General features: G+C 39.4%; 4 protein-coding genes across 4 annotated transcripts; all 4 read right to left on the bottom strand.

The window, feature by feature from the left end:
- Positions 1-2,177: 2,177 nt before the first annotated feature.
- LOC138875418 (uncharacterized) lies at positions 2,178-3,131 on the bottom strand. The gene has a single exon (XM_070154245.1). The coding sequence runs from the start codon at positions 3,129-3,131 to the stop codon at positions 2,178-2,180; it is 954 nt and encodes a 317-aa protein (XP_070010346.1).
- Positions 3,132-57,085: 53,954 nt separating this feature from the next.
- On the bottom strand, positions 57,086-59,484 carry LOC138875417 (uncharacterized). The gene is made up of 3 exons (XM_070154244.1): positions 59,263-59,484; positions 57,757-59,178; positions 57,086-57,550 (listed from the first exon to the last, which is right to left on the bottom strand). The coding sequence occupies exons 1-3, from the start codon at positions 59,482-59,484 to the stop codon at positions 57,086-57,088; spliced, it is 2,109 nt and encodes a 702-aa protein (XP_070010345.1).
- Positions 59,485-60,418: 934 nt separating this feature from the next.
- On the bottom strand, positions 60,419-61,505 carry LOC104236232 (uncharacterized). The gene is made up of 2 exons (XM_009790116.1): positions 60,948-61,505; positions 60,419-60,841 (listed from the first exon to the last, which is right to left on the bottom strand). Exons 1-2 carry the CDS (start codon positions 61,503-61,505, stop codon positions 60,419-60,421), a joined length of 981 nt encoding a protein of 326 aa, XP_009788418.1.
- Positions 61,506-62,105: 600 nt separating this feature from the next.
- LOC104236233 (uncharacterized) lies at positions 62,106-63,368 on the bottom strand. Its single transcript, XM_070154243.1, has one exon. The coding sequence runs from the start codon at positions 63,366-63,368 to the stop codon at positions 62,106-62,108; it is 1,263 nt and encodes a 420-aa protein (XP_070010344.1).
- Positions 63,369-72,089: the final 8,721 nt, after the last annotated feature.

Below are 72,089 nucleotides of genomic sequence, written 5' to 3'. Positions count from 1 at the left end.
GTCCGACCCTATCAATTCAGCTTCTTCAACATCGAACATCTCCTAACATACAATGCCTCGAATGGTGCCATCTGGATACTAGCATGAAAGCTGTTATTTTAGGAAAATTCTATGAGCGGCAAATGGTCAACCCAGCTACATTGAAATCAAAAGTACAAGCACGCAACATATCCTCAAGTGTTTGAATCGTCAGCTCTGCTTGCCCGATAGTTTTAGGGTGAAAAGCTATGCTAAGATTTATCTACGTGCCCAAACCTTGCTAAAATTTCTTCCAAAAGTTGGTTGTGAACTGAGCCACTCGATCTGAGATGATTGAGATTGGAGTGCCATGTAACCTGACTATTTCTTTGATATACAACTGTGCATATTGTTCCGATGTGTCAGTAGATTTAACTGGCAAGAAGTACGCTGATTTTGTGAGTCGATCCACGATCACCCAAATTGAGTCGAACTTGCGCGGAGTGCGTGGTAACCCTACCACAAAATCCATGTTAATCATCTCCCATTTCCACATTGGAATTTTTATGTTGTGAGCCAATCCCCCGGGTTGTTGATGTTCAGCCTTCACCTGTTGACAGTTCGGACATCTAGCCACAAAGTCCGCCACATCCCTTTTCATGTTATTCTACCAGTAAACCTCCTTGAGATCACAATATATTTTTGTAGAACCTGGGTGCACGGAATACCTGGAAGTGTGAGCTTCTGCCATGATACTTTCCCGAATACCGTCAATACTAGGAACACATAGGAGGTCTTGGTACCATAGGGTACCATCATTCATGCCAAAGGAAAAAGTTGTGGTCTTCTGTTTATGAATCCCCTCCTTCAGTTGTGCTAACAACGGATCGTTGAATTGCTTCTCTTTCACCTCCTCCACAAGCGATGATTCAGCCCTATTCTGTACAGTTACCCCTTCTTCATCAGAGTCCGCAAGGCAAACTCCCAAACTAGCCAACTAGTGAACCTCCCTGACCAACAGCCTTTGATATGCCTCCAAATGAGCCAAACTTACCTTATATTTTCGACTAAGAGCATCTGCCACAACATTAGGCTTTCCCGGGTGATAGAGAATATCAAAGTCATAGTCCTTGAGTAACTCTAGCCATCTTCTTTGCCTCAGATTCAACTCCTTCTGCTTGAAAATATATGGAAGGATCTTATGATCCGTAAATACATCCACATGGATCCCATACAAATAATATCGTCAAATATTTAGTGCAAACACCACTGTTGCCAGCTCTAAGTCATGGGTTGGATAGTTCTTTTCATGATTCTTGAGTTGTCTAGAAGCATAGGCTATAACCTTGCCGTGTTGCATTAACACACACCCAAGCCCGATCCTCGAAGCATTGCAATACACCACAAATCCCTCCGTACCCTTTGGTAGGGCTAATACCGGTGTTGTTGTCAACCTTGATTTCAATTCTTGGAAACTCCTTTCACAAGCATGGGACAATTTCAATTTAACTACTTTCTACGTCAATTTAGTCAATAGAGAGGCAAGAGTAGAAAAACCCTCCACAAATCTCCTGTAGTACCCAGCCAAACCTAAGAAACTACGAATCTCTGTTTGAGTGGTAGGCCTAGGCCAATTCTTCACTGCTGCAATCTTTTGAGGATCAACCTTAACTCCCTCCCTAGAAACGACATGGCCCAAGAATGTGATGGATTCAAGCCAAAATTCACATTTTGAAAATTTTGCATACAATTGATGTTGTTAAAGGGTCTGCAGAACTGCCCTGAGATGGTCAGCATGGTCCTCCCAACTTCTGGAATACACAAGAATATTGTCAATGAACACTATCACAAAGGAGTTTAGAAAAGTCTTGAAGACTCGATTCATAAGATCCATGAAGGCAGCCGGGGCATTTGTTAGCCCAAAAGACATCACCATAAATTCAAGGTGCCCATACCGAGTTCTGAAATCTATTTTTGGAATATCCTGCTCTCTTATATTCAATTGATGGTACCCAGACCACAAGTCAATCTTTGAGAAACACGTAGCACCTTGCAATTGATCAAAGAAGTCATCTATTCTTGGTAGAGGGGTATTTGTTTTTGATTGTGACTTTGTTGAGTTTCCGATAGTCAATACACATCTGCAGAGACCCATCTTTCTTTCTTACAAACAAGACCAGTGTGCCCCACGATGACACACTCGGCCGGATGAAACCCTTTTATAGAAAATACTTCAATTGCTCCTTTAGCTCTTTCAGTTCAGCCGGTGCCATTCTGTATGGTAGAATTGATATAGGCTGCGTGCCTAACATCACATCGATCCCAAAATCAATCTCCCTATCTGGTGGAATCCTAGGGAGCTCATTTGGAAAGACATCCGGAAATTCATTCACAATTGGTACAGATTCAAGGCAAGGCGCCTCGGCATTGGTGTTCGTTACCTGAACTAAATGATAGATACACCCCTTCTTGATCATCTTCGCAGCCTTAAGGTAGGAAATAAACCGACCCTTAGGCACTATATTATCTCCCTTCCATTCAACAACGGGCTGATTAGGAAATTCAAGCCTCATAGTTCTAGTCCGACAACCAAGCTTGGCAAAGCATGAATAAAGCCAATCCATTCCAATTATTACATCAAAGTCGACCATCACTAACTCAATAAGGTTGGTCGTGGTATCCCTACCCCGTACCATAACAACACAACATCTATAAACTCGAGCAGCCATAATAGACTCACCAACCGGAGTAGACACTGAAAATGGCTCATGAAGTTGATTTGGTTCTATCCCGAATTCCATTGCAACAAAAGTGGTAACATAGGACAAGGTGGAACCGTGGTCAATAAGTGCATACACATCATGAGATTGGACAATCAGAATACCTATTACAACATCTGGAGAAGCCTCTGCAGTCTGGCAACCACTCATAACATAGAACCGACTGGGTCCTCCTAAACTCTGCGCACCACATCTAGCTGCACCATGCCCTGCGGGTGCTGGGGTACCTCGAGCTGGAGAGGGGGATGAAGATGTAGCAGCTGCTGGACTGGATGACTGAGTTGTGCCCTTACCCGCTCCCCAGTGGGATACGCGACAATGTCTCTGAATATGACCCCTCATCCCACATCCGTAACATATAGGTAACTCCAAATAACAAGCCCCTAAGTGCATCTTCCCGCACCTGGGCACGGGGACCTCTACTGCTGGGACCTCTCTCCTGACCGACCCCGTTGATAGGATCCCCTATTTCCCTGACCAGGCCTAAAATGACTCCACTGTTGCGGCTGGGCCCTGATGGCGGTGCACTAGCTAAATACTGTGCAACAGACTGGGACGGCCCTGATGATCCTCCCCTAAAAGCTGATCTTCCCCACCTAGTGACTCGCCAATATTGCCCGTAGACCGGGGCGTTACTGTTACCCTCTCTCTCCATCTTGTTCTTCATTTTACGGTTCTATGTGGCTTGAGCGAATGTTACCATCTTCCCATAATTCATATCAGAATTCAGTGCAGCCATAGAAGCCTCATTAATAGTCAAAGAATTAAGGCCCTAAACAAACCGCCGCACCCTGGCCTCCATTGTGGGCAACATATGAATTGCATACTTGGACAGGTGAGTAAACTCCATGTGGTACTCCCACACACTTCTGTTACATTGCTTCAGATTTTCAAACTCAGCGGCACGGGTTGCCCTTGTCTCATCAGGCAGGAAATGATCTATAAAGGCATCAGTAAACTCGCTCCACCTTGCCGGAGGGCGCCCCTCCTCACGGGAATCTTCCCATAACTCATTCAGATGGTAGGCAGCCAACTCTACTCCCTCTGTCTCAGTTGCACGAATAACTCTGATGGTATTGTGCATCTTATTAATAAAATCCTGAGATTCTTCTTCTAGATTGGCACCTGTAAACACTGGAGGGTCTAACTGGAGAAATATGTTCACCATGAAACTAGTAGAATCCCATTGCTGGCTGGATGAACTAGGCGCAACATTTGACCTCTGGGCCGGAGAGGCCACTAGCTGGGTCAATATCTGAATAGCTCCCCAAATATTCCCATCAGAAATACCAGAACTAGAAGTTGGGGCTGGAGGCGGAACAGAAGTATCAATGGGAGGGATAGTGGTACCCTCCGCAGGTGTAGGAAGTGGGGTAGTCTGTTGTAGAATAGTAGAATCAGGCAGGGTGATAGCAGGGAAGCTACCCTCACCCGCAGTATCAAGTAGTGAATCATCAGCCACTCCTGAGGTGGCATTGGGTTCTTGGCCAATTCTCGATTTCTTCTTAGGTGCTATTTACTAAAAGATAGAACAATGCACTAATTGGAGAGGGAACAGTTTCACCGCACGATACAGAATATCAAAGAAGGGTGTTATTCCTCCAGCTTATAGATGTGGTTGACTACTCACAGATAAGAAGAACTCTACCAGATACGGCTCCGAGACATCCTAGGACACTTCAAAACCTTTGGCTCTGATACCAAGTTTGTCACGCCCCAACCTTGGGAGGCGCGACCGGCGCTCAATCGAGTGAACCCAACTGAGAAAGCCTTATCAAACACTTCCTACCCAACTCAATATGAATAAGGAAACCATGCTTTCATTTATTTAGACGAGGAAAGATAGCACATTCATCGAGTTTAGTTCATTTTATGTCACAACGTTAAGCCGTAGTAAAGTTCCAAGATTCCATACAATTACACTTTAGAGAAGCAAGAGTTAGAATTACAACATAGTTCACAGACCCATCCAACACTCACACATCACCCACACATATGTCTACGGAGCCTCTAAAGATTTAAAAGACAAGTATGGCAATGCCGGCAACAAGGCCCCGGCTATACCTCAAAAGTGGAAGTCCACAACCAAAGATGTGCAATATAACCCCTTGAAGGAGAAAGGGGCGCACCAAGACTTTGAGAAGAAGGTACTCCACTATGCGCGATCGACACTATCCGCAATGGAGCCGCCTACATTCATTAAATGTAGCGCCCCCAGCAAAAGGGACATTAGTACCATGGAATAGTACTAGTATGTATAACTAAACACTATCTAGTTAGAAAGAACTTTCATACCAAACATAAGGAAAGCACAAGTATAACTCAAAAGCTTTAAATGATCACAACGTTATCAATGTAGAAAAATCATACAATTTTCGCATTATGTTTCCATAGCCTTTAGTTTGGGGCATTTCATACTATTCATCATTGTTCGCTATACCACCGCTAACTTGAGCGGAGTCCGATCTCGACCCGATCGGCTAGGTTGCCTCATTTGAGACATACACTTCAATCACAATCTCATTTTTCCCTTTTTATCTAGGGTTCAATATCAACACAATACCACCATGTGTGCGGCATGGAGTCCGATCTTGACCCAATCGGCTAGGCCGCCTTACCAAGGTGTTTCCCTTTTCCATCAATCATCTCAATTCAATATTTGTATCAAATATATCATTTCATAGTCACTTGGGGCCACAGCTATCACGTCATATATTTGGCACTAGGCCACATTTCACATCATTCCCAATTTCAATGTTAGATTGGTAATTTAGGATAATATGTGCACACTAGAGCAAATAAAGTTGTAAGTGTAGATGAGACTTCACATAGAGGACACAACATATACAGCTTCAATCTCAATTTAAGGTCTAAGCATTTCAGTACATGATTCATATTCCTGGCACCCTTTCAAGTTAACAAGAATAGCACATTTATCATATTGAGACACATCTTCCACGCATATAAAGTCACAACCCCAAATTCATGTGAAACAACAATCCATACAACAATTCTACTCTAATCTTACCATAATTACGCAAACACCAACGAAGCTCGATTTCTAAAAAATGGGGTTTTAGCCATACATACCTCTACTAAGCTTTCCTTAATCCTATAACATTCCGGAATGTCCGCACTTCAATCTATTTAAGCAATTTAGCACAATTGAACCCATAATCAGGAAAAGATCATAATCTAAGCTCACTTGAGCATTTTATCAAGCATTGAGTGCTCATTAAGGCCTTATGGTCCTTTTATGCAAGATTATACTTAGCCCATTCCCCATGCTTCTCTATTTATAATTTCCCCATATCTTCTAAGAACACATGCATGCAATCACCCTTTTCCCCATGAATTTCCTCACTAATGATCCCTTATAGCTATATATAAAATTAAGAGCTGAGGTGATGATGTCTTACCTCCTGGGATGAAGGTTTTAGGGCTCCACTTGATTATCTTCAATGTTTTTAACAAGGATTTATGGAGCACTTTTGATGAAAGGCACTTCCCCTCTATTAGAACCTCCTTCTCACTCTAAAAGCACCAAAAAATATGCTCAAAATGAGCTATTGCACAGAATATAACGACAGGGGTCGAGTTTAAAATTTAGAAATCTGGAGCCCCGACTCAGATCTACGATCGCAAAATTGATATGCGGCCCACAGAATGGACCGCAAAAATGCTCCCAAAATCCTGAACAATCTGCCTGGGTATGCGACCACCATGTGGTCTGCATACCCGCTCTGAGGTCGCAAAATGCACTGCAGAATTGCTCCTTGCAGAAGTTCCAGGGGGATTATGCGATGACTATGCGGCCCACATATCGATTATGCGATCGCATATTTGGTCGCATAGTTGACCTCAAAATTAACCTTCACACTGCCTGACTCTGCGGTGACTATGCGGTCCGCATAGCTATTATGCGACCGCAGAATTGAACTTTTCTGGAAAACACTATTCTTTAACTTTTTAATGCACAGATCAATCCAAAAGGTCCGAACCGTGGCTCGCGAGCTCGCTGCAAAGAATTTTTATGAATTTCTAACACGTGATCTTAACTTGGCACCGCAAGACTCGGGTTTTTGAGTAGAAATTTCATGGGGCCTTACATCCTCCCCTACTTAAGATCATTTGTTCTCGAATTAGGATCAAGGTCACAACATGAAACATATCCACAGCCCAAAATTTGTCTAACTCCCTAAATTTCCAAAAATTTCGCCAGAGTTTCCTTTGTAACTAGGCCTATCCACCTGTCAGAGAGCCCCAGAAACATATCATAACAGCAAGTACACATTCTATAGATACAACATAACTCGTATAATACTAACCATGGCCACATAGGTAATATATAACCAAAACAGGACAGTCTTACATAGATCAAATCAAAAGATAATAGTTCATAGGGGCTAAATTCATAAAAGCTATTACATGACTATTCAAACAATTGTGGGTACTTCTTTTTCATTTCATCCTCGGCTTCCCAAGTGGCTTCCTCAACTTGCTGGTTCCGCCATAATACTTTCACGAAGGCAATTTCCTTATTTCTCAATTTCCGCACTTGCCTATCAAGAATGGCAACTAGAACTTCTTCATACGATAGTTCTTCATTAACCTCAATAGTTTCAACTAGCACAATAGTGGACGGATCTCCTACTACCCTCTTCTACATAGGCACATGAAAGACCAGATGCACCAATGACATCTTGGGTGGTAGCTCGAGCTTGTATGCCACCTGACCAATCCTTTGAATGATTTTGTACGGTCCGACATACCTCAGACTTAATTTCCCTTTCTTTCCAAATCGCATGATACCCTTCATTGGGGAAACCTTCAGAAATACCCAATCATCTTCTTTGAACTCCAAATCTCTGCGACGAACGCCCGAATAAGACTTTTGACGACTTTGAGCAGTTTTCAACCTCTCTTTAATAATCTTGACTTTCTCCATAGCCTGGTGCACAAGGTCCGGCCCTATCAATTTAGCTTCTCCCACCTCGAACCACCCAATAGGAGACCTATATCTCCTACCACACAAAGCCTCGAGTGGTTCCATCTGGATACTAGCATGGAAGCTGTTGTTGTAAGCAAATTCTATGAGTGGCAAATGGTCATCCCAGCTACCCTTGAAATCAAGAGTACAAGTAGGAAACATATCCTCAAGCGTTTGAATAGTCCGCTTTGCTTGCCCGTTAGTTGAGGGTGAAAAGCTATGCAAAGATTTATCTGCGTGCCCAAACCTTGCTGAAATTTCTTCCAAAAGTTGGCTGTGAACTGAGCCCCTCGATCTGAGATGATTGAGATTGGAGTGACATGTAACCTAACTATTTCTTTGGTATACAACTGTGCATATTGTTCCGATGTGTCGGTAGATTTAACTGGCAAGAAGTGTGCTAATTTTATGAATCGATCAACGATCATCCAAATTGAGTCGAACTTGCGCGGACTGTGCGGTAACCCTACCACAAAATCCATGTTAATCATCTCCCATTTCCACATTGGAATTCTATGCTTTGAGCCAATCCCCCGGGTTGTTGATGTTCAGCCTTCACTTGCTGATAGTTCAGACATCTAGCCACATCCCTTTTCATGTTATTACACCAATAAACCTCCTTGAGATCACGATACATTTTTGAAGAACCTGGGTGCACGAAATACCTGGAAGTGTGAGCTTCTGCCATGATACTTTCCCGAAGACCGTCAATATTAGGAACACATAGGTAGTCTTGGTACCATAAGGTACCATCATTCCTGCCAAAGGAAAAAGCTGTGGTCTTGTGTTTATGAATCCCCTCCTTCAGTTGTGCTAACAACGGATTGTTGAGTTGCTTCTCTTTCACCTCCGCCACAAGCGATGATTCAGCCCTATTCTACACAGTTACACCTCCTTCATTAGAGTCCGCAAGGCGAACTCCCAAACTAGCCAACTATTGAACCTACTTGGCCAACAGCCTCTGATATGCCTCCAAATGAGCCAAACTTCCCATAGATTTTCAACTAAGAGCATCTGCCACAACATTAGCCTTTCCCGGGGGATAGAGAATATCAATGTTATAGTCCTTGAGTAACTCTATCCATCTTCTTTGCCTCATATTCAACTTCTTCTGCATAAAAATATATTGAAGGCTCTTATGATACATAAATACATCCACATAGACCCTATACAAATAATGTCGGCAAATCTTTAGCGTAAACACCACTGCTGCCAGCTCTAATCCATGGGTTAGATAGTTCTTTTTATGATTCTTGAGTTGTCTATAAGCATAGGTTATAAAATTGTTGTGTTGCATTAACACACACCCAAGTCCGATCCTCGAAGCATCGCAATACACCACAAATCCCTCCGTACCCTTTGGCATGGCTAATACCGGTGTTGTTGTCAACCGTGATTTCAATTCTTGGAAACTCCTTTCACAAGCATCAGACCATTGGAATTTAACTGCTTTCTGCGTTAATTTAGTCAATGGAGAGGCAAGAGTAGAAAAACCCTCCACAAATCTCCTGTAGTACCCAGCCAAACCTAAGAAACTGCAAATCTCCGTTGGAGTGGTACGCCTAGGCCAATTCTTCACTGCTGCAATCTTTTGTGGATCAACCATAATTCCCTCCCCGAAAACGACATGGCCCAAGAATGTGACGGATTCAAGCAAAAATTCAAATTTTGAAAATTTTGCATACAATTAATGTTGTTGAAGGGTCTGCAGAACTGCCCTGAGATGGTCAGCATGGTCCTCCTGACTTCGAGAATACACAAGAATATCATCAATGAACACTATCACAAAGGAGTCTAGAAAAGACTTGAAGACTCGATTTATAAGATCCGTAAAGGCTGCTGGGGCATTTGTTAGCCCAAAAGACATTACCATAAATTCAAAGTGCCCATACCGAGTTCTGAAATCTGTTTTTGGAATATCCTGCTCTCTGATATTCAATTGATGGTACCCATACCACAAGTCAATCTTTGAGAAACATGTAGCACCTTGCGATTGATCAAACAAGTCATCTATTATTAGTAGAGGGTATTTGTTTTTGATTGTGACTTTGTTGAGTTGTCGGTAGTCAATACACATCTGCAGCGACCCATCTTTCTTTCTTACAAACAAGACCGGTGTGCCCCACGGTGACACACTCGGCCGGATGAAACCCTTTTCTAGAAAATCCTTCAATTGTTCATTTAGCTCTTTCAGTTCCGCAGGTGCCATTCTGTAAGGTGGAATTGATATAGGATGTGTGCCTGGCATCACATCGATCCCAAAATTAATCTCCCTGTTTGGTGGAATCCCAGTGAGCTCATCTGGAAAGACATCCGAAAATTCAGTCACAACTGGTACAGACTCAAAGCTAGGCGCCTCGGCATTGGTGTCCGTTACCCAAACTAAATGATAGATACGCCCCTTCTTGATCATCTTCGCGGCCTTAAGGTAGGAAATAAACCGACCCTTAGGTACTACATTATCTCCCTTCCATTCAATAAAGGGCTCATTAGGAAATTCAAGCCTCATAGTTCTAGTTCGACAATCAAGCTTGGCAAAGCATGAATAAAGCCAATCCATTCCCATTATTACATCAAAGTCGACCATCACTAACTCAATAAGGTGGTAGTGGTATCCCTACCCCGTACCATAACAACACAACCTCTATATACTCGAGCAGCAGTAATAGACTCACCAATCGGAGTAGACACCGAAAATGGCTCATGAAGTTGATCTGGTTCTATCCCGAATTCCATTGCAACAAAAGGGGTAACATAGGACAAGGTGGAACCGGGGTCAATAAGTGCATACACATCATGAGATTGGACAATCAGAATACCTGTAACAACATCTGGAGAAGCCTCTGCAGTCTGGCGACCACTCATAGCATAGAACCGGCTGGCACCTCCTGAACTCTATGCACCACCCCTAGCTGCACCACGCCCTGTGGGTGCTGGGGTACCTCGAGCTAGAGAGGGGGCTGTATTTGTAGCAGTTGCTGGACTAGATGATTGAGCTGTGCCCCTACCCGCTCCATAGCGGGATACGCGACAATGTCTCTGAATATGACCCCTCATACCACATCCGTATCATATAGGTAACTCCAAATAACAAGTCCCGGAGTATATCTTCCCACACCTAGGGCACCGGGACCTCTGCTACTGCTAGGACATCTCTCCAAACCGACCCCGCTGATGGGATCTCCTATTTCCTTTACCAGGCCTGAAATGACTCCACTGTTATTGGCTGGGCCCTGATGGCGGTGCACTAGCTAAAGACGGTGCAATAGACTGGGACGGCCTTGATGATCCTCCCCTGAAAGCTGATCTTCCCCCACCTAGTGACTCACCCATGTTGCTCGTAGACCGGGCCTTGCTGTTACCCTCTCTCTCCATCCTGTTCTTCAATTTACAGTTATCTATGGCCTGAACGAATGCTACCATCTTTCCATAATTCATATCATAATTTAATACAGTCGTAGAAGCCTCATTAATAGTCAAAGAATTAAGGCCCTGAACAAACCGGCGCACCCTAGCCTCCATTGTGGGCAACATATGAATGGCATACTTGGACAGGTGAGCAAACTCCATGTGGTACTCCCACTCACTTCTTTTACCTTGCTTCAGATTTTCAAACTCAGCGGCACGGGTTGCCCTTGTATCATCGGGCAGGAAATGATCTATAAAGGCATCAACAAACTCGCTCCACCTCGCCGGAGGGCGCCCCTCCTCACAGGAATCTTCCCACAACTCATTCAGATGGTAGGCAGCCAACTCTACTCCCTCGGTATCAGTTGCACGCATAACCCTTAGGGTCGTGTGCATCTCATTAATAAAATCCTGAGGGTATTCTTCAAGATTGGCACCTGTAAACACTGGAGGGTCTAACTGGAGAAATCTGTTCACCCTAAAACTAGTAGAATCCCCTTGTTGGCTGGATGAACCAGGCGTAACATTTGACCTCTAGGCCTGAGAGGCCACTAGATGGGTCAACATCTGAATAGCTCCCCTAAGATCCCCATCAGAATTACCAGAACCGGAAGTTGGGGCTAGAGGCAAAACAGAAGTATCAATGAGAGGGATAGTTGTACCCTCCGCAGGTGTAGGAACTGGGTAGTCTGCTCTGGAATAGAAGAATTAGGCAGGGTGATAGCAGGGCGGCTACCCTCACCTGTAGTATTAAGCAGTGAATCATCAGCCACTCCTGAGGTGGCATTGGCTTCTTGGCCAATTCTTGCTTTCTTCTTATGTGACATTTACTGAAAGATAGAATAATGCACTAATTAGAGAGGGAACAGTTTCATCGCACGATCCAGAATATCAAAGAAGGGTGTTATTCCTAAATGCCCAGTAGCCTCCAGCTTATAGATGTGGTCGACCACATACCGATAAGAAGGACTCTATCAGACACGGCTCTGAGATATCCTAGGAAACTTCAAAACCTTTGGCTCTGATACCAAGTTTGTCACGCCCCAACGTCAGGAGGCGCGACCGACGCTCAATCGAGTGAACCCAACTGAGCAAGCCTTATCAAACACTTCCTACCCAACTCAATATGAATAAGGAAACCATGCTTTCATTTATTTAGAAGAGGAAAGATAGCACATTGAATGTTGTTAGTTAATTTTATATCACAACGTTAAGCCATAGTTAAGTTCCAAGATTCCATACAATTACACTTTAAAGAATCAAGAATTAGAATTACAACAAAGTTCGCAAACCCATCCAACACCCGTACATCACCCACACTTATGTCTACGGAGCCTCTAAAGATGTAAAAGACAAGTATGACAATGCCGTCAACAAGGCTCCGACTATACCACAAAGTGGAAGTCCACAACCAAAGATGTGCAATATAACCCCTTGAAGGAGAAAGGGGATCACCAAGACTTTAAGAAGAAGGTACTCCGCTACGCACGATCGACACTATCCGCAATGGAGCCACCTAAATTCATTTCAAAATGTAGCGCCCCCGGCAAAAGGGACATTAGTACCATAGAATAGTACTAGTATGTATAACTAAACACCATCTAGTTAGAAAGAACTTTCATACCAAACATAAGGAAAGCACAAGTATAACTCAAAAGCTTTAAATGATCACAGCGTTATCAATGTAGAAGAATCATACAATTTTCGCATTATGTTTCCATAGCCTTTAGTTTGGGTCATTTCATACTGTTCATCATTGTTCGCTATACCACCGCTAGCTTGAGCGGAGTCCGATCTCGACCCGATCGGCTAGGTTGCCTCATTTGAGACATACACTTCAATCACAATCTCATTTTCCCCTTTTTATCTGAGGTTCAATATCAACACAATGCTACTATGTGTGCGGCATGGCATCCGATCTCGGCCCGATCGGCTAGGCCGCCTTACCAAGGCATTTCCCTTTTCCATCAATCATCTCAATTCAATCTTTGTATCACATCTATCATTTCATAGGCACTTGGGGCCACAACTATCACGTCATATATTTGGCACTAGACCACATTTCACATCATTCTCAATTTCAATGTTAGATTGGTAATTTAGGATAATATGTGCACACAAGAGCAAATAAAGTTGTAAGTGTAGATGAGACTTCACATAGAGGACACAACATATACAACTTCAATCTCAATTTAAGGTCTAAGCATTTCAGTACATGATTCATATTCCTGGCACCCTTTCAAGTTAACAAGAATAAAACATTTATCATATTTAGACACATCTTCCATGCATATAAAGTCGCAACCCCAAATTCATGTGAAACAACAATTCAACTCTAATACTACCAAAATTACGCAAACACCGACGGAGCTCAATTTCTAAAAGACAGGATTTTAGCCATACATACCTCAACTGAGCTTTCCTTAATCCTATAACATTTCGGAATGTTCGCACTTCAATCTATTTAAGCAATATACAATTGAAACCATAATCAGGAAAAGATCATAATCTAAGCTCACTTGAGCATTTTATCAAGCATTGAGTGTTCATTAAGGCCTTATGGTCCTTTTATGCAAGATCACACTTAGCCCATTTCCCATGCGTCTCTATTTATAATTTCCCCATATCTTCTAAGAACACATGCATGCAATGCAATCACCCTTATCCCCATGAATTTCCTCACTAATTATCCCTTATAGCTATGTATAAAATTAAGGGCTGAGGTGATGAAATCTTACCTCTTGGGATTAAGGTTTTGGGGCTCCACTTGATTATCTTTAATGTTTTAAACAAGGATTTGTGGAGCACTTTTGATGAAAGGCACTTCCCCTCTCTTAGACCCTCCCTCTCACTCTAAAAGCACCAAGAAATAGGCTCAAAATGAGTTATTGCACAGAATATAATGATAGGGGGTCGTTAAAATTTAGAAATCTGGTGCCCCGATTCAGATCTGCTATCGCAAAATTGATATGCGGCCCGCAGAATGGACCGCAAAAATGCTCCCAAAAACCTGAACAATCTTCCTAGGTATGCGACCAGAATGCAGTCCGCATACCCATTCTACGGTCGCAAAATGCTCCGCAGGACTGCTCCTCGCAAAAGTTCCAGGGGGATTATGCGACGACTATGCGGCCCGCATATCGATTATGCGATTGCATATTTGGCCGCATAGTTGACCTCAAAATTAACCTTCACACTGCCTGACTCTGCGGTGACTATGCAGTCCGCATAGCTATTATGCGACCGCAGTGTTGCCGCAGAATTACACTTTTCTGGAAAACACTATTCTTTAACTTTTTAATGCACAGATCAATCCAAAGGGTCCAAACTGCGTTTTTTAAATTTCTAACACATGATCCTAACTTGGCACCGCAAGACTCGGGTTTTTGAGTAGAAATTTCATGGGGCCTTACACTTAGAACTCGATTAAACCCACAAATTCCGATAACCCATTCAATTACGAATCCAATCACACTAATTTCATCTAATTCCAAATCCGAATTGATGTTCAAAACATAATTATTCTATTTAGAAATGTTTTGATAAAAACCCTCCAATTCTCAAATCAAAATATGTATTATTTCAACATGAACTTCTGGAATCATGTTGAAATATAAAAATTGAGATGAGATACTGACCCTCATGAAAATACGAGAAGAACACCACAAAAATCATCTCAATCAGAGCTCTAGAACTCAAGATATGCTCAAAATACCAAAAGAATGGAGTCTGATTTTTTACACACAGGCGTTTCCACTTTTGCGCCCAAAAAGCCGCACCTGTGCATTTCCAACTATCATTTCTGCCTTTGGGGACTATTTTTTGCACTTGCAGGGTCGCAGATGCGACTTCGCATTTGTGAAGAACCAACACCAACTCTCTTCTCAGACACTAAAATGAGCATAACTCCCTCATGCGATGTCCAAATTCGCCGATTCTTTTTGCTATGGCTACGGAATTACGATATAGATCCAATGCTTCAATCAAAACAGAAATTGGAGATCATTTTCTTAATGTGGTGTCATTTATTCTTGATGAAACGATGTTGAAACATAAAAAACGAGTGCAACACAATCCAAACCTATCTGAAACTCACCCGAACCACTCGGGACCCCTTCCGAACATACTAATAAGTCCCAAAACATAATACGAACCTACTCGAGGCCTTAAATCCCACATAACAATATCAAAACCAGGAATCATCGATCAAGATCAATCTTTTAAGTTCATAAACTTCTAACCAAGCGTCTGATTCAAGCCTAACAAATTCGAAATGAACCCAAATTTTGCATATAAGTTTCAAATGAGATATCGAACCTATTTCAACTCTCAGAAAAATAATCTGAAACCGATAACATCAACGTCAACTCCCGTTCAAACCTATGAACTTCCCAAACCTTCAAATTGCCAACTTTCGCCAAATATTATTGAAACCTTCTAGAAACATCCAAATGTAAATCCGGGTATGTGCCCAAGTCCAAAATCACCATACGAAGCTATTGGAATAGTCAAAACATCATTTCGAAGTCGTCTACATAAAAGTAAACTCCAGTCAACTCTTGCCACTTAAACTTCTAAAAGAAGAATCATTCTTCCAAATCAAACCTGAGTCATCCCAAAAACCAAACCTATCCACACACGCAAGTCAATATACACAATACGAAGTTGTTCGAGACCTTATGCCACCGAACAAAATGCTAATTCTCAAAACAACCGGTCGGATCGTTACATTCTCTCCCTCTTAAACAAACGTTTATCCTCGAATATGCCAAGAACCATTCCGAAGCCACAAAATCACTGTATGAACTCACCATACATATACTCGCGGGTGATCCCACGTCACCCCAATCCTCATAATCCCGACATCACCATCGCAACTGAAGATTATTCCTTCCACCCACACTGACGAGCCTTAGAACTAAAATTTTCACCATCCGATCATTTTCCAAAAACCCGATTCCCACATATACACGTTGTATCAATCTCAACCAGCTGCTATAGCTCATGAATACACCCACAAGGTATAACCACATGATGTAGCACATCACACATATATAATAACAACTCTGACCACGATATCTACCTATAACCAAATCCAGCACCTGTAAATAATCTCATTATAGCTAGGACAATGTTCCAAACCTTCACAACAATGACAACGATGCAAGAAACATGAAGATATCATAACCATTCACCCAAATCAACAAGTCACACCTAACGCCACATGGGCACATACCTCGCAAGCTAAACAAAAATAAGCACAACGCGAATATAGTTGAATATGGAAAGAGAAACGCATGAGAAAGCTATCAAAATTTTGCAACAGGTACAACTCCCTATCAGTACCATACTACGGATCCATTCCACAAGGTAGAATCAAATCATATGAACTAATCACAAGGATCTCATCCTAATATAACTCCATTGCGGCACGTATCCCGGTTCACACATATAAAACGACACAAAAATGCAAGGCTCACATTCTAAAATCTGAATCACAATTAGAATACACATAACACCAACCAATACCTTCCACTAACTCAATTCCGCAAACAAAATCACAACATATAACAAACTTCTCATACTGGTAGAGCACCTAAATCACAAATCGTAACCAAACCATCCAGAAATCACATCAAAACCTACCGTAATGAGTATCATAAAGTCCCTTCTAGTCTTATAGCTCTCAATAGTGAACAGAACAAAATTATTTACATGGGCTACCGCTATAGAATCTCTCAATAAAAGTACACACATATGCAGAGTACAAGAATCACGAAACTCGCCCGTATATGAAGCAAGATAGGAGGACTCACACCGATAAATCAAACCAGATCAAAATAAGACTAATTCTCATCAAAATAAGTCTGATGCTCCTTTATGACAAATTGAAACCGTAAATATAATGACACCATCTGGTGCAACGGCCTCAGCCAAACCATGAAAATCATATCAATGGGCTTGGACTCCCCTTCTAGGGCGCCCTCTACCCACCTTTCCTCTACCCCTAGCTGGCTGTGCAGGTGGAGTAGCAAATGGAATGGAGCCCATAGCCTGAGTGCTCTGATGAAATCCACCTCTCTCGAGTCTGGGAAAATCTCTCATGATGTCCCTAGTATCGCCACACTTATAACAACCTCTTTACGGGCATGGCTACTTATATTGAGTCTATGCCGGATAACTGGAATAATCATTGTAGGAACCCTGTGCAGGTGGTGCACCAAAAGATGACTGCCCCATATGAATACCTTGAGGTCCCTGACTAACTGGAGCATCATGAGTAGTCTGAAGTGCATACTGGACTGGCTGACTGCCCAAGCCTCAGCCCTAATGGGTCATAGCAGAAGAGTAGAATCCACTGAATTTTCCAGAACCTCGAGGCCTCTTTGTCTTCTTATCCTCCCTCTCATAACCTCGGATACGCTTTAACCTTCTAGAAATCTCCACAACCTACTGAAATGGCTCAGTCTCTAACACTGACCCATGCTAAATCTAAGACTATAACTTAGCCCCTCAATAAATCTACAGACTCGCTCTCTGACTATAGGAACCAAAGTAGGTGCATGACAAGAAAATTCACTGAATTTGATGGCATACTATGACACCCTCATAGTGCCCTGACGCAGGTACTCGAACTCTATGCACCACGTATCCCAGAGAGTCTGAGGAACAAACTCCCACAAAAATATCTCTAAAAACTGAGCCCAAGTGGATGCTGCTGCATCAGATGGTATACCCTCCTCATAAACCTGCCACTACTGATACGCTGCCCCTGACAGTCAAAACGTAGTAAATGCAACTCTGCTCATCTCTACAATACCCATGGTGCGGAGAATACGGTGACACTACTCTACAAAGCCTTGTGCATCCTCGGTTGTGCCACTGAAAGTAGGTGGACTATACCTCTTAGACCTCTCAATCCTCTTCTGCTCCTCCTATGATGCCTCACGCCTAACCTTAAGCTAAACCAGAATAATAGGTTGTACCGGCACCACACCCGGAGTGTGACCAACTTGAGCATGCTACTCTGGTGTACGGTCGGTTTCTCCCCCAATTTGTGAAGTATTTGGTTCAACGGAGATCAATCCTACCTGAGCCAATGTACCAAACATGCTCAGGAAATGAGCTAAAGTCTCCTGAGGACCAGGGTAACGACAGACGTCTCTAGTGCCTGTCCCCCAACCGGAGCTACTGGAGGCTCCTCAACTACTGCTTTGGTAGGTGTTCTAGCTGCGGCGCGTGCCCCTCTTCGGCCTCTACCTTAGCCACAGCCTCTTGCAGCTCTAGCAGGGAGCGCGAGTGTTTGCTCGGCTGATCCAATAGTGTTGGTCCTTATCATCTGTGAGAGAATAGATATACAAAAGCTCAAATTTCGAAAACAACAAATCTGCATGACAGGAAAGAAAGAATTGGAGTTTTCTTAATAGTTCTGTAGCCTCTCGAATATAAGTATAGACGTCTCCGTACGGATCTGCAAGACTCTACTAAACTTGCTTGTGACTCGTAGAACCTATGAACCAAGATCTCTAATACTAACTTGTTACGACCCAAAATCCCATCACATGTGTCGTGATGGCACCTAGTCTCTAAGACTAGGTAAGCTGATTACTAATAATGATTAAGCCAGTTTTAACAATGAGAATTTGAAACATAGTTTAATATGAATATCGAACAAAGCGAAATAAGTCTACGCGACAATGATCATAACAACCTCTTAAGTCTAGGTAATACAGAGTCACGAACCTTAGCTGAATACATGGAAAGATCTCAAAGATAGAAATACAATACTATTCAAATAATAAGCTGATTGTACAATGAAAGGAAGGACTCTAATGGATTGCGACTACCAAGAAAATCCCCGCGATCAATAAGCTAACTCTGCCTGAGTTCGATAACTCCAATACCTGGATCTACACAAAAATGTGCAGAAGTGCAGTGTAAGTACACCACGATCGGTACCCAGTAAGTATCAAGACTAACCTCAGTGGAGTAGTGACGAGGTACAAGTCAAGACACCTACTAGTCAATTAACCTGTACAGTATAGAAGTATAAAGCAAATAATGAAAGCAGGAATCAGTAAATGGCAATAATGATCAACATGTAATATAAATAGTAAAGTAATAAGAACACTGTGAAAGTACCATAGAAACCAAATAAGGGAAAACCAATAACAACTAATTAATCAAGTCATTCTAACACAGGTTTCACAACGAAAGTTTCTCCAAGATACCTCATCTCATAATCATAAGTCACGAGTCTCAACCCATAAATCATATGCTCACGAAACTTGGTGCCCACATTTCTAATCACAAACGCACAGATAACTCACATGCCAACATCTCAATCCGCCTAGCATGATCACAGGCTCACAATTATAATCCGCCCGACGTGGTCGCAGGCTCACTATCACAATTTGCTCGGCATGGTCACAGGCTCTATATCACATGAATGCAGATAATACAAGAATACATGGGCATGATCAATAAATGTTATGTTTCGTACTCCTAAACTAGCATTAGTGGCATGCGACGGTGTATGCTTGTGCGAGTGTACTATTACAGCCCAAGTGAACAAGTAATATCAAAAACATCAGGTAGCTCATTGAAAGAAACACAACAATTCACGTAAGGTGTATAACATACATGAGTAGAATCACACTAACATACAAATATCGTCAACATAATACCCCTAGTCCATTACACATCATCCCCGACATTGTCACCCTTATCTCTCTAATAGCCACACGTATCACTCTGTCCTAACATTATCAGTAGCCACCCGTATCACTCCACTTAATAGCCGCATGTATCACTCCACAAAATAGTCACCCTTATCGCTCCGCATAATAGCCATCCTTATCGCTCCGCCCAGACAATAACACAATAGCTGCCCGTATCACTCCGCACAATCAACAACAGTGAATTTCCACCTTTATGCTCTGCATAACAATAACAGTGAGATGTCACCCTTATGCTCTGCATAAAACAACCAGCCCACACAATAATTCACATGTGCTAACATCACAACAACACGATATATCAACTCGTACCACAAGTGCCCATTGGCCACAACCTTTCCAAAAGAACCAACAATATCAATATTTTCACAACAAATAGCCCATGGCTCAAACACAATATGTATAGAATCTTAATAACAACAAAATAAATGGGAAAGTAACTCAATAATGAACAACACCCCCTTTAAACACAACTACAATTAAAATACATTAATGACTTTCAATAACTTCAACTTTAATTAATTTGTTAAGTATAAACTCGATAATGAAGGTATTTCCATAAAATGGCAAACTTTGAATTCTAGTGTATGAAATAGGCTAATAAGGAAAGAGATGGCACGAACTAGAAACTACGTCTAAATTCATGAGAATAACCCGGCAACAAAATGATATCATATAACTACAATTTCAATTAAGAGTAACCCAAAAATATAGGAAGTCACGTAATTATAAAAGAGGTAACAACTTCAAATAAAGCATATAAGAGTAAACTTGACAAGTAAAGAATGTGACATGTAACAACAACTTCAAATAAAGCATTGAAAGTAAACATGACAAATAAAGGATATAACATCTGCTAACAATTCTAAATAAATGTATGAAAGAAGCCTACGAGTCTAAACCGGTCAATTTCCACATATAAGCCCGAGTATGCACTTGTCACCTCGCGTACACGACTTTCACATAACACAAATAGCACAACAACTCAAATCCTAAGGGGTAGTTCCCCCACACAAAGTTAGGCAACATACTTACCTCAAAGAAGCTAAACTGATACTCTAAAATTACCTTCTCCTGTGAAAAAACCTCTGGACCGCTCAAATCTAGCCAAAATAACTAAATATCATAAATAAAAATCATAGAAAATAATTATGGACAATAAAGATTCGATATTTAATAAAAACTAAAAGGTCAACCCAAAACACCAACCCTGGACCCGCACCTTGAAACCTGATAAAACCCATAAATTTCAACAAACCATTCAATTAAGAGTCCAACCATACTAATTTCATCCAATTTTGACTCTGAATCGATGTTTAATACCCAATTATTTTCTTTAGAAAAGTTTTTGATAAAAAACCCCTATTCTCAAATCAAAATATGGTTATTTCACAAATTAAATACTTGAATCATGTTAAAATACAAAAATTAAGGTTAGATACTAACCCCCATAAAAATACGAGAAGAACATGCGAAAATCACCTCAATCGGAGCTCTAAAACTCAAGATATACTTAAAATACCAAAAGATCACAATCTGATTTTTTTATACACAGATATTTCCGCTTTTGCGACCAAAAAGCCGCATATGCGCATTTTCAGCTGCCATTTCTGCTTTTCCGGACTATTTTTCGCACCTGCGGGATCGCAGATGCGGACCCAACTTCGCATCTCGATGCACTAGCACCAACTCTCTTCTCCGACACTAGAATGAGAGTAACTCTCTCATACGATGTCCAAATTCAATGATTCTTTTTGATATGGCTCCATAATTATGATACAAATCTAATGCTTCAATCAAATCTATCCGAAACTCACCCGAGCCCCTCGGGACCCTATTTGAACATACAAAAATAAGTCTCAAAATATAATAAAAACATACTCAAGGCCTTAAATACATCATAACAACATCAAAACCACGAATCATCGATCAAGATCAATCTCTTAAGTTCATAAATTTTAAACTTTGAACCAAGCGTCCGATTCTAGCCTAACCAATCCGGAATGAACCCAAATTTTGCATACAAGTTCCAAATGACATATCGAACCTATTCCAACTCTCAGAATAATAATCAGAATCTGATAACAACGAAGTCAACTCCCGATTAAACCTATAAACTTCCCAAACCTTCAAATTGCCAACTTTCGCCAAATAGTGTCGAAACTTTCTAGAAACATCCAAATGTAAATATGGACATATGCCCAAGTATAAAATTATCAGATGAAGTTATTGGAATCATCAAAATACCATTCCGAAGTCGTCTACACAAAAGTAAAACTCCGGTCAACTCTTGCCACTTAAGCTTCTAAAATAAGAATCATTCATCCAAATCATTCCTGAATCATCCGAAAACCGAATCCGGCCACACACGCAAGTTATGATACAGAATACGAAGTTGCTCGAGACCTTATGCTACTGAACAAAATGCTAATTCTCAAAATGATTGATCGGGTCGTTATAGTAAGCCCCACGAATCTTTAACTTTTTTAATGTACAAGTTAATAATATATCATTATAACATTAAAAAACATTTAAAGTTCAAGAAAACTAAAAGGATTAAAGAAATTCATAAAAAATAAAATATTTAGCATATTTTACAAGTATAAACAATGCCATATTGTTAAAGGTACTAGGAAATATAAACCAACTATAACGTCTTAACTTTAAATTAATCAAAAATCATATATAATTTCTTTAAAAAAATTATCAAACTTCATATTTTACCTCCTTAAAAGCAAATACACGATAAATTTTGTTAATAGTGTAATTTAAAATATTGATCTTTCATGAGTAAATGCAAAATTATTTTTAAATAGCAAAAGTAATAAATATATAATTTTGAGAGACATAGAACGAAGACATGAAGATCTGGCAAGTAAAGATAAAAATTTTGATTATCTTTTTCAAAAGAAAAATTCAAGTGATATTCACCTCACGATATTCTTAATTAGTAAATATGCAATACTAAGGTTCACTATTTGAGCTATTCACAATTTTCATATTCCTATAGATGAAAATAATTAATTTATTTATTTGTTAAAGAATTTTCAGAGCTAACATTGTTAATTAGTGAATTCGACACATGATTTGCATCATAACTCTTGGACCATCCCACGAGCGTTGGGCATGTTTAGGGTACATAGTTGGGTGCTTAGGGATATAAGCCTCACAAAACTAAGCCCCACACATGAGGCTCAAGGCATTTTGATAGTGCCCCGTCCCGGAGCGAGCCACTAGGCGAGTCCCAAAAAAGCTTCTAAAATATTTTGTTGGTCTTAGGTAAGAATTTTAATTTTAATTCTGAAATATTTCGTTCCACATGTGCAACAATTTACATTTGTAATACTATTTTATAAGTGGTATGGGCATTTGAAAAAGAATCAAGCCTTTTTATTTGATTGAGTATATTGATTAAAATATTATCTTCTACTTGTGTTATTTCTCTTAACAATTTTTATTTAAAAAAAAATGTCTAAACCTTTAATATCATAGTGACTTTTATCGCATTGTTCTTTTAGATTCTTGATCTCAAATATTTATCATTAAATAGAAAATTAAACATACTTTATTCAAATCTATTGTGAAGTTTTCTTTTCCTTTTCTACTATTTTGTAACTAATTTTATTTTAAAATATTCAATTTTAAGAAAATTAATTTATAAATATACTAGGAGTGAAAATGGGGTCCCAAAATTTTTGGGGCCTAAAGGTAAAAATTTTACGGGGCGACCTAAATAGGTCGCCCCCCATTTAACCTATACCCACTTTTTAAAAAAGGTTTTAACTTGTGCCCATTTTTTAAACAACTTCAGGCCTCTTTGTCCTCCTCTTCATCCTCCTCCTTCTCCTTCTTCTTCTTCTTCTTCTTCTTCTTCTTCTTCTTCAGGTGACAATGATTTTATATGATAGTTGTGAATATATTTTAATGTAGTTTTACAATGGAGAGTTGTTATGACGTTTTATTTTTTACTATTGCTTAGGGTTTCTTCTTCTTATTTTTCTTAATTGCAAAATAGTTCGTTAGATTTATTGTTGTTTTGACAAATTGATGATTCAGGTTTGTTCCTGATGATATTTGGAGGCTATGTTTCAATTTTGAGCTCATTTGGAGTAGATTTAGGTATTAAATCGTATATTGGACTATTATAATTCGAAGAACAAATTTTCGTTTCTGGGCAATTTTTACTTCAGACTTATTGGCTTTAAGTGAATGAAAATATTTGTTGCACTTCAGACTTTTTGGCCTTAAGTGCATCTGAGTGCAATTTTTCACTTCAAACTTATTGGCCTTAAGTGTAGCAAAATATTTGTTGCACTTCAGACCTTTTGGCCTTAAGTGCATCTGATGTGCAATTTTCACTTTAGAGTTATTGGCATTAAGTGCATGAAATTATTGGTTATACTTCAAACCAATTTGGCCTTAAGTGCATCTGAAGTGCAAATTTTCACTTCAGACTTATTGGTCTTAAGTGATTGAAAACGTTTGTTGTACTTCAGACTTTTTGGCCTTAAGTGCATCTGAAGTGTAATTTTTCACTTCAAACTTATCGGCCTTAAGTGCATCTGAAGTGCAATTTTTCACTTCAGACTTATTAGCCTTGAGTGCATGAAACCATTGGTTGCACTTCAGGACTATTTAGCCTTAAGTGCATTTGAAGTGTAATTTTTTCACTTCAGGCATATTTTTTTAAACTTCAGACCCATAAGTCTGAAGTTGATCATAAAGTGGGTACACTTGCAAACTTTTTTGCAAAGTGAATTTAAGTTTAATTGTGACCCCAAAACCGGGCATAGACGCAAAAGCCCGGCCTAAAGCCATGACTTTATTGCTTTATCCAAAATTTTGGAGCCGAAAACCATAACTTTATTTGCTTTACCCAAGAGCCGGCATTGCATAAGCAGTTTTGATATTTAAAGAAATGACCAAATTATTATAACGACATCGACAACTTCAATTTCGGTGAAACGATGCCGGTTAGTCTACCTTTGTATATGCAACGTATACTGTGACACTCAGTATATCAAACATTGTGAGAACTGGCAAATGAATCTAATGGGACGATAAATAAATAACATGATGTCTTTTATACAATCTGAAAATGAAAACGACAACGAAAACGAAAATGAAAATGAAAAGCGGAAAAGTTGAAGAAAAATAAAAAGAGCACATGCCCAATGTCTTGATATTTAAGACGGATAACGAATATTTCAATATTCTATCAACGGGAAGAAGCTTTCTACACAAGTAGAAATACTAGAAATACAGTTCTATGCAGGAATTCCCTCAATTACAAATTCTCTCCAACTCTTTTTTTAATGACATCATAACAAACACATCTGAGAACATCTGGCTTGATTTTCATAAAAAATAGATACACCCTATCACATGACATACAAATTTTGCGATAATTAAAAAAAAAATCTATGCTTTTCAATCGAAAAGGAAAGTGAATAGTTTGTTTCTCCCATTCTCCTTGATTTTTTGTTGTGATGACCTGATAGGTCATTTTTAGTTTAAGTTTTTATTTTTGTGTTCCGAGACCTCAAATAGCTCCATTTAGCCTTCCTCAATTTTGCGTGCACTGTACGTATTTTTTTACGGAGAATTTTTATCTGAAAAATTGAAGAAAATGTGAAATTTATTCTTAAAATTATTTGAGTTGACTACATCCAATATCTTGTGTAAACGGACCCGGATCACTATATTGACGGTCCCAGTGGTTCCATATCGTGATTTCGGACTTGGGCGTACGCCCGGAATCAAATTCGGAAGTCTCTAACTTGATTTAACGTAATTTGTTGAAAACTAGTAATTTGAATGTTTAAAGAATTCCTACATTTAACCGTAGGTTGACTTTATTGCTACCGGATTCGGATTTTGATTACGAAACTTAGTAAAGGTTCATTTCACCATTAATGACTTGTCTGCAAAATTTGGTGCAAAACGAAATTGATTTGACGTGATTCGGACGTCCGGTTGTAAATTTGAAAATTCTTAAGTTCCTTTCAAAATTGCATTCATTTTGATGTCTGATTCGTAGTTCTAGGTTTTATTTTGGTTTTTTGATCGCACAAACGAGTTTGTATGATGTTATTATACTTGTGTGCATGTTTGGTTTGGAGCCCGAGAGGCTCGGGTGAGTTTCGGATAGGCTATAGATCGATTTTGGACTTAGAAGGTTGCTGGTTTTTCACTATAGCTGATATATGTTGCATTGTGCTTCACGATTGCGAAGGGGAACTTGGGGCTTGGGTGGTTTTCTTCTACGCGAACACGGGGAACTAGTCGCAAACGCAAAGCATTGGGGGGCTTACACTTCGCGAGCGTGACCACCCTCTCGCGAACGCAAAGGTTTATGGGATTCTGGAGGGAGTTGGTCAGTAGCTCTACACGAACGAGAGCCTAGTCTCACCACATAGATTGGGGTAAGTATTTTCTACTCGATTTTTATTATATTCTGTTATTCCATCTTCGTTTTTGGCATTTAGTTGATGATTCAAAAAAGAAATTGGGGGGTTTTGTCTAAACTTTCCTAAATTGAATTTTTGAGTTTTGAACATCGATTTGGAATCGAAATTGAGTGAAATTAGTATGGTTAGACTCGTAATTGAGGATTGTCCGATTTTGTGAGTTTTGTCGAGTTCTGAGGTGCGAGCCCGGGTTTGACTTTTTGGTTGACTTTGAGCATTCGATTAAAGATTCGACCTTTATCGTTTGAGTTTGCTTCCTATGGTATTATTTGATGATTTCTAGTTGCTTTTGGATAGTTTCAAGCTGTTCAGCGGGATGGCGCTTCTAATGTATCGATTTGACTTGTTTGAGGTAAGTGACTTGCCTAACTTCGTTGGAGAAATTTTTCCTACTGATTGATATTGTTTGCTGCATGCGGAGGTGATGCATATATGAGGTGATGAGCTTATATGTATTTGTCAGGGTTAATCATGCTCGTGGGTAGATTTGTGCCTTGTTGGAATATGTGACCTTCTTGCTTCATGTTTTACTTAACTTCTAGATTAATATGAATATGAACTTAAATGCGAAAAACCATGAGTTAGCTTATTAAAAATTGATTAAAATTTGACGGATTTTTGTGAAACTATTAATGTGTTAAATTTGGTCATCACTATACTTAATCACAACTACATCGCTACAATTGTTATTCTTGAGATATTGGATCCTATACTTGAGTTGAAGATCATTTTTTGAGATTGGTTGAGATACTTGAACAATGAGGTTCTTGAGGTTTGTTGAATTCTTATTTGCTTGAAAGTTGTGATTTATGTTTATTTGGAATATTCGCTTAATCACTCTCCTTGATGTTATCCATACTTCGTACCTTGCTTGTTATTGTTATACATGTGCTTGGTGAGGAAGAGTGTAAAGCATGAAGGGTGATAACATGCCATGTGAGTTAAGCACAAAGGGTGATGACATGCCATTTCATTCACATTATCATGTGAGGATTAGAGTAAAGCATGAAGGATGATGTCGTGCCATTGTTTTTATATTATCAAGTGTTCATGGAATGAAGGGCGTTTCCGTACAGGTAAGGATGAGAGACATGCATTATATTATGATATCTTTTTCTTGTGTGTACATTCATGCCTTTATCCTTAGCTGTTACTGTTGCACCTATGTTTTCTATGTGACTTGTCGTTGTTGTTTTGTCTGTGTTCTCTACCTCAATTGTTGTTGTATTATCCATGTCTTCTATCTGTTTAACTTGCAAGTATCATGCTTTCCTTCTTGTTTCTCATATCTATATCTACGTCGTTTCTCATTTTTTGCACTTTCGTATAAGCCTTCTACCATGTTAGTTATTCATGTTTTCTATTTGTTTAGCTTATAAAGATTATGCTTTCCTTTTTGTTTGTCATATCTACATTTATGTCAATTCTCATTTGTTGCACTTTCGTATAAGCCTTCTATTTTGTTTAGCTTATAAAGATCATGCTTTTCCTATTGTTTGCTATATCTACATCAAAGCCCTACCATGTTATTTAGTGAAATTTATGTTCTTCTAACTTAATTGATGTCTTTACTTCTATGCCTTCTACCTAGTCTGTTATCGTTGTCTATATGCATTGCCTTGTTCGTTATTACTACCTATGTATATCCCACTTTGTCGTTACTTTTATTCGAATTTCTTTCACCTTGTTGGTACTATTATATGTATGCTCGGTAAGGATAAGATAAATGCATGAACAATGTTGTTGTGCCATTTGTTTTGATATCTTGAGTTCATTTCTCACACTATGAAATCTGGAGTTACTAGTGTGGTTCGATGGTCATCGCTTTAAGGAAAGGATTGGTTGTGATATTGAGAAGTATTGACCGTAATTTCTTCTAGTAATCATTTACTACTTCACATATTTGCTCTTGTACTCTTCTCTGTTATATTTCTATTTTAAATCTATTATACAGGTTATATCAGTGAGTATCTTTTAACTAAAAAGCCTCATCACTACTTCACCGAGGTTAGTCAAGATACTTATTAAGTACATGGGGCTGGTTGTAGTCATACTACACTTCTGCACCTTGCGTGCAGATCTTGGAGCTGATGTTGTTGTGCATGGCAAGAGCTGGCATTGAAGATGTGTTCTTTGCCCGGGAATGACTACCATTTGTCCTTGGTAGTTTTGGATTTGAGTTCTGTTTATGTATAATTCAAATAGATATTGTGTTTTTTCATTATATCGGTTCTGTAAATCTATATCGTAGTCGCTTGTGACTTGTACTACCAGTCCTTGGGAAGTTGTATAAATTTCAGTTGTTTCACTTATTGGCTTCATGTTAATCCTAGCAAAATTGTGTTGACTGATTTGGCTTACCTAGAGGGTTGGGTTAATTGCCATCATGATTAGGTGGATTTTGGGTCATGACAAGTTGGTATCAGAGCAATAAGTTCGTAGGTTCTACGAGTCATGTGTAAGTGTCTAGTAGAGTTTTGTGGATTGGTATGATGACATCCATACCTATCTTTGAGAGGCTATTGGGAATTTAGGAAACTTCCCTTCTTTCCTTCCTCATCGTGCGGCTTTGTTTCATCTTGGCGCCTATATCTTTGATTTCTTTCTATTCACTCGTATGCGAGGTTGCGCACTCGGTATCAGTTATGCACTAACGGTTGTGATGCTACAGATGGATTATGAAAGGCTATGGATGCTTGATCATCATCGTGATGTGCGGTCTAGTCTTGGGCACATATGTAGCAATAGATCTCTCAGTCGTTCATTTGTGGTACAAAGCAGATTCTGGCATCTAGTTGGTAAGCACAAACTTGGGAAGACTGGTGGGTGGCCTAGTTATTGTGAGTATGGTGGGTTCATGGTAAGGTGTTGTATGAGTACAGTCGGGGGGTTATCTCCTGAGTGATGAGTTTGGATCTTGTGTTTCCTATGCGGTTTCCATTCGGTGGAATCCATATATTATCATTTTAGAGCATCTGGGGAAACTTTTCTTGACTATTGCAAGGATTGGGTGTGCGCTTGGCAGATTCTTCGGAGTGTTCTACGACCAGTATTACCTGAGCCTATAAAGTATTCAGCTGATTCACAGTGCAGGATCGGGGCAGCTATGAAGATATGGTACTATGGATTATCGACGGTGTGTTCTATGGCTTCGAGATAAATGGCGGAGTCTGTTAATAACAATCAGATTGCAGGATCATACGTTGTATCAGCTTCTGGGCTTAGGGATTATTTGGTTGTTTCTTTCAATAGTTAGGTGCTGGTGAAGCTCGAGTTGCCCCGTGCGTATTAGCTGTGTATTGAAGATCAGAGTAAGGTGAGTGGTTATCGAAAAGGTTCTGATAAGTTACAGATCATATATGGCATTTAAGGACTCCTAAATCTATGAGGTAATAGGGCTTGAGCTCGGTAGTGAATGGTGACCAGATATGCGGTATTTCTATGTCAAGAATGTTTCTACATGGCAATATTAGAGAGAAGCAAGAAACAACTTCGGATTCACAGAAGGTTCCTTTAGAGCTAGCATATCAGATTGAGTTACTTTCGGGTTGGCAGTCTGCGTGACTCGGTTGAGTTAGAGGAGATCAGTTCTGATGACTTGATTATGTGTCAATGAGTTTCAAAGAATTTACCATGGTTATGGCCACGGCCTAGTGTTGATGTTTTCTACAGGTATAGAAGATATATTGTGTGTGGTGATGTTCTCCTGTATTGAGTTAAATGAAAGGTTCTCGGTTGATAAGGAGCTTTCTTGTGGTTCAAAGTTGAATATGAGATTTTCCTATTTTCACGAATTAGCATGTTAGTGGTGGTGCACCGTGTGGGGTTGAAAGTTGCGAGTTCAAGGTTGTGGTTTAGTTTTGAAAGGAATGATATGAGTTCTTGATGGCATGTACGATTTCAAATGTTTAAGAGAATACTGGCACTATTTGATGTCGCCAAAGGAGAGTGCACATGTTGGCAGGTGCATTGTGTTTTGACTTGTGGGTATTTTTCTGTAAGATGATGGAGTATGAGTGATGTATCAGCCATTTGAGTAGCAGTTTTGAGATCTGATATGTAGATTCTAGTATTCATGAGGCGTAGAGATTGGATGTTCTCGTAGGCAGACTATTCCTTGATTGTGAATTGTGAAGAAATGTTGAGAATTGGATAATTGATGGTATGTGTTATGGAAAGGTTATATGGACTTTTGAAAGTTTATTTACTTCTTTGGGAATGATCGGAATCTAGTTTGGGGATTATTTGTGAGCCTAACGAGAATGTGTACTCTGTATCAGATTTGATTTGCTTGCTCTTGTGCGACTGTTACCACAGGTAATAATCGGGCAGAATGGATGTTATTCACGCCTTGGTGTATGTTATGTGTTTCTATCTTATTCTACGATGGGTTGTGACGGTTACGTGATTATTCGCATGCATATTATAATTCCGTTTAGGCGTTACGGCATTGTGAGCAAGATGACCCTCGTAATGTTGATTTACTTATTGCACCATAGTTGTGCTTGTCTTTCTTAGTATTGTATATACCTAATCATCTTCCCACAGTTATATTTGTGCACTCTATCGTGCTTGCTGTTGACGCACATGTGATCAGTGAGCCCGAGCATTATAGCTCAATAGGTACCCCTATATGGATTGGGTTGTGCGCCGCAACGGTACTATGATGAGATGTAACGCCTTATGCTTATTTCGTGTGTTTTGCTTTTATTTTGTCAAAAATAGTTCATCGAAAAATGTTAATATTACCCCCACCTGCTTAACTTGCTTAGTAGCCTTCTTATTTAACTTTCTTACTAGTATCTATAATGTTTGAATTATTACTTATTTGGTGTACAGAACCGTGTTGTGTGGGGCTCCATATGGTTTTTGGTGAGGCTTGTCCATTGGGATACTTGTATTGGCGGAGATGAGGTTTCTAGACCTGAGATTTGCATTATCGTATTAGGATGAGGAATATTTAGGAGAATGATACCATATTTTTGCTCAAAATTTGGGCAATGGTCCTTGTCGGATGATTGAGCGTCTTGACTTGTTGATCTAATGAATGGTTATGAGATTCTACATGTTTCTTTCATCACCGACAGTGTACATGGGATTTGAATGAGGTTTTATTTGGTGTGAGGTTTACTAACAGTTCCAGATTTGTCTTTTGGGCAGCTACTGTGAACGAAAATTATTGCTACGAGTATGTGAGTTATGTGGTATATCATGTGATTATATCTTGGATTATAGTTATGGCTTGATATAGCTTGTTCAGACTTATACAGTGTATAGATGTGAGATTCAGGTCTCGTAATGAATTTTGGATGTTGGAAACTAGGTTCCATTGTTTAAGGACTAGGTTGAAGGAAGAATCTTCGGTTATGTTGAGTTGGAAGACTTATATGGATTGGGGTGGCGTGGGATCACCCACGAGTATGTGTATAGTGAGCTTATGCAGTGATTTGATGGCTATGGAATGACTCTTAAAACGTTCGAGGATGAACATATATTTAAGTGGTGGAGGATGTAACAACCCAACCGACCGTTTTGAGCATTTTCATTTTGTTAAGTTGTTTGAAGTTTTGAGTAGCTTCATATGATGTATTATGACTTGTGAAAATTGTCGGTTTTGATTTTTCAAGTGACTCATGATTGATTTGAAAGAATGAATCTCATGTTAGAAGCTTTAAGTTGGAAGAGTTGAGCAAGTTTAACTTTTGTGTATTTGACCCCAGATCGGAGTTTTGATGGTTCTGTTAGGTCCGGATGGTGATTTTGGACTTGGGCATATCCCGGATTTTCATTTGGATGTTTCTTGAAGATTTTGGTGTTAATTGGCGAAAGTTAGAAATTTGAAGGTTTGGAATGTTCATAAGTTTGAACAGGAGTTGACTTTGATGATATCGGGTTTGAATTGTGGTTTCGGAAACTGTAATAGCTTCATTATGTTATTTGGAACTTGTGTGCAAAATTTGAGGCATCCCAAGTTTATTTGATATGGTTTGGCACGAGTTTTGAAAGTTGAAAGTTCAAAGGTTCATTAAGTTTGATTTGAGGTGCGATTCGTGGTTTTGACGTTATTATGTATAATTTGAGGCCTCAAGTAGGTTCGTGGTGTATTTAGAAACTTGTTGATATATTCGGACGCGGTCACGAGGGGCTCGGGTGAGTCTCCAACGTGGTTCACGTCATTTCATATGGTTTTTACATAGCTAGTTGTGGTCACGAGGGGCTCGGGTGAGTCTCTGACGTGGTTCACATCATTTCAGATGGTTTTTACATAGCTGGTTGTTGGTGTGTCTGCAGAGCATCATGATCGCGAAGCAGGGAACGCGAATGCATAGAGTAATTATGGAGCTGGGTACCTTCTTCTTCGCATTCGAGAATATTTGACCATGTTCGTGTCGCTTGCTGGATCTTGAGCATCGAGTTCGCGCAAGTGGTTATGTGTTTGAGAAGTGTAGAGCTAGGTTGGGAAGTTCTTCATGATTTCTTCATCGTGTTTGAGCTGGAGCATCCGCGTTTGCATTGGTCTGTGTAGATGTTCATCGCGATCGCGAGCATGGGGTCGCGGTCGTGTAGATATTCTTCGAGGCTGAGCATTTTGTACTTCGTGATCGCAAACCTGGTCCTACGACCGCGAAGAGTATGCCTGGGCAGTGTTTATAAAGTACTCTAATTCGATGGTTTTAGACATTTTATCATATTTTGAGCTATGGAGCTCGGATTTGGGCGGTTTTTGAGGAGATTTTTACCACATGGATTAGGGTAAGTGTTTTCTACTCGATTTTGATTATATTCTGTGATATCATCTTCGTCTTTGGCATTTGGTTGATGATTTCAAAAGAAAAATTAGGGGTTTTATCTAACTTTCCTACAGTTTAAATTTGGTTACCCGAAGCTCCAAAAGGATAAGTTGCGTTGGAATTGATAAAGTTCAAGTGAATTTTTGAGTTTTGAACATTGATTCGGAGTCAAAATTGAGTGAAATTAGTATGGTTGGACTCATAATTGAATGGGTTATTAGATCTTATGAGTATTGTCGGGTTCCGAGTTGCGAGCTCGGGTTTGACTTTTTGGTTGACTTTGAGTATTCGATTAAAGATTCGACATTTATATTTTGGGTTTGCTTCCTATGGAATTATTTGATGATTTCAAGTTGCTTTTGGCTAGTTTCGAGCTGTTCGGAGGTTGATTTGAGCGGGGATGGCACTTCTAGTATATCAATTTGACTTATTTGATGTAAGTGTCTTGCCTAACTTTGTTGGGAGAGTTTTTCTTACTAATTGATATTGTTTGCTACATGCGGGGGTGATGCATGAGGTGACAAGCGTATATGTATGTGACAGGGTTAATCATGCTCGAGGATAGATTATGCGATTATTTGTGCCTTGTTGGAATATGTGACCTTCTTGCTTCATGTTTTACTTTATTTTTAGATTAATATGAATATTATTTTAAATGCAAAAAACCATGATTTAGCTTATTAAAACTAGATTAAAATTTGACGGATTTTTGTGAAACTATTAATGTGCTAAATTCAGTCATCACTATATTTAATCACAAATACATCGCTACGAGCGTTATTTTTGAGATATTGGATTCTATACTTGAGTTGAAGATTATTTTTTTGAGATTTGTTGAGATACTTGAACAATGAGGTTCTTGAGCTTTGTTGAATTGTTATTGGCTTGAAAGCTGTGATTTATGTTCATTTGGAATATTCGCTTAATCACTTTCCTTGATGTTATTCATGTTTCCTACTTTGCTTGTTATTATTATATATGTGCTTGGTGAGGAAGAGCGTAAAGAAGGAAGGGTGATGCCATGCCATTTCATATATATTACGGAAAAGGGCCTGAATTACCCCAAAACTATCAGATTTGGTCTAAAATTGCCCCTCATTCACCTGTAGAGCTAAAAATGACCTCCACGTTAATGCTTGGGCTCACAACTGCCCCTATTGTTAACAGCTCATATTTGGTTAATAAATAATAATATTTTAAATAACGTGACATTAAACTATTGCTGATTTAAAACCCACCCAAAATATATCCAACCCACTCATTCTACCTAACCTATCAGACCTTACCCATTAAACTCAGTCAATATTTTCTAAAACCAAAAGAAGGTCTAGTATGTTCATGAAGATGTTGTCGATTTACTTACATTTTGAATACTAGTTTTGAAAAGTATATTTGTAAAGGGTTTTGTAGTGTGAATCCTTTGTACGGCCTATACAATTGTTTACTATGGCTTCTTAGGAGAACATAAGTTTGATATATGCCTTTTCTCTAGGAAATGCAATGGCTGGAACGATGCCTATCTTAGTTTCTTACTAATGGATGTTGTAGCTTTTCGGCAATTTTAATTGTCACAAGAATATGTCTTTCAGTTAAAAGATTTTTACAAAATATAATCTTTGTAGTTTGGAGATTCTTAGAAAAATCATGGAACATAGGAATGAATGAACCTAGAAAAGTGATCCATTGTATCAAGGTTGGAATAGCTCCAAGTGTTGTGTCGTTGTTTCAAGAACATAGCTTAAAAAAACCTACTTAAACTTTCAAGAACATAGCTTAATCAAGGCTAAAAATTTCAAGAAAATTGCAGGTGCAATACTTTACAAATGCTTAAGTAGAGCTACTAGAACTTTTTGAACCAAAGAGAAGTGTACAAGGAGCAAAAAACTGCTCGTACTTATAATTACACTTGCAATCTGGAAGCTACAATCAAATACACAGACTTCAACCAACTGTAATAAACTTAAATAATATCAACAGATGATTCAAATCAGGGAATTCGCAGAAAATATCGACCGAGTTAAATGGGTAAGGTCTGATGGGTCGGGTAGAATGGGTGGGTTGGACATATTTTGGGTAGATTTTAAATCAGCCAATAGTTTAATGCCACATCATTTAAAATATTATTATTTATTAACCTAATATGAGCTGTTAACAATAGGGGGAATTGTGAGCCCAAACATTAATGGGGAGGTTATTTTTAGCTCTATAGGTAGATGGGAGACAATTTTAGACCAAATCTGATAGTTTAAGGGCAATTCAGGCCCTTTTCCGTATATATTGCCATGAGAGGAATAGTGTAAAGTATTAAGGGTAATGTCGTGCCATATGAGTTAAGCATGAAGGGTGATGTCGTACCATTTTATTTACATTATCATGTGAGGATGGGAGTAAAAGCACGAAGGATGATGTCGTGCCATTATTTTTATATTATCTTGTATTCATGGTAAGAAGGGTGTTTCTGTGCAGGCGATGACGAGAGACATGTATTATATTGTGATTTCTTTTCTCTGTGTATACATCCATGCATTTATCCTGAGCTCCTACTGTTGCACCTATGTTTTCTATGTGACTTGCGTTGTTGTTCTATTTGCGTCCTCTACCTCAATTGTTGTTGTATTTTCTATGCGTTTTATCTGTTTAAGTTGCAAATATCATGCTTTCCTTCTTGTTTGTCATATCTACATCTATGTCGTTTCTCATTTGTTGCACTTTCGTATAAGCCTTCTACCATGTTAGTTATTCATGTTTTCTATTTGTTTAGCTTATAACGATTATGCTTTCCTTCTTGTTTGTCATATCTACATCTATGTTGTTTCTTATTTGTTGCACTTTCGTATAAGCCTTCTATTTTGTTTAGCTTATAAAGATCATGCTTTTCCTCTTGTTTGTTATATCTACATCTAATCCCTACCATGTTATTTAGTGAAATTTATGTTTTTCTATCTTAATTGATGTCATTACTTCTATGCCTTCTACCTAGTCTGTTATCGTTGTCAATATGTACTGCCTTGTTTGTTATTACTACATGTGTATCTCCCACTTTATCGTTACTATTATTGCCATTTCTTTCACCTTCTTGGTACTGTTATATGTATGCTCCATAAGGATGAGATAAATGCACGAAGGGTGTTGCTGTGCCATTTGATTTGATATCTTGGGTTTATTTATCACACTATGAAAGCTGAACTTACTACCGTGGTTTGATGGTCATCGCTTTAAGGAAAGGATTATTTGTGATATTGAAAAATATTGACCGTAATTTCTTCTAGTAATCATTTACTGGTTCATATATTTGTTCTTGTACTCTTCTCTGTTATATTTCAAGTATGGTTTCTATTTTAAATTTATTGCACATGGTATATCAGTGAGTATCTTTTAACTAAAAAGTCACGTCACTACTTCACCGAGATTATTCAAGATACTTATTGGGTACATGAGATCGGTTTTACTCATACTACAGTTTTGCACATTGCGTGCAGATGTTGGAGTTGATGCTGTTGTGCATGGCAGGAGCTGTCATTAAAGATGTATCCCTTGCCCGGGTATGACTACTGTTTGTCCTTGGTAGCTTTAGATTTGAGTTCTGTTTATGTATAATTCAAACAAATATGTTTTTTTATCATATCGGTTTTGTAAATCTAAATCATAGTTGCTCGTGAAATGTACTACCAGTCCTTGGAAAGTTGTATAAATTTCAGTTATTTCACTTATTGGCTTTATGTTAATCCCAGTTAAATTGTGTTGACTTGTAACGACTCGGCCGATCGTTTTTAGCATTTGCACTTCGCTCTCTAGTTCTCGGGCATGACTAACCGTGTATGATTTATTATGACTTATGTAAATCGTCGGTTGTGGATTCTAGGTGAATCGGAATAGATATGAAAGAATGGTTCTCAGCTTGAAACTTTAAATTTGAAAGGTTTGACCTAGTCTTGACTTCTTAGAATTTGATGTCGGATTTGGATTTTTATGATTTGGTTAGCTCCATCCGGTGATTTTGGACTTAGGAGAGTGTTCGGAATGTAATTTGGAGGTCCGTAGTAGATTTAGGCCTGAATTGGCGAAATTGGAAATTTCGCATCTTCCAGTCGGCAGTGCAAATCTTGATATCAGGGTCGGAATGAAATTTCTAGAAAATTGGAGTAGGTCTGTTATGTCATTTGTGAAGTGTGTGAAAAATTTCATGTCATTCGGATGAGGTTTGATATGTTTTTGGATCGGTAGCGGAATTCGGAAGTCTTTGAAATCCTTAGGCTTGAATCTGAGGGTGATTTGGTGTTTTAGTGTCGTTTTGAATGTTCCAAGGGTTGGTATGAATTTGAATGATGATATATGACTTGTTAGTATTTTTGATTGAGGTCCCGAAGGCCTCAGGATGAATTCGGAAGGTTTTCAGAAAGATGGGAATTGGAATTGAGCAGTTTCAGCTGCTATTGTCTGTCATAACCGCACTTGTGGATTGGGGACCACAGGTGCGAGCCGCAGGAGTGTAAAGAAGATCGCAGAAGCGGTGCTGGTCGCAAAAGAGAAGATTTTGACCGCATTTGCGAGATCGCAGGTGCGAGACCTGGGTCGCAGGTGCGCTGTCTGAAGGGATAAGTGTATTTGAAGGTAATCTAGAAGGAACTTGGATAAATAAGATATCTTGGTAGTAGGTCGGATCAGTATGGTAAGCGATATGATTAGTTCTTTGGGTGCTTATGAGGTAATGAGTTTCTATAGGTGTTTCATAGCAATGCTCTTGAGTTTTGGTTACCTGTACAACTTGGTTGAGTTAAAAGGATTCGGTCCTAACGGTTTGGTTTTGTGCAAGTGGAATTCCGAGAGTTCTTGATGACTTCTACCATGGTTGGAGGTGTACATTTTCTAATGACAGGAGGAGCATGGGATGTATAGTGATTTTCTCCTAGATGGGATCAAATGGAAAAGTTCTTGGCTGGTTGAGTACGTAGTTGCTTGTAGCTCGGAGTGGATTATGAAATTCTCATATTTATCATAGGTTGGTATGGTTTATGCGGTATGTAGTATGGAGTTGAGGTTTACATGTGTAAGGTCACGGTTCAGTTTGGAAAGAGAAGGTCATGAATTCTTAGGCGGCATGGACAGTTTCAGATAACTAGGTAAATGATATTACTAATTGGTATGATTTGATGAGAATATACATTCAGAAAGGGACGAAATGTTTAAGTTATGGATATTTCATTGGTATTGCGGCACTCTCTTGTTTGATCGATTGCTGGAGTTTAGATTTTTGCCTTGTGGCACAGAAAAATTTCAAAAGTATTCCTCGTAGGATGATCGTGTAATCGGAGAAATGTGGACATTCAGGCGGTGGAGTGGAGGCCAGAGATGGTGATTCATATGTTCTATGGATTTGGAGACTGAGAGTTTTCGTGAGTAGATTGTTGCGTGGTGGTGGATTGTGAAAATGTAGCTAAGGTTAGTCAGAGGGTAGTATGTGTTGTTTCAGTCACTGTGGACTTTTGGAGGGTTATTTATCTATTATGGGTGACCAGAGTTGATTTGGGGTTCATTGGTAGGCCCAACATGGGTGTGTGTTCTACACAGGGTCGGATTTGTTGACTCCGAACTACTATTATTGAGGAATGTGCCATTCAATTGTTGTTGAGCTTATTCATTTTCTAGAGTGATCTATGATGTTACTCTTCTGTGTTATGAGGAGTTGTGATTCGTTAGTTATATGCACATATGGTGCGGTTCAATTTGAGCTTTATAGCGGAATTTAAGCGAGAGGAGTATTTGGGTATTGCACGATTGATTGGACATTGGGTATGTTCTTTCGGGCCGGTGTGTCATTGTGTCATTTGCTTATCCATGGTTATGGGGATTCACTCTTAGTACTAGACATCAAATTGCGCGTGGTTGTTGATTTTGAGCATGGTAACTTGAGGTGTTTCGTGTGGACCAGTGTTTGGATAGGCTGGCGCATTGCAGCAAAGTTATGTGGAGGTATGATCCTTCGGGGTAGATTCGTGTGTTCTAGTTCTACGATGTGTGATGAGTTCTTAGCATCATGTTGTGGTGGTACTAGTAAGCTTGCAGTTCAACTCTCCCATTTGATTCACTTTCCATAATTTGAGTACATTTGGACTGTTGCTCATTGGTGCACGGGTTGCACGGGTTGTGACTTGATATTTTATCGATGTGTCATGTCACTGAGTAGCCGTATTGTTTGAGAAGAGGTCATTGGGATCTCGAATGAATACTATCAGATTTGGTTTCAGCATGTTGGAAGGATAATAACGGGATTCAGCTTAGAAGTTTACTATGGTCCTTGCCAAAGGAGAGGAAGCTTCGTGAATTGTTGATCTGAGGAATATTTATGACTTTTTGCGTGTTTCATTCATCATTGGCAGTATACGAAAGTGTTGGAATGAGGCTTTATATTTAAGAGGTTTATTATCGATATTCGGTTGTTTTGAGCAATTGTTGTGATTAGAGATTATCGCTACGAGTGTTTAAGTTATGTGGTATATCATGTAATTGCATCTAGGATTCCAAATATGGTCTGTTATAGCTTGTTCGGACTTATTCAGAGTATAGATGTGATATTCTGATCTTATAAATAATTTCGGAAGTGGAAATTTGGTTCTATGGTTTATGAGCTTGGTTGGATTGCGAATTTTCAGTTATGTTGTGCTATCGGACCTATATGGGATGGGTGGGATCAACCCCGAGTATGTGCCTGGTAAGGTTATACAACGATTTGTTGGCTTTTGGAACAACTCTGGACACGTTCGAGGACGAACGTATGTTTAACTGGGGGAGGATGTAACGACCGGACCGGTCATTTTGAGCATTTGCACTTTGCTTGCCAATTCTCGGGCATGACTAACCCTGTATGATGTATTATGACTTATGTAAATCGTCGGTTGTGGATTGCAGGTGAATCAGAATAGATATGGAAGAATGGTTCTTAGCTTGAAGCTTTAAATTTGAAAGGTTTGGCCTAGTCTTGACTTCTTAGTATTTGATACCGGATTTGGATTTTTATGATTTGATTAACTCTATCGGGTGATTTTGGACTTATGAGTGTGTTCGGAATGTAATTTGGAGGTCCGTAGTAGATTTAGGCTTGAATTGGTGAAATTGGAAATTTGGCATTTTCCAGTCAGTAGTGGAAATCTTGATATCGGGGTTGGAATGGAATTTCCAGAAAATTGAAGTAGGTCCGTTATGTCATTTGTGACGTGTGTGCAAAATTTCAAGCCATTCGGATGAGGTTTAATAGGTGTTTGGATCGGTTGAGGAATTCGGAAGTTTTTGAAATCCTTAGGCTTGAATCCGAGGGTGATTTAGTTTTTTGATGTTGTTTTGAATGTTCCGAGGGTTGGTATGAATTTGAATGATGATATATGACTTGTTCGTATTTTTGGTTGAGGTCCCGGAGGCCTATGGATGAATTCGGAAGGTTTTCGGAAAGATGGGAATTGGAATTGAGCAGCTTCAGTTGCTTTTGTCTATCATAACCGCACTTGCGGATTGGGGACCACAGGAGCATAAAGAAAACCGCAGAAGCGGTGCTGGTCGCAGAAGCGAAGATATTGATCGCATCAGCGAGACTGCAGGTACGAGACCTGGGTCGCAGGTGCGGTGTCTAAAGGGATAAGTGGATTTTGCAGGTGCGGATTTTTGGGCGCAGAAGCAGCCCGCAGGTGCGAAATTTTGTCCGCAGATGCGAAAATCGCTGGGTAGAAAGTATATGAGTTCCTCTTCACGAAATTTAGCCTATTCCACCATTTTTGAAGTCGGGACTGAAGCTTTTAGAAGGTTTTGAAGAGGAAATCAAGGGGATTCCTATTGAGGTAAGATTTTTGAACTTAATACTCGTATCTATGGTGAATTTAAGTTGATTAAACATGGAAATTAAAGAGATTAGGGGTGAAAAATTGGAAAATTAGGGCTTGAAATTGGAGTGTTAAAATTGGGGATTTAAGGGGACATTTTGATTTTTTTGGTATGTATAAACTCGTGAAAGGATAAGGAGTTTAGTGTTGTGATTTCTATCGGATTCCGAGACGTGGGCCCGGTGGGGGGGGTGGGTGGTTTGACCAATTTTGGGATTCAAAGTTTAATTTGATAATTTTTGCGTGGGCCTTGTCCCTTTGGCTTGTATTGATGTTATAATTCTGATTTTGGATAGATTCGGGATGATTTGAGGCCGAGTCGAGAGACAAGGGCATTGCGGAGTAGATTTTCGTCCAGTTTGAGGTAAGTAATGATTGTAAATCATGTCCTGAGGGTATGAAACTCCGAATTTCACGTTGTTTCACTATATTGAGGTGACGCACACGCTAGATGACGATCGTGGCGTCGTGTACCGTTGGAGATTGTGACTTGGTCCGTCCCGTAGCGACTCTTAAGTTGCGTATTTGACTGAAAACTATTTGATACACTTGTATTTGATATAGCGCTTGGGCTGTAGGAGCCCCTCCGGAGTCTGCACACCCTTAGTGATCGCAGTCGACTATATATTTATGGATCGGGCTGCACGCCGCAACTGTTATTATAAGGTACTTATTGAGCGTGAGTGCTGAGTGCGAGCGCTGATTGATGAGAGTTGGGTCTCGAGTGACTGAGAGTCTTGCACGAGGGGCTATATATATATATTAAAAGTGGGAAGTTGTTAAGTCAAAAGTGAAATCACACATTTACCCTTCTAAATTTAAACCCTAAATACCTTAATTAATAAAAAAAATTAAATGCCTACAAACAACCCCAACCCAACCGTCTGGTATTCCTCGCCAAAAGTCACAACTTTTCACTTAAAATTTATCTTCTCACGTCCAATTACTATTTTTTATTATTATTCATGGAGTAAGTTGTGTCTTCTTATAAAGTGATTGCTTTTGTAAAGTATCTATGACAGGATTAAATTTCGATGAAAGTTTCAGGTCGAGCGCTAATTAATCTCCAGTGCGTCAACTCCAAAGCCAATTACAAAAGTCCAGTGTTTCACTGAATGACGAATTTTCAGAATATTTTGCTTTTATAGCTAGACTCCTAAGATTGACAGGAAATAGTCTAAACAAGTATTAAACAGTCGTGCCTCAATGTAAAGTAATCAAGAAAAGCGTGCTTCTTAGATAACTATTTATCAAGTTCGATGACGGAATAAGGTTGGACAACCTGAAGACTATGGATCAGAAGGAAAATAATAATGCTTCAAATTAAATAATGCTGGTCAGAATATACCCTTTTCTTCAAATTAAATAATGTGTGCTTCATCTGTCTTCTTGCTTCATTGGGGCCAGATATGTGATTGTATTTATTAATGGAGGCTTAATTTTAGTATAACTAAAATTTGATTTTCATTTGAGTTACTTCATATACTTGGTAAAGTTTTGTGTATGCATGTACCCTCTTTTGACAGTGATAGTTTGGCGTCGTCTTTTATTAATTACTCTGGATAAGTGCTGCTTTTGACAAGAATGTGAAAGAACTAGATATCCACGTGATTAAACAATTTAATATTAAAGGAGATGGTTTGTATAGAAGAATAATTTTCTGCTCATGATCAGAAAAGTTTAACTTTTCATATATGATAAAGTGGAATGTCTTACAATTTTAATGGCTTTCGCTAATAACTATAATGGTTTGTAATTTCTTGAGATGATTAATCGAGAAAAAGAACTTGTTTCCTATTGATGGAGAAGTCGTTCGAGGCATTTCATAACCAAAAGACAACTTATCTGAAATACTTTTTAAAATGAGATACCTCTGATAAATTCTTTTGTTCGCATTTCACAGGAAAAATTGTAATCTAAATAAATATATTCATCAAGGTATTTGCATGGCATGTGTGCATGTGTGTCTTTAAAATAAAAAAATAATGTGAGGTATTGTCATTGGTTTACTGAAAGATAATTCCTTATATATTAATAGTAGGGGCTATGGTGATGATAATAAAAAAGAAAAAGAAAACAAAATGTCAGTATGGCAAGGTCTAAAAGAAGTTCTCATATGGCCAATGCTTTTCTCGTGAATAGTATTGTGGAAGTTAATTTCCATTAGAACAGTTGCATACATACAGAAAGGCGCAACTTCGGCCTTTCATGTTTGATATATCTTGTTTAATTTTTGGAGAACACCCCCCCCCCCCTCCCCCTCCGGCTTTTCAACATGAGGCAACAACTTTTGAATTTAATTGTGAAAGAACAATATCAAAGAAGTGAATTCAGAAGAAAGCATCAAAGTAGTAAAAATATCGGTCTCTACTTTATTACGGTATTCATTCTTTAATTTTCTTCTCTTTGTGAACTTGCTGAAAATCTAATTTATGTGTGATCAAAAGATAAAAATGTTACAAGTTTAACTATAAGAATGTATTAAGTAAGATACGTTTCATTACATGTTTGTATCTTAAAAGATTAGAAAAAAAGTTACATATATCTAATTAAACTTCGATAGTTTACCTTCGCAAGTTCAAATATTGAATCATCTCAGTCTCGACAAATAAATCACAATATTCGATCCTGAATGATCATTCATAAAAACTTGTACTTTATTATTTCGTATATAATAATTTACTCATAGCTTTATTTTAATAACATTCATATTAATTTGCAAAATCGTATACTACATGATTTGATATACACGTGCAACGCACGCGCCGATAAACTAGTATATATATATATATATATATATATATATATATATATATATGCTTTGCCCGAGGGGCTTATTTTTATGAAATTACTATATTCACTCCTCTTTATACTGAGCCTCTGTTGAAAATGTTGAACAAATGCTTTTAAACAGCTTTCATTGAAACTGGAGTTTTTACGAGATGTTCGGAATTTAATCACTGATTTGGCTTTGTTATTTCCATTGAGATTTTTATGTTATGAGATGTATAGAAGTGATCGAGAGGTTCTGCCCAAGGGGCTGTATACGAACTATGTTTTGCCCGAGGGGCCGATTATGATTTTCATCACTTTTAACCATTGTTTTACCACTTGTTCAAACTCTATTGAAAGATGTTTTAAAAGGTTTTTACTGAGACCGGATTTTAAATGGGATGATTTAACTCATATTCTGATTAAAAGCATGTTGTGCTTACTGAGTTTATCATGATGTGGATCATATGTGTTTCCTACCGCTCAGTCTCTATTTACTTTTATTACTTACTGATTTGGCGTACTCACATTACTCCTTGCACCTTGTATGCAGGTTCAGGTATTTCTGAGCTCGGTGACAGGTTCATTGGAGTTAGCAAGGTTGTTGCCTGGCGATCGCAACCTTGCTTTTCTCCCTCCTTATTCTCCCTTAGTGTTTTTTTTTTGTGATTTTCCCGGCCATATTGGTCTTGATGTTGTCAGACAGTTGTAGTAAATGCTCATGACTAGTGACACCCAGATGTCGGGCATTCTTTCCGCACTGTTGTTTTGTTTTAAACACTTTATAAAGGCTTATTGTTAAAAAGTTTTGATTTTATCCTAAGAATGAAAAATATTGATTTATTTTGAAAATGTGTCGGCCGGCCTAGTTCCATGATAGACGTCATCACGACCGAGACGGTTTTGGATCGTGACATGACTGTATATCTTATTTGGATTAAGATCCAATCCAAATAAGATAATGAGTGGAGTCATTTAGGACCATTATAAATCCCTTTGGAAACTCTTGTATAACTTATTAGGAATAAATGTGTCCTCAACTGTAGATTATGAGCTGTAATATAAGAGAATTAATTATAATGACTAAGCATTGAAATTATTTTTCTCATGGGTATTATTGAAATGAAATTACAAAGACAAAGTTTCTCATGAGCAAATAATAACATTAGCAAAGTTACCTTACTATGGGGGAGAACAAGATACAGTATCTAAGGGCTTGGGATTAGAGACCTCATCACTATGATATTCATCATAAAACATCTTGAAATCACATTCAAATCCTGGTACTCCATCTCTACATTTGCGCTCTACCTCATCATGAGACGAATAATAGTCGCCTGCTGACTCCCTCATATAGTCAAAGCACTGCCAAACACAATCTTCTTCTACTGATGGAGGATATGTTTTACAATTTACTAATTTCATAGAGTACATTATGAAGAAAAACACACAGATCTGCTACAATAGCATTATTCGGTTACAAGCCATCCTTGTATTTATACTTCCTGCAAGGATAAATTAATATGTTTCCATTACCTGCGTTAAAAAATTTCATAAGCCACTTAGATATTATATGGAACTTAAAAAGCAATACCACATTCAAGAATATCTTCTCAAATTAATATTTATTTAAAATTATATTGATGCTCTCGTTTTCTCGAAATATAATATCTTTTCTATCAAGTGAACTCCATTTTGGTTCCACTGGCATCTCAAATTGTTTTTATTTGCTCGTGCCCAAATATCATCGTCGCTCTCGCTTCTTCAGTTGTTTTGACTTTTTCATAATTTTAAATATACCTTGACGTTGTTGACACAACAATTTTACTATTGCATCTGTATGCCAAATATCAGTGCGCAAATATTTCTCCAACGCTCTTGCTGTATATGAAATGAAATAAGTTCTGCCATTACCCATTAGAAGACATTTGTAACCTAAAAATTTGAAGTGTAAAAGAACGGAAATTGCTGAAATAATAGAGCACAGATATTAAGAAGAAAAAGGCAGAGAATAACAAACAAATACACACAAGGATAATAAAAAATTCCTGCTTACCCCTTTCTTTTAATAGCACAACAATGCTATACCTTCTCCCAAGACAAGGTTGTAGGTATGAATAGAGAGAGCAATTAATAGTATTTAGATCTGTAACGTACGTTGTGGATGAACAAACATTTCATTGATTTTATTAAGAGCTTAAAAAGCTCATATGTTCGAATGAACTGATATGTCTCTCTTCACTAAATCGTTTCAGTAGAAACATTAATGAAGTCTCATTAATTAATTAATTAATTATTAAGAAAATATTGGTTGACAATTCATTAATCGTCTTATCAAAGCTTACGACCTCTTGCTAGAGGAGAAACCTTTCCTGGGATGACTGATAAATTATCAATCCAGTTCTTTGTAAACGATATTTTATTAACGATGCTACAGCTTAGTTCAATTTGAATACAGCAAAAGCTTTAAGGACAGTACTGTGTTAAGCTAGTGACCCTTAATTTATGTTAAGGACATTAACTGTAAGCTTGTCAGAGAAAAGAAATGACAATTGGAATCTAAAAGAAGTTTGTTTTTCAATCAGATCACTAAATAGTACTTGATCGGTTTTACATAACTGAAAGAGAATCTAGGCTCACGATGTTCACTAACTTAGCTTGCAATCTCTAGCACAAGGGTATGGGTCTATATGTTGAAACCCTGCTTTCTCAAAGAACCAATCTGCAACAGCTTCACCAATTGTCTACGTACACAGATAAATGTTTTAAAAAATCTGTTATTAACTCATCAAAATTAAGAATGATAGGCACATAATAAATTTAAAAAACAGAAAAAGTTGCATATTTTGATTATACTTTATATGGATAAGAAAATTGCCTTATTCTTGGAGAGTTAGCACTGAACCAATACCTCGTCCCTTGAATTTGACCATGGGAATAACAAGAGGTTATGAAATAACCCCTTGTAAAAGAAGGGGCTAGTCCCAAGAATGCCGTCAAGAACTCCACCCCAAAACCTATATATTCAAAAAATAAAAAAATTGAAACAAAAATAACTAAAGGAGAAAAAGGGCCATTAATTAAACTGTTGGAAGATATGTATTAACTAATCCAACCTTTAATAATTATACGCTGGCTAAATGTGCAGTTACTTATTTGACTCTTGCAATCCTTCCAGACAAGCTGAGGATCGAGGTATTCGGGGACCAAAATGTTCCTAACCTGGAATTAGTAATTTGAATCTGTTCGCAACAAATTTTCATAAGACGAAAAATAAACTGCAACAAAAATCATATAAAAAAAAGAGATTATTGATAAATATTTGTGAGTACAATTCTATGTATCCCTTGATCTTCCTCTCTAAAATTCTCCGTGATTCGAGGGCTTGAGAAGCGTCTTTCTCGAATGTAGGATGATGCGGACCTCCTTGTAATGTATTTAATCGCCAAGTACGTCGAGCAGCACTTTGTTGTTACGGGTTGATCTCCGAGAAGAACTCCGTTGATCACTCCTTTGTCGAAGAACTAAGCATTTGATGATTGATCTCTCTATTTGTGAATGTCTTCACCAATTGCGGAGTGTTCTTCTCCAACTCTGAATGTCCCCTGAGAGTTATGTAACCCCTCTATTTATAGTTGTAGAGGATGGACAGTCCAGCTACATAAGAACTCTCTTCCTTGATTCTGATTGGCCCATGCCATTTTAGCCATTTGGCAACCTGTGGTTGGTTCTTGCTTTTTGACTTGGATTGCCACATCATTTAACACGTGGCATCATCTTGTTGGCTTTGAGTTTGACAGGACATGTCATGTCACTTGACTCATGGCATGAGTCTGGGCATTAAGATGAAATGGATCTTGGGCTTGAAAATAATAAAATGGACTAATTTAACTTGTAAAGCCCAAATTAATTATTTAACCCAATTGAATTTAATCCAAATTTTGTATGGATTAGACCCAATATTTTATATGTCTACAAATGCCCCTACTTCAAGATTTGTCCAAAGTGTAAACTTGATCGGAAGCGAAGACAAATACTTGAAGTATCGGTGAAGCATCAAACTTAGGCCTCGAGTTAAGTTAGAGCTTTTGAAGGAAATATCCCCCGATTAATTTGAACTTCATAAACTTGGCAACGTGTCTTGGAGACATTAAGGGTACTTCATAGTTGAACAAGAATAAAGCTAAGCTAAACCGTAATGATGAAGCTTGTATTTGTAACCCCATCATATTCATTATTGACGTAAAATTACTGTCCAACATGAATTTGGTTGGCAGTTTACATTCTTTGCAAAAGTAAACTTCTTTGCTACTGATAATTAAGGATACCATCGAAGTCCTTCAGATGACAGCCACGCATATACTTGATTTCTTTTCCACATTGGAAACGAATTGATGTTGCCGCCTTACCGGTAAATTCTTCTATCCAACACCGTGAATAATTCTTGTGGACAGCCAATATTCGCTACTATATATACCACGATGTTCTTCAATTGTGAACCTAAACTTGCAACATTTACAAGTTGCTTCGAGTCAGCCTTTGACGATTAGAAAATACTAGAAGGTAATTTCTTCTTCTGCGTATGTTTTAGTTTTTCTTTTTTCAGTTTTTTTTTAGGCTCGGAGATGATATACATGGCGAGTTCTCAAATATTCATCATGAGAAGAAGGGATGATCACCACTCCCCTTTTGTAGGTTCATGAAGCGTATGATCCATCGAGATTTGACGGAGAATTGCACGTCACAATGCTCACTATCCGCATTGAAGCATCGTGTCATTGACACTGATACTTGTTGCTGAATCAAAGCTTTGTGTCATTGGCACCAATCAATCATGTGGGATCTACAGCTTTGTATCACTGGCATCGTGTCTGTAGAAGCAAAAACGTCGTGCTATGGCACTGATATCCATTAATCGAGCTAATCGTCGTGCTACTCGCACCGTATCTGCAAACACGTCATCTTGTTAGCACCGATGGCTCCAAAATCTTTTCTTATTTTTGCAGGTTTTCAAGAGAGTACAACAACAACTTGGTACATCCTTTCTTGCAGCTTGACGAGAGACGTATTCCTAAGCGAGCTTGATCGATGATACGCTCAAATTACACTTTAATGGATAGTGTAAGGCGATCAGTGTCAAATATAATAACCCAACAAGGTTGGGGTCGAATCCCACAGGGAATAGGTGTGAAAAGATTACTCTTATAGTGTGTTGCTCGACTAAAGTCGTATTTCTATTCGGTTAACAGTAACAAGAGAATGGTTTTATAGTAACAAGAGTATGAATTGAGTTTGTTTGGAAGTATCAACTAATTGGAATATTTATAGAGTAATTAATTGTATTAAAGAAACCAAGGTTGTGTCCCCTTTAATGGAGTGTAATGCTTATCAGTGTTAATATGATATATTTCTAATGGAAGGTTCTTTTGATATGCAAATGATGTCTAAGTGACTACCCAATATTTTCCAATAGTTGAGTAGTATTTCCTCTTTATAATTTTCTCAAATATAAAAGAGTTGCAATTTAGAACCATCAATATATGCCAAGTAAAACCCACTTATTCCTAAGCGATTCTATTAAAAAAGGTTTAAAGCCTTGAGTCATTGATATTTACTTCTACCAAATTCTAACCCATTTTCCCAAGCAAAGCAAGAATTTAATGGCACTTGTTAATGTTTGCAACCACCAACATTAAATGAAGAATGAGAAGTAAATAAATATCAACCAACCATTATATATATATATTCAATGTTAAACACCCATTAGCATAACACCCATTTAGGGTCCACAACCTTAGTATTTAGTTAGCTACTCATACTACAATACAAAAACCAAAGAGTATTTAATGTCATAAAAGCTTACAAAATAGAGAATCTTCACCCAAAAGCTTCCAAAAGTGAGGAATATTAATATCTTGGAATGTGGTTCAAACACTAGACAAGATGAGCCCACAAAGACATCATAAAACTATTTATAGTGGACTCAAAATCGGGACAGAAAATGGACAAAAATGCCCTTTCAGGTCTGATATGCGATCGCATTCTTGTCGCAGAGCACGTATGCGGTCCGCATCTTAAACATCCTCATCGCAGACTGGAACCCTAGTTTACAGGTCTTCTTCGCATTCCAATTATGCGGATCGCATTGCAGAAATGCGATCGCATTTTGCATCGCATCTTCGTCCTTCAGTGACCTTCATGGTTGGTTTGCGGTTCACTTTGCGCCTTGCATGTTGGTTCTGCGGTCGCATAATGGACCGAATTCTTGACTTGAGATTTAACCTAGATCTCTGCTTTTGTCTGCGATTTGACGTGCATTCTGCGGCTCGCATGTCTGATCTGCGATCGCATAGTGTATTGCAGACCATCATTTTTGCTACATTTTGCTCTTTTCTTGTCTTTTTGCTTCCATTTTCATGTTCTTGGGTTCTCAGTCCTTATGTACTATAGAAACAACAAAACTACATAAGTAACAGAGATAATTGCATTAAAACAAGCTAAAATCTAAGCAATTAGTATTGAAATGTGCCAAAATTCTCTGGCACATCAACACCCCCAACTTAAACTCTTGCTTGTCCTCAAGCAACTAAAACAAACTTAGCCTATTCTAGACTTTATTTACAAAACATGAAACGATAATGACTACGGGTGGTGTTCATTGCTAGTACTTCAAGCATGCATCTATAATTGTTTTACCCTTCCTGAACTGATAGTATATACAAGGAAAACTAATCAACTTGTGAACCTTGAGCCTCAGACATTGCGACAAAATGTTACCCTCAGCTGAGTGCAATTGCATTTGACTCAAAAGCTCAACTTTTGTTTAACTCCACAGTTCATGTACCCTCACTAGAAAGAATGTCCCAAAATCACAATATTTATAAGGACAACAAAAAGGGACAGTTTACAAATACACTCACTCTCAGAAAGAACTTCAAGTGTTACAAGATTTCATACCATAAGCTTGCCCTTATTTTAACTCACCGCTTATTCAAGAACGGTCGGTTGGAGGTCTCATAAGGACTTTTTAAGCTTGTAATGTAGGTTTCGGGAAGGGTTGGATAGACATTGGGGTACAAGTGACTTCACCCTCCTGGAACACTACTCACAATTTTCCATTTTTTTTTACTTTGCTTCTTTTCAAACCCTCATAGCCTCATTTGCGTCTAGTTTCCAATATAGAACCACCTTACATACCTCTTCTAATTTTATTCAAGGCTCCATACTTTATATACATACACATATTTTCTCTTTTTTTTTGTACACAAATCTTTCTCTTGTTTTTTTTCTCTTTTGGAGCTTGAATAATCTAAAACAAACACTTTTGAGGCATGTGGTCCTAACTCAACGTACAACCTTACCAATCTCCACTGCGACACCACCCCCAACTTAGGCTTTTAGCCTCGTTCTCAATGTTCAAGGAGGGACGGGTTCAAGAGAGGGGATTATTTTACAAAAAAAAAAGGAGAGGTTTGTAATGAGTTGGCCAAATAAAGGGCTTAAAGGCTCAAATTGGGTACTAGTGATATTATTTATGTACAGGTCGGCTTGAAAGGCTACAGAGTTCTAGAAAATAAGACAAAGAATGCCTAAGATCATCCCTCCAACCAAATATACTATCATTAGCATTAAAAAACCAACCGGACAAGTTTTAGATGATAGAAGTAAACACGAGAGTTATATACACACAGAGAACTCACACACACATGGTACACGAACTGTTTCATTCACATAATTTGACTCTTTCGAGTCAACACTTGGCAACTCAAGGATTTCATCATAGACACATGTATAACTCTAGGTCGCCATAGAGTCACAGAGCGAGCCTCAAGTTCACAAAGTTGATCACAAAGACTAATTCCCTTAAGAAAGTTGTCAATCTATCCATCATCGGGAAAAGTCGACAAAAATAATATTTTTTTTGCTATGTGCAGACACACATGCTTGATACTAGGCAATTACACCAAACCGGTCAAAATGATTCATTCTACGATCATGGTTCAACTATTACACCCTTGGAAAAGAACCGGGAGAAGAAAAACCTAGAGGAATTGATTCCTAATCACTATCTACTTGTTTTTGTTGTTTTTCTTTTATATGGACAACGGTATCATATTTACACAACACTATTATGAACACAAAACAAACACTAATATTAACATCATCACGAATTTCATAACACAACTCATGTACCGAAGTCATACTAATATATACAGAACACAAAATATACATAAGTACAAGAGTCTGATTGTAACATAAAGATTTGCATATGTACAGCAGTTTCCAATATCACAAAAATATCTACAATGCTACCCTCCACCCCCAACTAAAACCATGCATTGTCCCCAATGCATAAAAACAGAGAGATGAGTTTGAGCGGGGCTCCCTAAGGCACACTAAGTGCTATGGGAGTCAGTAGTTGGCTGAGGAGGGGTCACCCTCGGATGTGGAAGCTGGGACCGATGAGAGCTCGGTCTGAGGAGTGACCTCTCCCGATGGAGTAATTCTCTCAGGCTAGTCCGAAGCAGGAGTTGGAGTTGGAGCTGGAGCTGGTGCTGTAGCCTGTGAGGTGCTACTCTCGCCCACTGATGGCGGGGTGACTCATGAAGCTATAGGGCTGGCCATGTCTACTAGAGACCGCTGGATCACTGTCTGCATATCTACTTGTTCCACTTCTGCAATAGCAGCCTTCTCAATAATAGCATCCTCGACAAAGGCATCCGCAATCTGCTTTCCTTTATCCTGAGGGCCATCATCGCTTGAATATCTAGAACTTTCCTCATCCTCGCTCCCATCTTCCTCCTCATCTTCTAATTTACCAGAACCTCCGGACTCCTCCCCAGAATGGATCACAATATGGGCTGGAGGGGCTTTAGGCTGGGAAGCTCCGGCTGTAGGAGGGGCAGTATCAGTCATCAATGCAGTGAAGTCAAGACCTAAGTCCGGAGGTGTTGTGCCTGTCACCTGATCACCATCTGTGGGAAGGAGGGATGATAGATTGAACTCCAAGTTCTGCATCTTTTGGAGCTCGGTCTTCATAGAAGCAACCTCCTTCTTGAGTCCAGGCAACCCACTAACTTCACCCCGCTTTATCTTCTCCACCCTCAACTCAAGTTGCTTTAGACGATCCTCATATTTTGACTGTTGCTGTTGGAAGGCCATCACTGAGGATTGCATGGGCGTCAGGGCTTGTTTGATTAGATTTGGCAATGTCTTCAAAAGATGATCTACTTTGGCATTGGCATGCTGAGCCAGTAGACCAAGCTTCGAGATAGCAGGAATGGTGATGGCAGGCTGGACAGTAGTGGACTGAGAAGCAGGCTCGGAAGTGGAAGTGGGGGCCACTATAACCTGAGGAGTCACTGGTTTCTGGGAGTCACTGTGCTCTAGATCAATCGGATCTTGGACCTGAACCTGTGATGGGGCAGCAACAACAGTGATACGAGGATATCCATGATACGTGTGATATCAATATCCCTCATTTCCTTTCCAGTTTTATCAGTTGGCAGGATGGGAACTTTCACAGCTTTACACAGAGCTGTGATCAGGCAAGGGAAAGGAAGTGAGGTTGCATGCTGCATTGCTCGAATCCCTATTTCTTGGAAGATCAACGCTCCCACATCTATCTTGATACCAGTCATGATGCAAGCAATCAGAAGGGCCTTCTCGATGGCTATTTCAGTTTCATTTTGAGTTGGTACCAATTGAGAAGTGACAAGACTGAGCCAGTAGCGACCCTCTCTCATGAGATCTTCCTTATATATCTTGTGCTGAGGATCGACCCAAGCGGGAGTCCCTTTTTCTATCACTGAGGCAATCCATCCACATTCATTCTCCTTACATGGTCGGTGAAAACTTTGTTGCGTTAGTGGTATTTCGTCTTGGAGGCCCCATAGGATGCATAGAATTCCCTCACAAGGGTCTCATTGTACTCCGTGGGTGGCTCAGTGAAGTTCTCCCATCTCCGTGTTTTTATGTTTTCCAGGATATGGGGGTATTTGTCTTTGAGCCCATTCAAGCTCAATTGTTTCTCGCCCAGGATTTTGCGCTTTGTGAGCCCTTTTCTAAAAACCTCCCTGGACCCATCAACCCTAAATCGGAGCTGGAAATATTCACCTCATTTCTTCTCTCTTCAGCCTCTATATTGATTGAGGGCCTGAGCTCCTCCGCCTCAGACTGGGAGGGGCTCGACACGTTGTCCTCTATCTGCAATCGCTTACTGGTGGAAACCCGCCTTGATGTAGAGGATGAGCATCTCTTTTGACTCATATCTGCACAATGGTGAAGAGTGAGTGACATCATTAACAATATGGAGAAGATACAGACGAATCAAAAGCAAGAAAGAAAATGCGATCTGGTATGCGATCGCAAAACCATAATGCAAACCGCAGACTTGTCGCAGATCTTGTAGTCTCAACTGCTGGTCTCATTCTGCGGTGAGTTATGCGGTCGCATAACCACTATGCGGACCGCATAACCATCGCAGAATTGACATGGCTATATGGTTCAAAACTGAAATCTCTGTATCACTCTGCGGTGAATTTGCGGTCCGCATGTCAAATCTGCGATCGCAAAGACACCGCATTTCATCATCTTCTTCAGAAGATTTAGGGTTTAGTTGTGCGGCCAAAATGCGGGCTGCAGATGCCTTTTTCTACACAGGTCACCCAAGCTTTTAACAATGGCGGTCCTATTTCATTATACCCCGTACCCCAAATTATTTTCAACCCAAAAGCATCTACACTACAGAGAAGCAACTACACAAGCATCTAAACACATTTTTTGCACAGGATTTAAACGAAAAATCTCTGAACCTACAGTGGAAATCAAAGATAAAATGAGGGAGAAACGGGTACATACCAGCAGAGTTTGATGATTGGGAAAATGAGTGTGACAAATGGACTCCTTTGGTTGCACACAATTTGAGCTTGATTTGGTTCGAAGTCCGTTCGTGTTCTCCCCCCCCCCTTTTTTTGTTTTGTTTTAAGTGAGTGAGAGACGAGAGGGTTATGCGGACTTACCTTGTCGATTCTATTATAGATAGGACACCGCATAACATACAGTGCGACCGCATGTGTGTTATGCGATGAGGTTAAGGACCAAGCTGAAGGGAGGCAAATGCGGTGCAAAATGCGGTCGCATAAATTAAATGCGGATCGCATAATTCACCACCTCACCGCATTTTCAAACACAATTTTAACCCAAATCTCTGCTTAGGTTTGCGGTCAGAGTGCGGTTCGCATAGCTAAAATGCGACCGCATTTGTACAGCAGAATTCACCTAGGTGCTTTTCTTCCACTTTTTATGCATTCGTACAAATTGTTGTGATCTTTTGAACCCCCTGCACTCTGACACACACTTTAAATTTCTCAAATAAATCTATCTATCAAAAACTAAAAATTCATAGAATAAAAGAGTGTTACCACACATGGGTTGCCTCCCATGAAGCGCTTGATTTAACGTCGCGACACGACGAAGTTGAAGTTCCTTTGGTTTCACTCAATGGTCGGGCATGGACCATCTTTAAGAGCCAGCTGCTCCACCAAATGTTTTTCTCCATCAGTACCCAAGTAGTGCTTGATGCATTGGCCATTTACCTTGAATGTCCGGGACCCATCTGTTGATTCTAATTCCACCGCTCCATAAGGAGAGGCATTGACCACTTTGAATGGACTGGACCATTTTGATTTAAGCTTGCCCGCAAACAATTTGAGCCTTGAGTTAAAGAGCAAGACAAAATCACCCGTCTTGAACTCTCTTTTCAAGATCTTCTTGTCATGGAAAAACTTCATCCGTTCTTTGTACACAACTGCACTTTCATAAGAATGGAACCGGAATTCCTCCATTTCATTGAGTTGTGTTAACCTCAAATTTGCAGCTTCAGCCCAATCTAAGTTCAGCCTTTTCAACGCCCACATAGCTTTGTGTTCCAATTTTACGGGTAGATGACATGCTTTACCAAAGACTAGCCGATAAGGAGAAGTACCAATAGGGGTTTTGTAGGCCGTGCGGTATGCCCACAATGCATCATCTAGCTTCCTTGACCAGTCAGTCCTATTTGCGTTCACAGATTTTGCTAGAATGCTCTTGATCTCCCGGTTGGAAACCTCAACTTGACCACTTGACTGCGGATGATAAGGTGTGGCCACCTTGTGCTTTATGCCATACTTCTCAAGCAGCCCCGATAATGCCTTGTTACAAAAATGAGATCCACCGTCACTAAGGATGGCTCTAGGAGTGCCAAACTGAGTGAATATGTTTTTTTTCAAAAAGGCGGTCACACTCCTTGCCTCATTGTTTGGTAAGGCAACTGCTTCAACCCATTTGGACACGTAGTCCACAGCTACCAAGATGTATTTCATCCCGCAAGAACTTACAAAGGGGCCCATGAAGTTGATTCCCCACACGTCAAATATCTCTATCTCCATCACAAAGTGCATTGGCATTTCATGCCTCTTGGAGATTGAACCTTGTCGTTGACATTGGTCGCAAGCCTTGACCATTTGATTGGCATCATGGTAGATGGAAGGCCAATAATACCCAAATTCAAGAACTTTAGTTGCCGTCCGATTTCCTCCATGATGACCCCCAACCGGTGCGTCATGGCATGCTTTGAGAATTGGCATAACCTCTTCTTCAGGAACACACCTTCTGATAATATTGTCAGCACAAACACGGAAAAAGTATGGTTCCTTCCAATAGTATTGCCGGCAGTCTCTCAAAAACTTCTTTCTTTGATAAGATTCCAATCCGTACGGGATAAGGTCACTAACCAAGTAGTTAGCAATATCGGCATACCAAGGAGCAAAAGTGCTAGATAATGCCAATATGTACTCATCAGGGAATGCATCGTTGATTTCAAGATCTCTCTGTGGTCTCCCTGCTTCCTCAAGCCTCGACAAATGATCTGCCACTTGATTTTGAGTTCCCTTGCGATCTTTGACTTCGAAGTCAAATTCTTGCAACAACAAGACCCATCGAATTAATCGAGGCTTTGCATCCTTCTTTGCCATGAGATATCGAAGAGCCGCATGATCAGTGTATACCACCACCTTGGACCCCAACAAATAAGCCCGGAATTTTTCAAAAGCATACACAATAGCAAGAAGCTCTTGCTCAGTTACCGTGTAGTTCATTTGTTCCCCATTGAGAGTTTTACTTGCATAGTACACCGGGTGGAGAACTTTGTTGTGACGTTGGCCAAGCATTTCTCCAATGGCTACACCACTGGCGTCACACATGAGCTCGAAAGGAAGTGACCAATCGGGCGTGACAATAATGGGTGATGTGGTGAGCCTTTGCTTTAACTCCTAAAAAGCTTTAAGACAGTTCTCATCAAACACAAACTTGGCATCCTTTTCGAGGAGTTTGCACATGGGGTTAGCAATTTTGGAGAAGTCCTTGATGAAGCGCCTGTAAAACCCGGCATGCCCTAGAAAACTTCTAACACCTTTCACGGAGGTCGGTGGAGGAAGCTTAGAAATAATCTCTATCTTTGCCTGGTCGACTTCAACACCATGCTTTGAAATTTTGTGCCCAAGCACAATGCCTTCGTCAACCATGAAGTGACACTTCTCCCAATTTAGCACAAGGTTGGTCTCTTTGCATCGCTTAAGCACTTGTCTAAGATTGTTAAGAAAGTGCTCAAACGAATCACCAACCACCGAGAAATGAACCATGAAGACTTCAAGAAAGTCCTCAACCATGTCGGAGAGATGGACATCATACACCTTTGGAAAGTGGCCGGAGCATTGCACAAGCCAAATGGCATCCGACTAAAAGCAAAAGTGCCATATGGGCAAGTGAACGTAGTTTACTCTTGATCTTCCAAAGAGATGTTGATTTGATTGTAGCCGGAGTAACCATCAAGGAAACAATAAAATGACCTCCCCGCTAGCCGATCAAGCATTTGATCAATAAAAGACATAGGCAAGTGGTCCTAGCAAGTAGCACTATTAAGTTTCCGATAGTCCATACAAACTCGCCATCCAGTCACAATTCGCATTGGAATGAGTTCATTCTTCTCATTTTCGATCACAGTCATGCCACCATTTTTTGGCACACATTGTATTGGGCTCACCGACGAACTGTCGGCAATGGGGTAAACTACCCCGACATCCAACCACTTGATAATATCCTTCTTTACTACCTCTTGCATTGACGGGTTCAACCGCCTTTGATGTTCCACACTTGTCTTTGTTTCGCTCTCCAATTGGATTTTATGTTCACAAATTACCGCGGGGATTCCACGAATGTTTGCAATGGTCCATCCAATGGCTTGCCTATGTTCTTTCAAGACTTCAAACAATTGGTTTACCTGCACATCATTTAGCAAAGATGAAACGATTACGGGTAAAGTATCATTAGAGCCAAGAAATTTATACCTTAAGTGCGGCGGGAGAGGATTGAGCTCTAGTTGTGGTAGATCAATGATTGATAGCCTGGCGGGAGATGTGTCCATATTCTCCAAGTCAAGAGAAAGCTTTGCCGGAGTGTAAGTATAAGATCCAAGATCCTCCAATGCATTTATCGACTCCATGTACCCATCCATGTCCTCACCATCAAAGTTTATCAAGATAGTCGTCAATGCCTCACCAAGGCATTGTTCTTCCATTTTCAATTCGACGGCATCTTCAACCTCATCAACCATATCTATCACTGAAATGCTCTCATACTCATGGGGTAATTTCATACCCTTGCTCTCTTGAAATGTGACTTCTTCATCATTCACCTGGAACATAATTTCATTTTGCTCCGAATACATGAGTGCTCTTCCCGTGTGTAGGAATGGTCTCCCCAAGATGATAGGGATCTCTTTATCAACAACACAGTCAAGAATTACAAAGTCGGCGGGCAAATGGAATTTTCCTACTTTCACAATCACATTATCAACAATTCCTACCGGTCGCTTAATAGATCGATCGGCCATTTGTAACCTCATGCTTGTTGGCCTCGGCATCCCTAATCCCGCTTGCTTGTAGATGGCAAGTGGCATCAAGTTGATGCTAGCCCCATTGTCACAAAGGGCTTTTGCAAAGTCACGCTCCCCGATAGTGCATGGAATAGTAAATGCTCCCGGGTCCTCTTTCTTTTGGACAGAGCTTGTGGTAATAATAGAGCTAACCTGGTGAGTCATGTTTACCACCTCATTCTTTGTGGTCCTCTTTTTGGTGATCAAATCCTTCAAATATTTGGCAAACCCCGACATTTCTTGAAAAGCCTCCAAGAATGGAATGTTCACCGACAATTGCTTTAGAATATCATAGAATTTCTCAAGCTTGCTATCATCAACCCTTCTAATAAGTCTTTGAGGAAAACGCGGAGGAGGTCTAGGAATAGGAGGTAGAGCTTTTGATTTCTCCTTCTCCTTTTCCTTCACCCTTTCTTGGTTCACTTCTTGCACCTTCTCTTTTTCCGGAACCCTTTCAACTTCAACAACCTCTTGCTCTTATGTTTCAACTTCTTGTTCGACTTCTTCCCCAACAACCTCTTGCTCAATGTCACCTTGTAAAGCCTTCCCACTTCTAGTAGTTATTGCCATGACGTGAGAAGTTAAGCCACTTCCACCACTCTTCGGGTTCGCAATGGTATCACTAGGAAGTTGTCCTTTTTGCTTTGTGTTTTGCTCTCTTGAAAAGTCTCTCATTTGCATCTCTAACTTTTGGATAGATGCGGTGTGAGAGCCAACAACTTCGGTCATGTTTCTCATGGACGCGTCAAAACTTTTCTTGGTTTTGCAATACTCTTTCAAGCATGCTTTCTAACTTTGACTCACTTGACGACCCTTGATTTGCATAATGACATTTTGAGGGAACATACGAGCTGGAGCTCCGGTTTGCAAAGTTGTTGTTGTTGTTCCAATTTCCTTGATGCGAGTTACCTTGATCATATCTCCATTGTTGGTTGCCTTGCCCTTTCGGGTTTGGCCTTCACTGGCTTTGTTGCCCTTGACCATGGTAGGGTTGCCTTTGATACCCTCCTTGAGGGTTATAGTCCATACAAACTTGCCATCCGGTCACAATTCGCGTTGGAATGAGCTCATTCTTCTCATTTTCGATCACGGTCATGCCACCCTTTTTTGGCACATACTGTACTGGGCTCACCCACGAACTGTCAGCAATGGGATAAACTACTCCGGCATCCAACCACTTGATAATCTCCTTCTTTACTACCTCTTGCATTGATGGGTTCAACCGCCTTTGATGTTCCACACTTGGCTTTGTTTCGCTCTCCAATTGGATTTTATGTTCACAAATTCCCGCGGGGATTCCACGAATGTCCCCAATGGTCCATACAATGGCTTGCCTATGTTCTTTCAAGACTTCCAACAATTGGTTTACATGCACATCAATTAGCAAAGACGAAACGATTACGGGTAAAGTATCATTAGAGCAAAAAAATTTATACCTTAAGTGCGGCGGGAGAGGCTTGAGCTGTAGTTGTGGTGGCTCAATGATTGATGGTTTGGTGGGAGGTGTGGCCCTATTCTCCAAGTCAAGAGAAAGCTTTGCCGGAGTGTAAGTATAGGATCCAAGACCCTCTAATGCATTTACCGACTCCATGTACCCATCCATGTCCTCACCATCAAAGTTTACCAAGATAGCCGCCAATGCCTCACCAAGGCATTGTTTTTCCATTTTCAATTAGACGACATCTTCAACCTCATCAACCACATCTATCACTGAAATGCTCTCAGACTCATGGGGTAATTTCATACCCTTGCTCGCTTGAAATGTGACTTCTTCATCATTCACCCGGAGCTTAATTTCATTTCGCTCCGAATCCGTGAGTGCTCTTCCCGTGTCTAGGAATGGTCTCCCCAAGATGATAGGGATCTCTTTATCAACAACACAGTCAAGAATTACAAAGTCGGCGGGCAAATGGAATTTTCCTACTTTCACAATCACATCATCAACAATTCCTACCGGTCGCTTAATAGATCGATCGGCCATTTGTAACCTTATGCTTGTTGGCCTCGGCATCCCTAATCCCGCTTGCTTGTAGATGGCAAGTGGCATCAAGTTGATACTAGACCCATTGTCACAAAGGGCTTTTGCAAGGTTACTCTACCCGATAGTGCATGGAATAGTAAATGCTCACGAGTTCTCTTTCTTTTGGACAGGGCTTGTGGCAATAATAGAGCTAACCCGGTGAGTCATGAGTCATGTGTACCACCTCATTTTTTGTGGTCCTCTTTTTGGTGATCAAATCCTTCAAATATTTGGCAAACCCCGACATTTCTTGAAAATCCTCCAAGAATGGAATGTTCACTGACAATTGCTTTAGAATATCATAGAATTTCTCAAGCTTGCCATCATCAACCCTTCTAATAAGTCTTTGAGGAAAACGCGGAGGAGGTCTAGGAATAGGAGGTGGAGCTTTTGATGTCTCCTTCTCATTTTCCTTCACCCCTTCTTGGTTCACTTCTTGCACCTTCTCTTTTTTCGGCACCCTTTTAACTTCAACAACCCCTTGCTCTTCTACTTCAAATTCTTGTTCGGCTTCTTCCCCAACAACCTCTTGCTCAATGTCACATTGTAAAACCTTCCCACTTCTAGTAGTTATTGTCATGACGTGAGAAGTTGATCCACTTCCACCACTCTTCCGGTTCGCAATGGTATCACTAGGAAGTTGTCCTTTTTGCTTTGGGTTTTGCTCTCTTGAAAGGTCTCTCATTTGCATCTCTAACTTTTGGATAGATGCGGTGTGAGAGCCAACAACTTCGGTCATGTTTCTCATGGACACGTCTGACTTTTCTTGGTTTTGAAATACTCTTTCAAGCATGCTTTCTAACTTTGACTCACTTGACGACCCTTGATTTGCATAATGACCTTTTGGGAGAACATACGGGTTGGAGCTCCGGTTTGCAAAGTTGTTGTTGTTGTTCAAATTTCCTTGATGCGAGTTACCTTGATCATTTCTCCATTGTTGGTTGCCTTGCCCTTGCGGGTTTGGCCTCCACTAGCTTTGTTTCCCTTGACCATGGTAGGGTTGCCTTTGATACCTTCCTTAAGGGTGATAGACCATACAAACTCGCCATCCGGTCACAATTCGCGTTGGAATAAGCTCATTTTTCTCATTTTCGATCACGGTCATGCCACCCTTTTTTGGCACACATTGTACTGGGCTCACCCACGAACTGTCAGCAATGGGGTAAACTACCCCGGCATCCAACCACTTGATAATCTCCTTCTTTACTACCTCTTGCATTGACGGGTTCAACCGCCTTTGATGTTCCACACTTGGCTTTGTTTCGCTCTCCAATTGGATTTTATGTTCACAAATTCCCGCGGGGATTCCACGAATGTCCGCAATGGTCCATCCAATGACTTACCTATGTTCTTTGAAGACTTCCAACAATTGGTTTACCTGCACATCATTTAGTAAAGACGAAACGATTACGGGTAAAGTATCATTAGAGCCAAGAAATTTATACCTTAAGTGCGGCGGGAAAGGCTTGAGCTCTTGTTGTGGTGGATCAATAATTGATGGCTTGGTGGGAGGTGTTGCCCTATTCTCCAAGTCAAGAGAAAGCTTTGCCGGAGTGTAAGTATAGGATCCAAGACCCTCCAATGCATTTACCGACTCTATGTACCCATCCATGTCCTCACTATCAAAGTTTACCAAGATAGCCGCCAATGCCTCACCAAGGCATTGTTCTTCCATTTTCAATTCGACGGCATCTTCAACCTCATCAACCACATCTATCACTGAAATTCTCTCATACTCATGGGGTAATTTCATACCCTTGCTCTCTTGAAATGTGACTTCTTCATCATTCACCCGGAACTTAATTTCATTTCGCTCTGAATCTATGAGTGCTCTTCCTGTGGCTAGGAATGGTCTCCCCAAGATGATAGGGATTTCTTTACCAACAGCACAGTCAAGAATTACAAAGTCGGCGGGCAAATGGAATTTTCCTACTTTCACAATCACAGCATCAACAATTCCCACCGGTCTCTTAATAGACCGATCGGCCATTTGTAACCTCATGCTTGTTGGCTTCGGCGTCCCTAATCCCGCTTGCTTGTAGATGGCAAGTGGAATCAAGTTGATGCTAGCCCCATTGTCACAAAGGGCTTTTTCAAAGTCACGCTCCCCGATAGTGCATGGAATAGTAAATGCTCCCGGGTCCTCTTTCTTTTGGACAGGGCTTGTGGCAATAATATAGCTAACCCGGTGAGTCATGTTTAACACCTCATTCTTTGTGGTCCTCTTTTTGGTGATCAAATCCTTCAAATATTTGGAAAACCCCGGCATTTCTTGAAAAGCCTCCAAGAATGGAATGTTCACCGACAGTTGCTTTAGAATATCATAGAATTTCTCAAGCTTTCTATCATCAACCCTTCTAATAAGTCTTTGAGGAAAAGGCGGAGGAGGTCTAGGAATAGGAGGTGGAGCTTTTGATGTCTCCTTCTCATTTTCCTTCACCCCTTCTTGGTTCACTTCTTGCACCTTCTCTTTTTCCGGCACCCTTTCAACTTCAACAAACCCTTGCTCTTCTGTTTCAACTTCTTGTTCGGCTTCTTTCCCAACAACCTCTTGCTCAATGTCACCTTGTAAAACCTTCCCACTTCTAGTAGTTATTGCCATGATGTTGCATGATTTTGTTACCTCTTTTGGTTAGATTGTTTACAATTATAGACCTATCTTGAAACGAATCACGCATACGTATATTCGTATTTTTTTTATATAAATGTAAAGAATCGTGTCACGCATACGTGTACACAATAAGATTGATAGTATTTTTATATTTTTTTTATTATATAAAAAAAATGAATTTATGGCCGAAATTGCGCGTGCTTAAAATAAAATTACGAACATTCGTCACTCTTGTATGATTAAATGGTGAACTGCACATCTCGGGTTATATGAAATAAATAATTTAATAACCTCCGAAAAACCCCTTTTATTAAGAAAGTTTGCTCAAAGTTGCGCGAACGCATACTCCGAATTGTCTTTAGAAATGTAATCATGTCACGCGAACATGTCCCCCAATTACACAAAATATTCTTAATGGCAATTTAAATTTTCTACAAATGTTTATTATGTCCATCTATTTTAAATATGAAAGCCATGGGAAATCACCGAATGGGATGCCTCGAGATTTCTTGAAAAATCAGATTTATTAGGCGTTGACCATAGGTTATATTTTAAACGTGTGAATTATATACCTCAAAACTATTCAAATTGGAAGAGTTAATGAAATGAAAAATAAATAAATAATGTGCAGCTAAAATTACCATTTTATCGTGAATACAGTATCCGTAATCTGTTTATCTGCCCTAGAGCTTGATAATTATATGCACAAGTTATTTATTATTTTCCTAGGCTTAAGACTAAGTGTATATGTTTAAAAACTTGCCAAAGCGAATTACGTGTAAAACTAGAAAAAAAAATAATTGATAAGCAAACCAGTAGTTTTCGAAGAATTTTCATTATTCTACTCGGAGCGAACTCTACTTTGTATATCTTTGACTAAAATGCTGCAATTAGTATTCATAATCCGACCTTCTTCTACACAACTTATTTTTAGTCCAAATTTCTAATTATTTGGTTAATTTGCTTACGATGATTGAGTTTGGGATAGATAAAATCAAACCAATTTTTATCTCGGCTTATGCAAGCTATTTACAAATACTAAATCTATACTTTGTAAAAATCATTGACATTATTTTTATATACTATTTTTTAAGAAATGAGTTAATCGCATTCCTAAAATAAATGGGTCATTTGTTGTTAAGAAAGAGAACTAATCTACAAATTGATTTAATAAAATGACATTACATGTAACGTAAATACACATTTGAACCATCCAGAATATTTCAATATCTTAATCGTAACGAATTATATCGATTCACCTCTCACTTATAGTTATCCGCATTATTAGGCCCTATTTTGTATAAACGAGAATATTTATGTCAACTAGAATTAAACAATATCAGACTTGACGAAGTTTACCAGCGTGGTTCCCCGATATTTTCATGTTACCAAGCGCTTAGTTAACATGGTCTAAATACAAAGTTTAAAGAATAGTCAACTTTCTACCAAGTCCCCTGTCTCGACAATTCGAATATAACTATACTTAATGAGATTCTGAAATAAATAGAATTATTGCAAAGCTTATACTAACTTCAAAAGAGGATGATTAACTAATAGTTCTCATGTCAAGCGCAAGCTAATAGTTAACTAAAAAATTGAAACTCAACTAATGCCTTCAAATGAATAGCAGACATATTTGAAATTCCAGATTTCATTTCTCTATAATATTGAAACTTTGCAGTGTCATGAGTCTAAATATATACCTAGAAATGAGCGTAAAAGAGGTAGTATTCAGCAGTAGCAGCAAAAGAAGCCCAACAGCAGAAATAAAATGCCAAACAATTCAGCAGATTTGAACAAAACCAACAGAACCCGCGAAAACCAGACGAACAGTAGCAGAAATTTTAAGATTTCTGGTTCAATCAAACAGTATCACCAAACAAGTCCGGACAGATGCGAGGAAACAGTATTTCTGATTTTTAAAACTCGGGAAATGTAACCTGAAACTCTTAATCTCGAAATTCAACCTTAACACTCTAACTTATAATGTAAGGTTATTTTTTTTCTTCTGATTTTTTCTCTCTTTCTTTTTCTATTCTTCTTGCTGTTTTTCCAAAATCAGTCCCAAATTCTCTCTAATCTCTCTTTTTTCTCTGTCTGTTTTTTCTTTCTGTCCTCTCTCTTTCTGTGTGTGTTCTCTGTCTGTTTTTTCTTTCTGTCCTCTCTCTTTCTGTGTGTGTTCTCTGTCCCTGAAATCAGTCCCAACACCCCCTCTTTATACAATTGACTCCCTTTCTCCCAGCCTACTGCCCGGACCCCCCTTTTTCGTTTCAAATCATTTTTTTTCCACTCAAATAACACTAAACCTGCTTTTTCTAATTAATCAGTCACTAAGGAAAACTTTCCCTTAATTTCAGCCCCTCCACTTCCTTTGGTTCGCCATTAGGATTAATTAATACCCCATTGATAAAGCACTAACAATAAAGTATCATACTAACTGTTTTATTCCCCAAACACCCCTGAAATTCCCTTACTATTACTGCCCTGAAAGTTACGAAATTACTGCCCTACCCACTACCTTTCAACCTGCATTGAACCTCTCCAATCTATTCAAATCCAACCACTAACTGAATTTAACTACAACAGCTAGAACCAATTCAATTTGAAACTCAAATGACCATTCAAACCAAGATGGATTTAAATCAGATCAAATGGTATTAACATAAGAATAACGATCCAGGATAATCAATGACCAATAACTTCAGTTCAAGGAACTGAATGTACCAACAGGCTCAATTCTAAGTTCAACATATAGCAATTAACTCCTTTCAGTACAACTTCAGAACATGAACGAATGAAGAGGGAAATCAGACAGGAATGGACCCTAATTTAGACTTATTATCAGGCTAATCTTAATATCCAAACGTCCCAGACCAATTGACAAACTTATTTGATCGATTCTTCAAATTATAACATATAACAATTATAGAAAACATAACAAGTGAAAGAATTGGACAAAATAAAAGGTCCATTGAAGATGAGCAGAATTAACTGATAGAAGATGGAAAACTAATAGAAGTTCACTAAACAGATACATAGATAAACAAAAATCATACATATAGAATAAAAGAAAAAGGAAATAACCTCAGAAATATTCCGACCCAGGCTCGAACTTGAATTGGGACATTCTGAGGTCGAACAAACTTTAATCGAAGTATCCTCAATTGAGAATACCTCGGTTAAGGTCTATTAGACCTCAATCTATTATTTAATTTGGACAGATTCCATGGCTTGGATTTTTTAGGGTTCCTGATTTTTCGATCTAAAATTCGAGCATTTCTAGACATATTCGAACAGAACCAAGATCTTTTATGTTATGGGGGAAACCTAGCGGATATTAGGTGTGAGTTTGGGGTGAGTTAGCGTAGGGTTAGGTTTTGCTCGAATCTTCGATTGAAGATTCGAGGAGCTTCGGCCTGATTCGAGCAAAATGGTTAAGGGATTCGTGGAGAGGGCGGTTAGGTGCTCTAGTGGTGTGAATTTCACGGCCATTGGAGCCGACACCTCCGGGTTTACGGCGAGGGAACGGGGTGGCGGCTATTAGGGTTCCTCGTCTTTGAAAGAGACGAGGTTTGATGAGAAATGAGAGGATGAGGGCCTGGTTTGGGGGGAAGGGTTAGTTTGGACCCTTTATATATGCACGTGAGGGTTGGATCCAGACCGTTCGATCTGATAAGATCAATGGTCTGGATTAATCGAGTAAGTGGAACGACGTCGTTTTGTTTATTCTCAAGACCGAATAAGTTTTGGACGGGCACGGGTCGGGTGTGGAAGAATTGATCTGGAGCGTTGATCAAGTGAAATCAAAGAACCAGATTGAGCATGATGAAACGACGTCGTTTAATTTAGATACAGGTGGACTGGATTTGGGACGGGTATGGGCTGGGTAGGAAGTTGCACTCTTTGGGCCTAAAACTGGCCCAATCCGATTCTTTCTTCATTTTTTTGAATTCTTTTCCTTTTCTTCTTTAATTTTCTGATTTAAATACAATTCCTAATTAATTGTAAAATCTAACTACAAATATTAATTAATAATTACAATAACTAACACGCAAAATCAAAGAAAAAATGAAATCACATAAGGGCACATTTAAATGACAAAATTACGTATTTTTTTGTGATTTTTCTTTTTTTGTAAAACAAACCTGTTGATTCCTAAATTGAAAAACTAAATCATAAATGCACATGCAACACATATTACATTATATTATTTTTTGTATTTTTAAATCATTAATAAAATTACACACGCACATATGCCTATGCAAACAAACAGGAAAACCGTACAATATTTCCTAAAAATAATACATAATTAAAGAAAAGACCTAATTTCGGAAGTTATTTTGGAGTAATTCGTATGAGGAAAAAATCACGTGCTCACAGCTGCCCCTCTTTGTCCGGAAACACGAAGAGTTTTCGTGCAAAGATAAAGTGAGCGGATACGAGCGATTTTTGCCTGTTTGAATACTCCGTGGGAAGCATTTTTTGAAAGATTTGACCGAACCTCTGCTTCAAAGGTTTCCTACATATCCTTGGCTATAAAGGAATCAGGTCAATGTAGTTCGGGAAGTTTTGGTAGCTGGGACTACCATGAGACTGCAATGTTACTGTTGTTGCATGCTGCTTTTACTGCTTGCTGACCTCCTTATTGCACCCTTCTTAAAGAAAAACAAAAAGCTAGACTAGACCATGGTATTACAAAATCTTATCTAGGTCATGCCCTTGTGTCTCTTGTTGCTTTCATGTCTTGGTGATTCCTTTGGTATCTTTTGCTTCCGATTTGTCTTGTATTCTCTTCAGACTACCGATCTTGAACTGCTTGTTTCCTTTTTTGTATTGTTTTTCATCGAGTCTTGTACTTCCTTCCTCTGCTTTGGATTCTTTGTTGTTTCCCGGTGGGGATTCCGATCGGATTCCTCTGCCTTATTGATTCTAAGTGTATTCCTCCATTATATGGGTGGGCTCCTGACTTCAACCAACAATGTCAAAAATAAATCGCCATTTTGTTCTTCAGGGGGGCTCCTGACCTCGAAATTTGAATTATATTCCCTTGTTCTCCAGGTGGACGCCTGATTATTGATACTTCAATTGTTCTTCCTTGTTCTCCAGGTGGACGCCTGACTGCTGATGTTTCCATTGATCTTCCTTGTTCTCCAGGTGGACGCCTGCTTGCTGATATTTCCATTGCTCTTCCTTGTTCTCCGGGTGGACGCCTGCTTGCTGATATTTCAATTGTTCTTCCTTGTTCTCCAGGTGGATGCCTGCTTGCTGATACTTCATTGCTCTTCCTTGTTCTCCAGGTGGACGCCTGCTTGCTGATATTTTAACTGTTCTTTCTTGTTCTCCAGGTGGACGCCTGCTTGCCGATACTTCATTGCTCTTTCTTGTTCTACAGGTGGACGCCTGCTTGCTGATATTTCAACTGTTCTTCCTTGTTCTCCAGGTGGACGCCTGCTTGCTAATATTTCAACTGTTCTTCCTTGTTCTCCAGGTGGACGCTTGCTTGCTGATACTTCATTGCTCTTCCTTGTTCTCCAGGTGGACGCCTGCTTGCTGATATTTCAACTGTTCTTCCTTGTTCTCCAGGTGGACGCCTGCTTGCTGATATTTCAACTGTTATTCCTTGTTCTCCAGGTGGACGCCTGCTTGCTGATATTTTAACTGTTCTTCCTTGTTCTCCAGGTGGACGCCTGCTTGCTAATATTTCAACTGTTCTTCCTTGTTCTCCGGGTGGACGCCTACTTGCTTCCCTCAACGGGTGTTTCCTGAAACAAATATTGTTTTTGCCCCTGTTTCAAATCAAGGAAAATCTTGTTAGTTTAGGGCGTGGTAGTTAGTTGTGGCATTCTTGCTGGGGGTGAGGTTTCTCTTTGTCCTATTTTACTGCCTTGAAGCGGTTGAAAAGACTGTTTTATCCTCATAATTGATCCTTAACCGTAGGATCCCCTACTGTTGTCTTCACTTCAAACCCTTTCAATCGTAACCATATGTCTCTTATGACATTACTGAACCACTTCTCTGATTCAACTTTTGCTCACACCCATATCTTATTTTCATCCCATTACCTCCCGCCTATCATGGCCGTATTGTGCAGTTTTGAATCTTGGTAGTATACCTTAACATTCCTTTTTATTTGCTGGAACGAAACTTACCTCAAAAGCTTTAGATGAGTAAGACTATTAGTGACGAAACATGACGATTTTGACAATTAAGAATGAAAAGAAAAAATCCAAATTTGGATGACTGTTGGAGATAGGAATAAGGAACTTATCTGATTGGAGTCACTGGCACCAATGATCAGGGTATGCGTTTTGGATTAATCAGCCCAGTCTATTTAACCAATCTCCTTTTCAATTGTTTCACTTTGCTTTCCAAAATTTCCACAACCCAATTTTACTTTTTGCCAACTTGCGGACCTTGTTCGACTTGCAGTGTCTTAAAGAGTTTTCACCGACAAACCTCCCTCATTTGTTTATTTCTTAATTCCTTTTCGCCTTATGGTGACTGCGTAGGTTTTCACCAATAAGACTCTCTCATTTTACTTTCTCTCAGCTTCCGTCGTCTCATGGTGCCCGTGAGGGTTTTCACCTATAAGACTCTCATTTTCATCGCTTTTTCCTGTTTGGACCAGAGTGTTATGAATCACCTCCATTTGCTCGACTCGGCATTTTTCTAAGATTGATCGAAAGCTCTTTTGGGATGTGGTTGGAATGAAAGGGTATCAAAAAGCCAAAACAATTTGATATGGGTTTAAAATTACAACTCTTAGAATCATTTTTCTTATTGCCAGCACAATTCCTGCCCCAGTTTCTTGCTTGGCGGTCTTTTGATGTTTTATTTTACTATGTTATGCTATGCACATTATGCATATTATGCACCCTATGACCGAACTGTGAGGCGCCTACGTATCCTCTTTGAGGAATTAGGTCAAACGTAGTTCACTCCAATAATTTTTTTTTTTTTGATTCCAAAAGAGGGTAGGAAAGAAACAAATGTGGCTCAAAAGGGGGAACAAAGGGTACAGTGTTTAGATAGCAGAATAAATTGCCTTCGTCATTCCAATCTTCGAAATAATGCCAAGTACTAACATTCAATAATTATACCAAAGAAAAATCATGCATAATATCTCTTTACTGCATCAGAATTGATAGCCATGTCTATGCATTTTCCTTCAATATCTATTAAACATAATGCACCGTTGGACAATACTCTGGTCACAATAAATGGTCCTTGCCAATTCGGGGCAAACTTGCCCTTTGCTTCAACCTGATGTGGAAGAATACGTTTTAGCACCTGTTGACCTACTTCAAACTTTCGGGGACGCACCTTTTTGTTGTATGCTCTTGCTATTCTTCTTTGATATAATTGGCCATGACATACTGCTGCCAATCGTTTTTCATCAATCAAGTTTAACTGCTCCAAACGGGTTTTGACCCATTCATCATCATCAATCTTAGCTTCGGCGACGATCCGAAGGGAAGGAATTTCAACTTCTGCAGGAATTACCGCCTTAGTGCCATATACCAACAAATAAGGAGTTGCTCCTACCGAAGTGCGATATCCCAACAACGCAAATGGTAATTTTTCGTGCCATTGTCTTGAACCTTCTACCATTTTCCGAAGTATCTTCTTTATGTTTTTGTTAGCTGCCTCAACTGCTCCATTCGCCTTGGGCCGATATGGGGTAGAATTGCGATGTATAATCTTAAACTATTGACATACCTCTCTCATTAAGTTACTGTTAAGATTAGCACCATTATCTGTGATGATCACCTTTGGGATTCCGAATCGACATATGATATTTGAGTGAACAAAATCAACCACAGCTTTCTTGGTCACCGATTTGAATGTTTTGGCCTCAACCCATTTGGTGAAATAATCAATGGCTACCAGAATGAACCTGTGCCCATTGGATGTTGCCGGCTCAATTGGTCCAATAATATCCATGCCCCAAGCGACGAAGGGCCATGGTGCCGACATTGTGTGCAACTCGAATGGTGGAGAATGAATCAAATCTCCGTGTATCTGGCATTGATGACATTTGCGCACAAAAATGATACAATCTCTCTCCATGGTAAGCCAATAGTAACCAGCTCGGAGAATTTTCTTTGCCAACACATATCCGCTCATGTGGGGTCCGCAAACTCCCGAATGTACTTTAGACATGACAGCCGTAGCTTGTCTAGCATCTATGCATCTTAATAATCCAAGCTCTGGTGTTCTTTTATACAAAACTCCTCCACTTAAGAAGAATCCATTTGCCAACCTTCTAATGGTTCTCTTTTGATCCCTTGTGGCTTGTGCTGGATATATCCCCATTCTGATATACTCCTTGATGTCGCGGAACCATGGTTCACCATCAAATTCTTCTTCAATCATGTTGCAGTAAGCGTGTTGATCGTGGACTTGAATATGCAGTGGATCCACATAAGCTTTGTCCGGATGGTGCAACATTGATGCCAGGGTAGCCAATGCATCGGCAACCTCATTATGGATCCTTGAAATATGCCTGAACTCCACTGATCGAAACCGTTGACAAAGATCATGTAAACATTGTCGGTATGGTATGAGCTTCAAGTCTCGTGTTTCCCATTCTCCTTGAATTTGATGTACCAGAAGATCCGAATCTCCCAAGACCAAGATTTCCTGGATATCCATGTCTGCATCTAGCCTTAACCCCAAAATACAAGCTTCATACTCAGCCATATTATTAGT

This window comes from Nicotiana sylvestris, chromosome 8, assembly GCF_000393655.2.
Source record: "Nicotiana sylvestris chromosome 8, ASM39365v2, whole genome shotgun sequence".
NCBI lineage: Eukaryota > Viridiplantae > Streptophyta > Magnoliopsida > Solanales > Solanaceae > Nicotiana > Nicotiana sylvestris.
Note: the sequence above shows the minus strand (reverse complement) of the source record. Positions and strands in the feature narration are given on the sequence as shown.

Bases quoted from the DNA above. Each gene is read 5' to 3' on its own strand.
- LOC138875418 (XM_070154245.1), bottom strand. From the start codon at position 3,131: ATGCACTTAGGGGCTTGTTATTTGGAGTTACCTATATGTTACGGATGT.
- LOC138875417 (XM_070154244.1), bottom strand. From the start codon at position 59,484: ATGAGAAACATGACCGAAGTTGTTGGCTCTCACACCGCATCTATCCAA. The intron at 59,179-59,262 runs GTTGTTGGGGAA...GAAAAAGAGAAG, and splicing joins AAGGTGACATTGAGCAAGAG to GTGCAAGAAGTGAACCAAGA. The intron at 57,551-57,756 runs GTTTGTATGGAC...TTTTGCTTTTAG, and splicing joins GAATTGTGACTGGATGGCGA to TCGGATGCCATTTGGCTTGT.
- LOC104236232 (XM_009790116.1), bottom strand. From the start codon at position 61,505: ATGACCGAAGTTGTTGGCTCTCACACCGCATCTATCCAAAAGTTAGAG. The intron at 60,842-60,947 runs GTACACATGACT...ACTATCGGGTAG, and splicing joins GGACCACAAAAAATGAGGTG to AGTAACCTTGCAAAAGCCCT.
- LOC104236233 (XM_070154243.1), bottom strand. From the start codon at position 63,368: ATGGCAATAACTACTAGAAGTGGGAAGGTTTTACAAGGTGACATTGAG.